Source organism: Leguminivora glycinivorella, chromosome 15 (genome assembly GCF_023078275.1).
Source record: "Leguminivora glycinivorella isolate SPB_JAAS2020 chromosome 15, LegGlyc_1.1, whole genome shotgun sequence".
NCBI lineage: Eukaryota > Metazoa > Arthropoda > Insecta > Lepidoptera > Tortricidae > Leguminivora > Leguminivora glycinivorella.
The window spans coordinates 19,596,485-19,668,573 of NC_062985.1; the positions used below are offsets into that span (position 1 = coordinate 19,596,485).

The 72,089-nt window shown below is 37.5% G+C and overlaps 1 protein-coding gene across 1 annotated transcript; it reads left to right on the forward strand.

The window, feature by feature from the left end:
• The first annotated feature begins 5,004 nt into the window (after positions 1-5,004).
• On the forward strand, positions 5,005-24,236 carry LOC125234105. Its single transcript, XM_048140289.1, has 9 exons — positions 5,005-5,372; positions 5,966-6,122; positions 6,767-6,812; positions 8,049-8,190; positions 14,296-14,427; positions 17,109-18,359; positions 19,479-19,614; positions 21,051-21,110; positions 23,580-24,236. The coding sequence occupies exons 1-8, from the start codon at positions 5,133-5,135 to the stop codon at positions 21,104-21,106; spliced, it is 2,160 nt and encodes a 719-aa protein (XP_047996246.1). The 5' UTR covers positions 5,005-5,132; the 3' UTR covers positions 21,107-21,110; positions 23,580-24,236.
• Positions 24,237-72,089: the final 47,853 nt, after the last annotated feature.

Here is a 72,089-nt window from a genome sequence, read left to right on the forward strand (position 1 = left end):
TTAGTAACGCTTAAAAGCGTCACATTAAATTACTCTTTGGACTAATAAACAACTTTTCTTAATTATTTTTAAAAGCACTACTTTAAACAAATCGACGAATTAGGTGCGCTGATTTAGCTGTTAGGGGGCGTCCATTAATCACGTCACAGTCACACGTTTTTGGCTTACCTATTTTAGAAAAGACGCCCCCTTTATGAGTTGTAGTGAAAGTGTAGTATCTACAAAGTACGACAGTATCTAGTAGTAGATAGGTACCAGACAACTAAGAAAGTATAGAGCACCCATATAACCATAATCGGTCGCCGTTCCTACGCAAATCCTCCTATTTTGTGTACACACAGGTCTTCGGGTCTCAATGCTTAGTCGCAGTACGGTCGACGTTTAGTCGCGGCGACCCAAATGGGGACGATTGGTAACAGGCACAAATGGTCACAGAAGTGACAGAAGTGTGCACTACGCGTGCACACATTGTTACCGTTTGGCGACTACTTTCCCAAAATCATTCGTTCATTTCATTCTTTTCAAATGGCGACTGTCAGAGACGTCAAAGTAAAAAAGAAATAAAATCATTTGACATTAAAATGTAATGGCGTAAGAATTTGTTAAAGATAAATATTGTATGCATTTGTAATATAATGTGGGCTAATTACCATGGCCAATTAAATTGCTCGAGTGATTTCATAAAATAAGTCTAAATTTATCAACGCGCCATCAATTTACCTCAGTTTAACCAGTAAAATATTATTGACTACTCGGTGTTTGCGTGTTATGTATATTGATTGGTGAAGTTTTAGTGCTCCGGTGCTTATACTATACTGAAATAATAAAAATAATGCCTAGAAAACCAATAAAGTTGTTAAAATATGGATTAAGACGGTAATATTCCATGTAAATAACAGTCGCCAAACGGTCGACAAACGGTCGCAAAATGGTCGCAGCGTACACGCGTGACCGAAAGCAGTGAATATTTATTATATTTTCAAAATTTAATGGCTTCTTGTATTATTTTTTTCCAGGTATCCTCAAACTTTATAAACAATTAAATATGCCGTCGTACTCAGTTGCCCTCACTAAAGAAGATTAAAAAAAAATTGTAACGTGCGTACCGAGCTGCTGGGTTGTAAAGGATCGGGGATCATATTATTATGGTCTTCTATAGAGCAACTAGTATTTTGCGGCATTTCACAATTGACACTTGTTGAAGTAGTCGTCATTAATATTACTATCAACATTAATTTCAGCGATCTGTACTTCTTTTGTCAAGATTTTTGTATAGATAAGTGTCTACAAATTTGTAATGTTAAAGAGACATAAATAAAACGTAGTAGAGTAAATAATGTGTTTTTTTTGTAACCCAAACAAAATACTTGTAGATACGAGTGCGGAAAAGAGGAAAATCGATACGAGTAGCGATAAATTAATACACGAACGAAGGGAGTGTTTTAAATCGACACGAGTTGTGAATGTCCTTTTCGCACGTGTATCGTACGACGATTTTCAGTACCTAAATCTAAGCTAAGAGTTTCGACCAGACAAGAAATGAATCATTGCTTGATTTACTCGCACTACTGCGTTAAAAAAAGCAGCATCTGTACTGAAAAAAACTATCATTGCGCAACAGAAATTCTATTAATATCACAGTAAATACTCTATTTCATTTGCACCACCACCCCATAAATAAATAGAAGTGCAAATATGGCGTCCATTTGGACGCCATATTTGCACTTCGCCAACTATGCGAAAAATACAGAAAAGCAAAAAAGAACTTGCACATGGTGTTCGTGGATCTGGAAAAGGCATACGATAGAGTTCCTCGTAAGGTTCTGTGGTGGTGTATGAGAGAGAAGGGAGTGCCAGAGAAGTATGTGCGGCTTGTTCAGGCGATGTATGATAGAGCTAGTACTCACGTCAGGTCTGAAGCTGGAGTCACCGACAAGTTCAATGTGGCGGTAGGTCTACACCAGGGGTCGGCTTTAAGTCCTTATTTGTTCCTCCTGGTTATGGATGCTCTGACATCGGACATACAGGAGGAAGCACCCTGGTGTATGCTGTTCGCCGATGACATTGTTCTTGTTGGGGAAAATGCACTTGAGGTCCAGAGCAGACTGGGAAAATGGCAAGAAAGACTGGAAAGTGTGGGACTGAAAATCAGTAGAACCAAAACTGAACATATGTTCTGCGATTTCGGTGGTCTATCCAGTTTTTCCCCTATTGCCTTAGATGGTGTATACCTACCAGTCTGCTCCGACTTCCGGTACCTTGGGTCATTATTCCAAAATGACGGAAGCATCGACCGTGACGTGAAAAATAGAATAAATGCGGGATGGATGAAATGGCGACAGGTCTCAGGGACAACATGCGATCGACGGATGCCCCTTAAACTTAAGGGGAAAATCTACAAGACGATTGTGAGGCCTGTTGTATTGTATGGATCTGAATGCTGGGCAACAAAGGTGGAGGATGAAAGGAGAGTGCACGTAGCGGAAATGAGAATGTTGAGATGGATGTGTGGAGTGACCAGAATGGATCGGATCAGGAATGAGTATATTAGGGGAAGTTTGAAAGTTGCGCCTATAACGGAAAAGATGAGGAGTGGCAGGTTGGCGTGGTTCGGTCATGTAATGAGGAGGGATGAATGTCATATAGGCAAAAGAATGTTGGAGATGAAGGTTGATGGATGGAGAGGGAGGGGTAAACCCAAACAACGCTGGATGGATTGTGTGAAAGAGGATATGAGGAAGAAAGATGTGAGTGTTGAGATGACGAAAGATAGAGGAGAATGGAAGAGGAAGACGTGTTGTACCGACCCCACATAACGTGGGATAAGGGTAGGAGGAAGAAGAAGAAATACTCTATTTCATTTGATTCCTACTTTTATTGTGTAAAGCAACACTACACTTCATTTTTATCAATAAGAATTAAAAATTATATATTTAATACATTAAGTAACTATAAAGTGCTTATCTATTTGTATTATCATTCTGCACTTTTCTTAACTTTCCCACATTTCTATAAAATGTCGAAGAGTGCTTAAATGGTCGTCGTCGTTTATTATTATTTAATTCGCTCATATTTAAATGATTCAAAGCAACCAGTCCACAACTTCACAAGACAGTTTGAGAAACCTTCGTATTTCAGATTGTCATTTGCGGATACAGTGGTTTAGGAGCAGTTCGGTAATCAGACCTACACATGTGTGTACAAATTCTGTCAATGTCACTGTCAGAAACCGTTCTGACAGTGACAATGACAGTCACAAATTCGTCCACATGTTGTTACCGTTATGTGTGCAAACGTCGACTAATAAAGTGTCGTTAAAAGTCATTCTGACAGTGAAATTGACAGCCACAAATTCGTACACATTTTGTTACCGTAACGAGTGCACACGACGACTACATTTTGTTATTGTATCAATACGGTCGCATTGTTTGCACGACGTTACCACGCGTTATGTCACATTTGACAGTTAGTTACTGATTTGAAGATTTTGCGACTGAAATGGTTGTATGGGCAGGCTCCAAGAGGATGTTCGTTTGCAAAAAATAGCGCACCTCATTCTGATTTGAATTTTTGTTTGTTTGTAGGTATGCAATTTTTAATTGGCGGGGTGGGGGGACGGGGACCACAAAACTGCTTGGCAACATCTGTTTATATGATGTCTGGGACCTATACAATATATATCAGAAGACAGAATGAGGTGCGCTATTTTTGCAAACGAACATCCTCTTGGAGCCTCGCCTAGTAAGAACTTGGCTTGCGTCTGAATCTATAACAATAGCTAGTAATATGCCTGAATTTTCCCGTGTTATGCCGTAAGAATGTTCCACGTTCGTAATAAATATCTCATTACGTTTTACTGCCGCCGAGACCATTAACTGATGCCCTGAATATGTTTCCAAGATGGCTGCTAAATGTTCGACGGAAAAATAAAGTGATAATGTTGGATCGTAAAAGTAAGGCTTACGTTGTTTGCTAACTGTTTTATCGGCTTTAAATGGTTTGATATTGCAGTTTGGACGATCAGTGTTTTTATAGCGGGTCACAAGCCTTGTACATAAAATAATAATAGTATAGGTGAGCAATTCCCGAAAAGTTTGTACATTTCGATCACGTCTCCGATTTTGATAAAAATTGGTAGGCTGATAGAGTCCATGATGCTGAGCAAGATCCACTAGGTTTCCCAAAATGTCCTAGGTTGTTTGTATGAAACCTTCCTTTTTTGTTACCAGATTTCTATACATTTTCGGTAACAAAAAAGGAAAGTTCTTGCTCAGCATCATGGACTCTATCAGCCTACCAATTTTTATCAATATCGGAGACATGATCCAAATGTACAAACTTTTCGGGAATTGCTGAGGTACTGTCTTTCCCATCACGAAACAATGGTATTCCGGACCTTTGGGAGGCGTGCGTGGGGCCGAAGCCAACGCGTAGGCAACCATTTGAAAAAACGAGCCTTTGTCCAAAAGTTGACCGTCGTTCATCTTTTGGCACGAACGTACAATATTGGAAGCATAACTTGACCAGCAAATATCACATAAAATAAGTAAAAAACCGGCCAAGAGCGTGTCGGGCCACGCTCAGTGTAGGGTTCCGTAGTTTTCAGTATTTTTCTCAAAAACTACTGAACCTATCAAGTTCAAAACAATTTTCCTAGAAAGTCTTTATAAAGTTCTACTTTTGTGATTTTTTCATATTTTTTAAACATATGGTTCAAAAGTTAGAGGGGGGGGGACGCACTTTTTTTCCTTTAGGAGCGATCAAATTATAGGTGGTCAAGCAAATCTTTTCACTGATAAAAGATAAAAGGTGGCAAATTTGAAAAATGTAGGGACGAAAGTCTATCGTACCATAGACAATTTGAATTTTCCGCCTCGACTTTCTATATTTTGTTCTAAACGATCAAATTAGCAATTTCATCGTCGCGTTTGGTATGCCCTTAATAGTGAGAGCGACATAAATACGTCTCTTAAACGTCAACGTCAAAGTCAGCGACGTCGGCGTCGTAGTGAAGCGTATTATAAGAAACCGGCAATTAATTTAGATACTTTAATCCATTTTTAATGAGTCAAATCTTTTCTATGTAAAACTATAAAGTTCAAGTTTGTTTACGAACAACTAATTTGTAAAACATGAGTAAAAACAATGGTCAAAATGCCAGTACAAAATATAACACGAAGGGTGATAAAAAGATTAAATCCGAGAAAAGGGATAGCCTTAACAGTTCACAGGGCTCCAATTTAGATTCAGAAGATCAAGAGGTGGAAACATTTAATTCGGGGAAGCGAAAGCACGAGATTCTTCCTCTGTTGGTATCAAATTTCCCAGAAAATTATGGTTTGGTGAAGATGACAGATTTCCTGGTGAAAGGGGTAAGTATTTCACTATTACCACTACAAATTTGACTGTACGGGAGTCTAGATTCAATAGTTGTTTGTGGAGTGTAAACAAATAATGATATAACCCCAAAAAGTATGGTTAGTATAATTTTGTTATTCTACTTTTAGGTGAAGCCGAGACAGCCTGTTTAATCATTTCCATTTGATATCTCAGATGTTTCTTAATATTCATCACTTCTTGTTAATCCTCTTTCTTATCTTATGTTTTATCATTTGCCCAGTATTGGTCAATTTACCGACCGGTCTGGCGAAGTCGGTAGTGGCTCTGCCTGCTACGCTGCGGTCCTGGGTTTGAATCCTGGTAAGGGCATTTGTTTGTGTGATGAGCACAGATATTTGTTCCTGAGTCATGGATGTTTTCTATGTATATAGTATTTATATATTATATATATAGTTGTCTGAGTACCCACAACACAAGCCTTCTAGAGCTTATCGTGGCCCTCAGTCAATCTGTGTAAGAATGTCCTATAATATTTATTTATTTATCATAATTCACTGAAACATCTTAAAACATGTTCTTAGATAGATTTACTAAAGGAATGTATTTTTTCCAATTTCTCAAACAGTGCGGGCCATGTGAAGTGAGTTTAGCGGAGACCGGAGACAAGAAGGTAGTCGAGGCCATTTTTGGAAGCACAGCACTCAGAGAGAAAGCTAAGAAAATCCTAGCTTCGCAGTCTATTGACAGGGTCCAGATTAGAGTGGAATCACCGACACTAGACGGTAAAAGTGAAATCTTGACATTGAACTTATTAATAAATTGTGTGCGTTCTATGAGAACCCTTAACACTTTCGCTACCAAGAACCCGACTGTCGGGCACACCGCTCGTAGAAGCGTAGCCGATTACATGGGTTTCCCCGTATGTAGCGAAAATGTCGTAGCGCCGCGTAGAGCCCGGTTTCGAAAGTGTTAAATGCTTTTGCGTTCTATGACAGCTACTTCAATGAAGCCTGTAAAACTTATTTATTTATTTAAACTTTATTGCACAGTAAAAAAAATGTACAAAAGGTGAACTTAATACCAAAAGGCATTCTCTACCAGCTAACCTTTGGGCCAAACAGAGATCAATAAGAGCTAATAGGTGCAAGAAATATGACAATAAACCTTGAGAATATACCAAAATTTTAGCTAAGTCATGAAATATTGTCAGACGCAAAAGCCTGTTTTATCGTTTTTGAAGTATTAGAATAATCATACATTGAAATAGAAAAAAATAAACATTAATATTTAATTTTCTATTTTCTTCTACATTTATATTATTTTATTTATTTTTGCTACCAATTCTCAGAGAACTTATTACACATTGAAGTTTACTAAGTATCTTATTTGTGTTGATATTATACTTACAATTTTTTATTAAATATAGATGATGAGTCAGACCTGGAAGAAAATGATGAACCACAGGTAAAAAGGCAAGTAAATTTTCTCCATTTCCCAAATAAAAGTCAGAAATTATTTTGGATTGGACAGAATAATAACCAAATTTGAGAATTTCTTTTTTTTTGCCACTTTTATGAAATGTGTTATTTTGGAAAAACTACTCAGAATCACTAGCTTTTTTAATCCTAGTAGTAAAAAAAAATTGTCCCATATGGTTTTTTCTTATTTTGTTACCATTTTCCGTACATGTAGTGTGAGGTAACAAAAGAGGAAAGTTACAAAATTGTATGGAAATTCTGTTACACTTTTTGTCTCCCAGTGAGATTGAAAGTATTCGTGATTCTGAGTACAGTGGACCTAAAATTCCCTAAAAAAATCAAAATAAAAAAAAATGGCAAAAAAAAGAAATGCTCATGTAGTCTTTGATCGCCATCAACAGCAACTGACGCTAGGGATTTAATAATTGCTCCCACAACTTAAGTACATTTTCTTTTAAGTTTTTCATTCTGACAGGCGTTCAAATTAAAAGGTGGCAAACAAGCATACGATCCGCCTTGTGGAAAGCGGTCACCGTAACCTATGGACGCCTGCAACTCAAGGAGTGTAAGTACACAGCAAAAAGGAGTGTGCAAGTTTCTATAATGAGTTCGGGTTGCCGACTCAAAGGACAATAGACGGAACAAATTAGTTCCGTACGTAGGTCCTTCCGTCACCAGCACACCTCACCCTCTTCGAGCTCTGGCAGCCTTAATCACCGGCAGGAACACAACGCTGAGTAGGGTCTAGTGCTATTTAGCTGCGGTCTTCCGTACGGCGAAACTTCCCCAGTTGGGGCTCTGCTCTAGATTCGAGAGAGATTATATATATATATATATATATATATATATCGAGAGGGCTCGTGATTCTGAGTAGGAAAAACTTAAAATTTACCTACCTTTAAATAGTACATTACGATACAAGTGCGTAAAAAAGGAAGTTCGAAACGAGTGGCGATAAATTAAAACACGACCGAAGGGAGTGTTTTAAATCGACACGAGTTGCGAATTTCCTTTTCGCACGAGTATCGTACGACGTTTTTCAGTACAGATGAGCTTCCGAAGTTTCGACCTGTTATATAATGAACCACTTCTCGCACTAGAGCGTAATAAAAACACCATCTGTACTGAAAAAGTATTTTTGGTCATTGTTCTCGCGAAAATGCACAGACGTCATTTTATTTGATTGTCAGAAAATTTGAAATAATTGTAACCAGTTACATTTTTTGACAGGAAAAAGGAGGGAGACGAGAAGCCATGGGGTCTTGACATGGATGTGTGGCGTTCTGACCCGAAAGGCTATTATGGGGTCAGACCCCAATACTTAGAGTCCTTGGGTATAGAGACACTTCAAAACTGGGTTTTGGTGAAAAATGTAAGTACATAATAAATCTGCTAGTTTTCTGGGCACTTTTTAAAAATGTTATTTTGTAGGAAATGAAATGAAATATTTATTTGGCATATTAATGCGCTTATTACATACATACATACATACATACATACAATCACGCCTGTATCCCATAAAGGGGTAGGCAGAACACATGAAACTACTAAAGCTTCAGTGCCACTCTTGGCAAATAAGGGGTTGAAAGAAAACGAAACTGTGACATTAATGCGCTTATGAACGTCAAATAAAGCTACGCCGGCTCTAACCCTACGCCTCAGCCTCGAGAATATTTCAATCCCCCCTCAGTTGGAGGGGGGTATCCACTATGGGACCGGCGAGAAACTCAGCGGGCCACTTCTTTTCAAAACATTACATCTTATAATTAACATGCATTAAAAAACGAGATACAATTTAATCAGCAAAAGTATTCATCAAAAAAAAGAAATGTTAACAGACTAGGAACCTACTCTATGGAAATTCATTTCAGTAAATTATACAGGAGAGGGCGCCACGGTGCTAATGTTTACATCGGTTCCGTAATCTTTAGTGAAATAAAAATACTCTGAGTGACAAAAACTAGCCAAATAGCGTGAAAAACGTTAAAAAGTGTCTCAAATTATACAGTTAAGATGAAGTTTTTAGAAACAAAAGTGAAAGACTTGTGATAAACACGAAAAATGCAATACGATATCATAATGGACAAGTGACTATTTGTGTAGTGACAGTGGTGAAACAATCCAAAAATAAACACTATTGAAGACATTTTACTATTTCATTTACAGTTCTAGACAGTTAATTGAGTGAAAAAGTTAAAAATAAAAGTATTCAAAGTTTCGTTTTTTACGTCAATAGTGGGTAAAAAATAAAATTTGGCATACCACAATATTCATACTCCAGCGACACTCTTAGCGCCATCTATCGACTTTCGACGGAAGCTACGATCAAGATAACAGACTACGATCTTTCGACGTTCCGACTTAATCATATGTGGTTTCCGCTACTCACCAAGAGAGGGCGTTAATATCAATATTATTTGTCTAAAATACAAATACAAACAGATACGAAAAATGGAAGATTTTAAAGAACTGAAAGAAATGTTAAAAGGAATGCAGCAGGAAATAAGACAGCAAAACAAAGATATGCATGCCATGAAAGAAGATATTAAAAATTCCATTAACAAAAATATTAATGAACAATTTTCTAATCTGGAAACCAAAAATGCTGTTTTGGAACAAAAATTAGAAACACAAACCAGAAAAATAAACAACTTGGAGAGAACTTTAAGACAGAGAAATTTAGTGTTATTCGGAGTAGCTGAACAGGAAAAGAGTTACTGGGACCTTGAAAAACAGGTTGTTGACATAATAAACAATATTTTAAAAATAAAATGTGGCAGTAGCGATATTGAAAATGCAAGACGGTTAGGGAAAAAAGGAGAAAAAGAAGACAAAGTAAGACCCATAGTTATAACGCTAACCACAATGGGATTAAAAATAAAAATACAAAAAAACAAAAAGAAGTTAGAGTCAACATCCTACTATATTAAAGAAGATTTTCCACCTGAAGTTTTGATCAAGCGCAAAGAACTTCAAGCAGAAGTAAACAAGGAAAGAGAACAGGGCAGATTAGCAATTATTAAATACGATAAAATTGTAATTTTAAAAGACCGGCATCAACAAATCGGTAAACAAAGCAGCGATAGCAAAAAAAGAGTTCTACCACAATCACCGCCGGAAACAGCGAGACCAGATTCTCAAAAGGAAAAACCCACAAAAATCAACAAGACGAACAACATGGAAAATTACGTACTACGACAACCAATTCTGCAGCTGCCTTGTGAACAAAATAATGAGCAACAGCAATAGCAATTACCTCCGGCCCCTCCGCCTCTACCTCTCCCAATACGGCTAGTCACCGCGGGAGAGAAAGACTGTAACCCTCCAAATTATCAACAACTCTATATTTGCACATATAACGTCAAATCATTACTATCTCCACAAAGAATGTTACTCTTAAAATACTCATTGTCTAATATTAAATACGACATAATGGGATTATCAGAAATCAGAAGGAAAGGAAACGACATCATAGAGGAAGAAGATCATATATTCTGTTATACTGGAACGACACAAGGACAACATGGTGTAGGTTTTCTAATAAAAAAACAGTTCAAGCATAACATACAAAATTACATAGGTATATCAGGGAGAGTTTGCCTTTTGAACATGGAATTCGACACAGTAAAAATAGCAATGATACAGGCTTATGCCCCCACCTCTGAAGCACCAGAAGAAGAGATAGATATTTTCTATAAACAAATTGAGGACGCCAAAAAACTATCAACAGGAAAAATTATTATAATGGGCGACTTTAATGCCAAAATAGGACAGAGAAAAACATTAGAAAGTCGTATTATGGGACCATATTGTTATGGAACTAGAAATCCCAGAGGAGAAACCCTAATAAATTATGCAATGGCAAATAAACTCACAATAATAAACTCCATATTTAAGAAAAATCAGAAAAACCTGTGGACATGGACGACCCCTGATAAATGCCATAAAAACCAAATAGACTATATACTAAGCGATTCATCAAAAATCTTTACAAACATGGAAATTATTAACAATAACACATTTCAAAGCGACCACCGCCTATTGAGAGGAACAATAACTCTAAAAAATGTTCGGAAATGTAGAACCAGTTTTGGAAAACATACAGTTAGATTAACAGGAGAGAAAAATCAAAAATCATATCTTAAAGCTCTACAGGAAAAAACGAATCAAATTCGGTGGGAAAATTATGACAATATCCAAACCTACTACTCTAAGATAGAGTCAGCAATTAAACAAAGTCTAGACGCTACCACTACAATAGAAAAAAACAAAAGAAAGATTCTTTCTGAAGAAACTATACAACAACTGCAGAAACGTTCGAGCCTACAAATGAAAAAAAATAAAAGTAAAGAAGAAAAAAAAGAACTCTCTTTGCTCTACAAAACTACAAATAAACTACTGAAAAAAGACTATGAAAAGTACAGAATGGAAATAATTGAAAATAATTTAATCAGCACTGGAAGTCAAAAGAGAGCTTACAAGCAACTGAACTCTACAAAAACATGGATACCTACACTAAAAACGCACACGCAATCAAGCAAAGTTCAGACAAGAAAGGATCTAATAAACATTGCCTCAGACTTTTACCAGAAGCTCTACCAAGAAACGCCTAACACCAAACTAGAGTACAAAAAATTAAGCACAAAGTTTGATACTATGGTAAAGTCTTTTGACCCTACGGAAATATTAAAGAAAATCGACAAACTAAAGAACGAAAAAAGTTCAGGGCTAGACAACATCCCTAACGAAGCGCTGAAAATTGGAAAAAACGTACTATTGGTTCATATTACAAGACTATTCAATAAAATCCTAGAGTTTCAGGAGATCCCCAAAACTTGGGCGGAATCACGAATTACCCTTCTATATAAAAAGGGGGACCCCACAGACATCAATAACTACCGCCCCATCAGTCTACTACCAACCCTGTACAAACTGTTTGCAATGTGCCTGGAGGGACGGATAGCGCCAATAATAGAACGGAACCAACCCGCAGAACAAGCCGGCTTCCGCCCAGGATACTCTACCATCGACCACATCCATACATTGGAGCAAATTGTAGAGAAACATCTAGAGTATAAACAGCCGCTCTACCTTGCATACATTGACTACGCCAAAGCATTTGATTCTATCTCGCATGACAGTATATGGCAAGCCCTGTCACACCAAGGCGTCCCGAATACATACATAAATATAATTAAGGATATATATAAAAACAGCACAAGCAGGGTGAGCCTAGACAGACTTGGGCCAAAAATATATATAAAAAAAGGCGTGAAACAAGGAGACCCGCTCTCTCCTAAAATATTTATAGCCGTGCTACAAGATATTATGGGAGAGCTAGACTGGAGCCGAAAAGGAATCCAAATAGGTTCAGAGTTCCTAAGCAACCTTAGATTCGCGGACGACATCGTTCTTTTTGCAAATACAGCACGACAGCTTGAAACTATGATAGGAGAGTTAAGCAACGCCAGCAGAAACATAGGCTTATTATTGAACCCATCAAAAACGAAAGTTGCCACGAATAGTAGAAAGAGCCCTATTATAGTAAACGATACAGTTATTGAATATGCCGACAGCTATATTTACTTGGGGAAACAAATCTCATTTGAAAAAAACAGACACGAGGACGAGGTAGAGCGCCGGGTCAACATAACATGGAAGAAGTACTGGAGCCTCAAAGAAATTTTTAAATCTAAACTTCCATTAAAACTCAAAAAGAAAGTTATAGATTCGTGCATATTACCTTGCCTATCATACGGAGCACAAACATGGGTTTTCAAAAAGGACATAAGAACGAAAATACAGTCATGCCAGCGAGCTATAGAGCGAAGTATCATGGGCATAAAAATACGAGACAAAATAAATAGTAAAAAAATTCGTGAAAAAACAAAACTGATAGACGCAGGCCAACACGCCCTGCAACTGAAATGGAGATGGGCGGGACACGTAGCTCGCATCACAGATGGAAGATGGACAAAACGCGTAACAGACTGGCCAGGCCCAGTCCGAAAAAGAGGCCAAGGGAGACCCAGGGATCGCTGGGCCAACGAAATTAAGAAAATAGCGGGTAGAGACTGGAAGCTTAAAGCGCAGGACAGAAAATTATGGAAACAAATGGAGGAGGCCTATACCCTAAGCGGGGCCATGTAGACCGGATTATTTTTAAGTACTTGTTTGTTAACCTTTATGTTTGCATGGAAATAAACGGCTTTATTATTATTATTATTATTATTAAATTATACAAAGTACAAAGCTACTATGATTAATAAGAGATGTTAGAGATGTATAGAGTCTCTAAGTGTTAAAGTACATCTAAAAAAAAAGAAAAATTATACATGATGAAGAAAAAAAAAACGAACTGGTACAAATAAAAGATAAAAAGAAAGGAAAAAAGACCATCATGTATGCAAAGTTATTTTGTATGGCAGTATGGTAGGTCGATTTGTATGGTATCTAGCTCAGAGGCTTACATAGCCATGAAGAACGCTGTCGCCCCACTTGACACTGCTTGTATAGTCTGTTATAGACTGAGGCTCAGAGGTACTGTTGAGTTTATAATTATGTGCACATTTCTTCACCCTAACCCCCTAGCCCATTGCAATGTGATAAAATGTACACATATGTATATATAAACCTGTACAATCCCACTATCTATATGATTACCATCAACAGTCACCATTAATGTTTTTGGACATGCATTTACGCTGGATCTAGCATTAAGATCATATTTATTTCCAAAAGCTGTACCATGTACGTACAGATTTAGCATATTTTTAACGGACGGAGTGTTATAAGTTTGACGTGTCTGTCTGTGTGTGTGTCTGTCTGTGGCATCGTAGCTCCCTAATGGATGAACCGATTTAGATTTCTTTTTTTTTTGTTTGAAAGCTGAGTTAGCCGGGAGTGTTCTTAGCCATGTTTCGTGAAAATCGGTTCACTATGTCGAGGGCTTTTTTTAAATTTTAAGTTTAGTTATTTTGGTTGTTGTACTAAGGCACCCTAGAGGTGCAAAGGGCCTTCACCAGCTCGCGCCACTCCTTCCTATCTTCAGCGATCTCTTTTCGACGATTTTTTTTAGTTTGAATACCTATTCAAAAAAAATAAAAACACGGCAGGTATCTCATAGGTAAGCATGCTCCACCTTAGTCCACAACATCGCTTACAATCAGGTGTGATCGTGGACATCGTGGTTTAACGTCTAGGTAGACCACGATCACACCGGATGGTAAGTGATGATGCGGTCTAAGGTAGTGCTCCTACCTATTAAATTAAATTAACTGGGGAAATTAAATTAAATTAAATCACTTTATTTTGACCAAATGGGATCTATGAGATACATAGGTATCATAGGTAGAGTATATAGATACTCTTGCTTTAAAGAGACTTGGATTGTACTCATGCGGAAACACAGGCAGGCTCAGGCAGGGCATTCCACTCATATTTTTGTAGTTAATTAATGTAAACCTTTTTGTTTTAGTTCCGGTGCTCTAAAGAAGACCTAAGGGAGGTATTGACCCTGGCGGGCGAAGTAGTATTGTGCGTGGTCACTTTCGCTAGCCCCAACTCGTACGCTCGCGTCATGTACAGGCATCCGCTCGAAGCTTTACAGGTATGTGATATTTTTTTCAGTGCAGATGGTGCCTTTTGCCCGCACTAGTTGCTTAAGACGATACAGAAGGGGTAAATTCTCCATACAAACGCTCTCGACTATTTCCTACCTGGTTTTTAAAGAAAGAGCAATGATTTTTTCAATACAGATTGTTATTATTTTTATCTGTGTCGGACCGTTTTGATTTTTTTATTTTTAAAGACGCTAGAGCCAATCAAAAATTTCCAAAAACGGCCTTTTTCATTATGGCGCAAAAAAGGTGTGATACTCAAGATTGGTAACAATTAGCCAAAAAAAGCGAAACGGGCCGACACAGATTATTTCATTGTTATTCAGATTCTCACGTTCCGATTGATTAAGTTTTGAAGGAGAACAGTCGAGAGCGGAACCTCGATTTTAAAGATTTTTTAAAAATATCTTTTTCCCCTCACTAGCTCGGAAACACGTGTTTTGTCCTTTAATACCAGCGGGTAAAAACGCATTTTATCCACTAGTGGGTAAAGTAATTTGACCTTGAATAAAGTCAAATTAACTGCTTTAAAATTGATAAAAGTAGGTGAATCTAGTAATAAAGATGATTTGCCACCTGTGGAACTATTGGAAGCAGTGATAAACGCATTTTTTGCGTTGTAGTTTCCTCGCTATAGTGAGGGGAAAAGTTTTGTGTTACACTCGGGTGCAAATGTATTTTACTTCTCGTGTGTTAAAAAACTCGCAAGTTCAGGATTCTATTCTCGAACCACTCGCTTCGCTCGTGGTTCAACTATACAATCCTTTCACTTGCTCGTTTTTTAATTCCACACTCGGCGTTAAAATACAACTTTGCCCCCCTGTATAGCAAATAACTATTAACTGTGTTGTTCTTAATGGACAATTTTTTTCGATAAATCTAGTTAATAACACTAGTATATTTAATTTCCTTTCCATTTTAGCATTTTCGCTCCTGTATCGTCTTAAAGTGATTCATTTCTTATCAGGTCGAAACTTCAGTGGGCCACCTGTACTGAAAAACGTCGTAAAATACACGTGCGAAAAGGAAGTTCGTAACTCGTGTCGATTGAATTTATCGCCACTCGTTTCGATCTTCCTCCTTTCCGCACTTGTATCGTAATGTACCTACTATTTGTACTTACTTGTTTATTTTACTTATAAATTTGCTCTTTCTACTAACTATTATTACAGATGTACCTAGTGCGAAAAGATTTGCCTTCGTATTATACCGGAAACGTACGAACGTGTCACGTGTCATACTATTTCAGTCAGTTTTAGCAGGGTTAGCACATGATTGCCGCGAGAGTAGAGTGTGGGAGTGTGTATAGACTACCCGTCCTTATGTCATTAGTACAGTTAAAAGAAGACGTGTGATTTATCTTATTTTATTTTATTTATTGCTGACATTTCTGACATTTTTATACATTGACTTATAATTATAATATATTTATTTGAATTTTAAGTAGCCTAGGACTATATGTAATTCTAATTTAATCTGTGAGTTTTTATGATTTTATCTTTTAAAATGCTATAATATAAACAGAAAAAAAAATGTCAGTATAATTTTAATTTTTGAAATTACTGGTAAATTATGTATTTTTATTTTGAACTGTGATTTATTTATTTTAATTGTACTGTTATTTTTAGGGTTCCGTAGTCAACTAGGAACCCTTATAGTTTCGCCATGTCTGTCTGTCCGTCCGTCCGTCCGTCCGTCCGTCCGTCCGTCCGCGGATAATCTCAGTAACCGTTAGCACTAGAAAGCTGAAATTTGGTACCAATATGTATATAAATCACGCCAACAAAGTGCAAAAATAAAAAATGGAAAAAAATGTTTTATTAGGGTACTCCCCCTACATGTAAAGTGGGGGCTGATTTTTTTTTTCATTCCAACCCCAACGTGTGATATATTGTTGGATAGGTATTTAAAAATGAATAAGGGTTTACTAATATCGTTTTTTGATAATATTAATACTTTCGGAAATAATCGCTCCTAAAGGAAAAAAAAGTGCGTCCCCCCCCCTCTAACTTTTGAACCATATGTTTAAAAAATATGAAAAAAAATCACAAAAGTAGAACTTTATAAAGACTTTCTAGGAAAATTGTTTTGAACTTGATAGGTTCAGTAGTTTTTGAGAAAAATACGGAAAACTACGGAACCCTACACTGAGCGTGGCCCGACACGCTCTTGGCCGGTTTTTTAATTGGACCATATGTTGTCTGCAATAAACGGATTTATTATTATTATCTCGCGGACACACTCTCTCGTGGCAGTCATGTGCCAGGCCCACAGTGCAAGATGTACTGACATTGACTGAACTAGCATGACAAAATACGATCGTTTCCAGACTCCCTTTTCGCACTACATCTGTAACTATACTCTGTCAAACAAGTCTGTCAGTAAATAAGAACTAAGAAAACTATAGGTATCCTTTTCTCTAGCACCCTAAAGAAAAGGAAGCATATAGTTTTCTTTGTTCTTATTTACTGACAGACTTGTTTGACAGAGTTTAGCAGTGGCGGCTGGTGAAAGTTTCTGCTAGGCAACACTGAGCAAAAAGAGACCAACCTTAGGTGCTTTACTATGTAATTAATTTTAGGCCAGCCCGTGGGAATCGGCTTGTATGTATCAACCGCTGCTGGTAACTAGTAACGTCTTTCAACAGAACTGATTATAATTTTCGTTTCAGGCTGTCTCCATGCTAAACGGTCAAAAATTCCAAGGCCTCCCTCTAATAGTTCGAATAATCAAAACAAGTTGCAATGGCGTCCTACCAAATGGCCTCAACAGTATCGGACCAGGCCTGGCTAAGAACGGAACACCTCTGAGAGACATCAGCAGACATTACGAAAGATTCGTCAAAGGACAAGAATCTGAATTAAATAGTAGCTTGTTCAGAACTCCAGAAGAACAATGTTACAACGAACAAGCCACTTATTCAAAGGCTGAAGCTGATAAAAAAAGAGCTAAAGAAGCTTTAGAAACGCTCGTTTCTCTAGTCACACAAGGAATGAAAGTAGACGATCTGATGACAGTCCTGAAATCAATCAAAGGAAATCAAGACGTTAACAATATAATTGAGAATCTTAAAGAAATTGAAACGAAACCGTCAACGCCTGATTCCCAAACCAGTAAAAAGGACGCTAAAGATTCTGTAGAAAATAAAATTAAGCCCAGTCCTGTAAAGTCTAATGATAATTCAAAATCAACTCCGGATGCTAAATATAAGAAGCCGGCAGAAAACGCGAAGAAATCCCAGCAGATATCTACGATAACGAATCGTTCTACAAACGCTGCGGCACCCGCTCCTAAAACTACCCCTGTGAGTCCTTGGGCTAAACCTGCACAGCAACCTTTAAACCAGGGGCCAAATTCTTTTAAAGCTGCGCAGAATAAGCCGGGGTCTCGTGGCCCTCCGGTTCGTCCAGCGCCGTTTAATGCGGGAATGCCGGGCCCTAGGGGTCCAATGTCTGGCCCCATGTCCGGCCCAATGTCTGGCCCAATGTCTGGCCCGATGCCTGGTTCTATGGCTGGTCCGATGGGTCAAATGTCAGGCCCTATGTCTGGCCCGATGGGCCCAATGTCAGGCCCAATGCCAGGGCCCATGTCTGGGCCTATGTCCGGGCCTATGTCCGGCCCTATGTCTGGGCCTATGTCCGGCCCTATGTCTGGGCCTATGCCCGGCCCTATGTCTGGGCCTATGTCCGGCCCTATGTCTGGGCCTATGTCCGGCCCAATGTCTGGACCTATGTCAAGCCCCATGGCTGGTCCAATGTCTGGTCCTATGTCTGGCCCTATGCCTGGGCCAATGGCTGGTTCGATGATGGGCCCTAATTTCCCCATGCAAGGCCCTAACCAGCCTCAATTCGGACATAATGGGCCGATGGATTCTAATTCTAATGGACCAAAGGGATCAGAAGCGAAATTGCAGTTTAGCAACGTAAGTACATTTTGATCGATTCAATATTTAAAAACTCCACACGTATTATTTAGCCTGATGCTTCAGACGTGACGTTGCATTGTCTTGTGTCTTAGGTCTTACTTCGTTTATTTACAGTGAAAGGAAAACGGGCTGTTTAATTCGATTGAAAATTGAACGAAACAAAATAAATGCAACTCTTTCAAATTACTCTGATTTGAATTTCGAACTGAATATCTTGGGCCTTAGTCCGTTTTCACATTATCCGATCCGATATCGGCTGGAAGGATTTCGATGGAAAAAATCCAAGATGGCACCTGTAAATGTATGGGATGTCGATCCGACATCCGATATCGGATCGGATAATGTGAAAACGCACTTACTGCCCGGTCACGACATTGGCGAGCTAAAGCGACAGCGGCGAGTAGAACGAAAAGTCCCATCGCTGTGTCTCGCTCCAACCTATGGCCGCCGGTCGCCGGTGCCGCCTTAGATCAATGTCGTGGCCGGGCTGTTAGGTCCTTAGGTTAGGTTATATCATATCAGGAATACACTGTTAACCTTTTGAGCGCTTTGCCTCTCGCGTCAAAATGTGGCCTACACGCCAATGCCTCTACTAGTAAATAACGAAAATAAGTCTTATCTGTCAGCGGGACGATTGCTTTGAGAGCGGCCGCCGCAAGCAACTTAAGGCTTTGCTGGCGTTGTGGGCACGACAACACACCACGTTTTTTTTTTTTAATTATAAATGGGCTTACTCTTGACCACAGACTAGCCAAAGGCAAAGACGTGGCCTACGATGGAGTGAGCTCGCCCAGAAGATGCCTGTTCACTCTTGATTTGAAGGTTGCCGGGTTATATGAGCTCGGAAATATAGCCGACTCGTCGTTTGAATGAATGAATTAATGAATGAATGATTTATTTGCATGTGAATATTGGGTTTACATTAATAGGTGTTAGGTACAATATTTTATATTCGAATCTCTAAGATTCTACCTATACAGGTGTACATGCACTGTATATTGGCTTGGCTCGCTACTAATAGTAATAGAGTTTCACCATATTACTTTCTTGGCGATCAAATTATTCCGTTCCTTTATGTTATACCGTGTATATTTAATACTGTCTGTCTTTCTCCAGTTGCCTCCGTCAACCACATTCGCGTTGCTCAGCGAGAAGTTGTCGCAAGTTGGTCAGCTGCTGTCCATACAATTCACGACGCCTGGCTGCGTAGTCGCCATGTTTGCTCACAGGGAGCAGGCGGAGAGGTGTCGACGTATCCTTTATACATATATCATCATCATCCTCCTTGCGTTATCCCGGCATTTGCCACGGCTCATGGGAGCCTGGGGTCCGCTTTGACAAATCTTGACAACTCCTTTATACATATGTACTGTATGCCTACCATCTCCAATTCTCCTTCAATTGCTCAAAGTTAACTGGAAGAGATCCCTTAAAGGGATAAGTTCGCCTTTGTACTAGTGATAAGCTATTTTTCTTGTGTGTTGTATTATTGTTAACCGACTTCAAAAAAGGAGGAGGTTCTCAATTAGACTGAATGTTTTTTTTTTTCTGGTACAATAAAGTGTTTTACTACTACTACTACTACTACATACATACAATCACGCCTCATAAAAGGGTAGGCAGAGCACATGAAACTACTCAAGTTTCAGTGCCACTCTTGGCATTAAGGGATTGAAAAAAAAGTGCTATTGCAATGACAGGTTGCCAGCCTCTCGCTAACGCCACAATTTAACTCATATCCCACAGTCGACTTCTACGGTACCCACGGGAAGAAAGGGGTGGAGGAATTCTTGAACCGTCACCACACGGGCTTTTTTATAAATACACGAACTAATATAATTTTTCATCACACCCGCAACTTTAAATGTGCTATTGCACGCAGGCGGAGTGTGAGTTATAGAAAAATCGTTCTCCCAAGGGAATAATGAAATTTCTTGTACCGTACTTAACTTTTTTACATCTATTTACATATTTTTTACATTGCGAGTGTGATGAAAAACATTGTGTGTAACTCGGGGAGTATGAATATTACTAACTCGAGTTTTTAAATCGCTCCGCGAATCGCGTCGCGATTTAACTTACTCTCGGTAGTAATATTCAACTTCCTCCCCTTTTTGCACAATGTACTATTATATAGACTCAACCAGTTTATAAGTAGCAAAGGATGCGATGTTTTTTATTCTCAGCAACTACTGATAAAATAAATTTTGGTCCAATGACTGGTCCTATGTCTGGTCTGATGGCCCAATCTCATTTTCGTTATACCACAGATTCAATATAAGAAGATCATACCATTCCGTACAAATGCGACCATTAAAATGCGACCGCCTAAGAACGCGCATACACTACACCACACATAGACGGCGCCACAAAAAAATGCCTTGTAGCCATCGATGATTTGTAGATTGGCGTTAAGTGTCACTTTCGAGCCATAATCTATGTTAAAAGTGACACTTAACGCCATCTACAAGTATAATCAAAAGCTACAACTGCTACAAGACATGTTTTTTGGTGCGCCATCTATGTGTGGTGTAGTGTATGCGCGTTCCTAGGCGGTCGCATTTTAATGTATGGGTTGGTATAATATTCTTATATTTAATCTATGGTCATTACACAACATTCAGAACCACCAGTTTTTTGGTACAGAAAAATATCCATTTTATTTAATCCCTTAACTTGTTACCACAGAGCAATTCGACCAATCGCGACTGGAAGGAAACCTCATTGACGTCAGATTCATCTAAAACTGTAAGTATATTGTTGGCTTTTCGTTTTGGTCATCATAAATCATAATTTTAAAATGATTAGGTCACTGACAATTCCCCGTACATCTGTCGGGTCGACAGTCTTACAATTTAGAGTAGGATTATCTTGAAATTAACTGTCTTATTTCTAGCTTGGAGGTTTTAGGTTAGAACTTAGGCATTTATTTATCTACTTGTGTTTATTCTAATAATTAATGAATCTACGGTTGTTCTCACGTTATTATATCGCTACTGCTGCGACATGGTTCGGGCCAATTTTGGAGGCCCTTCTTCAGGCATATAGGGTTTCTCGCGGCGGCTAAACTCCGTGCACTGACGCCCCGCTTGCCGTTCCGCCCGCTGCGCGCTGATAAAGCTTTGTTTTATTAGGGTATTTTACTGCATTTCAAATAATTTATTTCACCCAAAGTATGAAATAAAGCTTAGAAGATTAATTGAGTACATTTTTTAGACAGTAGTTATTATTAGATACAATTTGTATTTTTAAATCGAAATACAGATTATATTTCTGTACGTAACTTGTCTGTGGGTACCATGACGTCATTGTTTTATGTTTCATATAAAATTCATAGAAAAAAATCGTTTTGAAAGTTCGGAAAATAAGCGGATTTCATAAAAAGTCATCCAAATACTCGTATGGTAGTCTAGGAAGATTTGTAAGCACCTAGTGTGGCGGCTGGTGAAAATTTCTGCTAGGCAACACTGAGCAATAAGAAACCTACCTTTACCTTAGGTACTTTACTAGTAGGTAATCAATTTTAGGCAAGCCGGTGGGAATCGGCTTGTATGGATCAGCCGCTGCTGGTAGGTATCCATAATAGGCCCATAGGCATTGTTTATTCAGTTTAGGAACAGGCCGATTTGTGACCGATTTTCTCCAAAACTATGAATTCAGGACTAATAGGAAAATATTTCTCTAATATTAAAAATAAATTATTTACAACAGCAAAAGTGCATAGCGACATTAGCAACTTTATGAATGATACCCGCTCGTAATGTGTCCATGATAAGTATGAGTAAATATTAAATATTTTAATTATGACTATTGTCAGGAGGGCGCTGTTGTTCTGTATGGGTTGACAGTTCAGTATAGAATGAAGAAAATAGTTCTAATGAAATTCCGCAAGATGGCGCGTAGTCATATATTTCCGGCCAGGCTTTAAAACAAGACTGTTTTCCCCTCACTAGCTCGGAAACACGTGTTTTGTCCTTTAATACCAGCGGGTAAAAACGCATTTTATCCACTAGTGGGTAAAGTAATTTGACCTTGAATAAATTCAAATTAACTGCTTTAAAATTGATAAAAGTAGGTGAATCTAGTAATAAAGATGATTTACCACCTGTGGAACTACTGGAAGCAGTGATAAACGTTGCGTTGTAGTTTCCTTGCTATAGTGAGGGGAAAATTTTTGTGTTACACTCGGGTGCAAATGTATTTTACTTCTCGTGTGTTAAAAAACTCGCAAGTTCAGGATTCTATTCTCGAACCACTCGCTTCGCTCGTGGTTCAACTATAGACTCCTTTCACTTGCTCGTTTTTCAATTCCACACTCGGCGTTAAAATACAACTTTGCCCCCTTGTATAACAAATAACTATTTTTTTACATTTATTTTGATTAGATAAGACTTAACAACACAGATTTTTTGACCTAGAATTTTTTACCAGTATGAAATTACAATAATTTTATTACTTAATTGTATTTTTATAAGTTCATTACATTGGTTTATATGTATTTGGTAAGTATGAGTAAATATTAATAAGGATTTTAGTTGCATTAAGGCGATGGGAAAATATGGTAAAACAAAAATAACTGACAAAAATGTTATGATGTTTAGGTTTTTGAAACCTTGATTAGATTATATAGGTACCAAAGCGTATAGTTTTTATTCAGATTTTATAGGATGTTTATTTTGTACTCGATATTTTGTATTTGCTATTGTTAATAGAATCGCCTCAAGCGCACAAGGAGATGGATATTTCGTTCTATATTGAATTATTACATATAAGAGGCTAATTTCCTATACTTAAAATAAAATATTTTATGCAGTGCATGAAATAAAGCACTACATAATTAGAAGAAAACTATGGACAGTAGTTACGTTTAAACATAATTTCTATTTAATAAGTCAAAGAGAAAGATATAAATTAAATGAATTGTGACGTCACTCCTTAGTATTTCATAGTAATTCCGTATTAGCAAGTCGTTTCGACAGTTCTTAAAAAAACGCTGATTTGACTAGTAGGAAACTAGCCTATTTCACACATTGTTTTATAAGTTAGGCAAAGAACAGGCAAGTTAAGTGATTTGATAATTTCTAACTGTATATGTATTATGGTGTAATGGTTTATGTAGTTATTTTACCATCTATTCTATGGACCTGGTTATCTTAAGTTTTATTTTTAGTTTACCATTACAATCGTTACTGATTGTAAATTGACAATAATTTTCAGATGGAGAAGTTTATGATTTAACAACCAAGGGGGAAGCTGAGTTCAGATTTGAACCTTTAAGGAATAGGTTTAAAATAGAACTTACTTAGCTTTAAGTACATATATGTTATTCAGTGCGGTTTTTATTATCATTAAGTAGAGTTCTGACTGCTCGTTCACTGAAAAGATCGCTCCCAACTAGTACGATCTCCGAAGTGTACTAGTTCGTTATTTTAGGATATTTAGTACAGTAGCACACCGAGAGAGCGAGAGACAAATTGTGCATATGGCTTACAGTAACGCTCGGCCGTTTTCGCGCGCTCTCGGTCCGAGTCTGTCGGTTTTAATTCGGTTGCGGTCGGATCACTCGGATCGCTTTACTGTCATTGTCACTTCTCGGCTCTTCGCTCCTTTCGCTCTCATTCTGTTGGCGTGTGTGAGTGTTCCAAATGTACTAGAGAGCAGAATCATTTGGGAGTAGTTCGGTCTAGTACAGTGCAGGGAATCGTGTATTTTGTACTATTAGTACATGTACTACACAAGCCAATCATTGAGGTATAAAGATTAGAAGACTATTTTACTATTCACATAAAGGAGATAGAGTAGGTTTACACACAGATATAGGAAGGAAGAAGATGGCACATATCGGGTAATTTGTATTGAATAAGCCTGTCGCACGTTCTCGAACCTACACACACTTGTATAAGTTATTACTTGCCTGTGATTTTAATATGTCTCAGGCCCTTGTGTGTAATTTTTGTGTTGTTGCAATTAAATATCACGCAACGAGGCATTTTTTGTTTTTGTTGACTCCAACTTACAAAAATTGACGCCCGAAAGCAAGCTGCGAGTAAAGACGGACAACTCAGTGGATTTTACTGAGTTCATTTGACACGCTAAGTAGATACGTTTGCTTGATCTATGGTATATATCGTCACTACTTTTAAAAAATCTCGTATCTCACGCTGTTCCTCAAAGTTAAAACGCAGTAAGTCTATATGCATTTCATACATACTTACTACAATTTTCTTTTCATTGACAGACGAAGATACAAGTTTTTTTTAAAGTAGTGACGATATAACATCTGTGTTTCCATGTCTGTGTACATGCGAACGACCAGCGTGTGTGATCACGCACACACACAACGCAACAACTGTATCTGTATGCTCAATGAGCTAATAAATGTGACACGACCGCCGGCGGCTTGTCCGCTCTATAGTATTATATGCTGTGAGGTTTTACACAAGACTAATATTTTTTTCTAACTTCGTAAATTTGAGTATGCAATTATAATAAATACAATTTGAAATAAGCTTTTCAACTGTTTTTGTGCTTTTAGGTTAACCATTTTATAATGTTTTAGTTTAAATTATATTCATGTGAAATGACGGATGATTGATTATAAGTGTTTAGTTTTATCTAGGTAATGAATACATATAGTTATGTATAACTACATATTAGTTATAAGTTTAGTAGAGATATATAAGTCGTTTATTAATTAGTGTTAAAGTGATGACCTAAATATAAGTTTTAAGTATTTAAGGCCTTCTGACATTCAAATTTGGATTAGCGATTTCATGTCGATTTTTTGAGCTGCCAGTTTAGGTACTCGTAAAAATCGTTAAATAATGACCGTTTGAAAATTAAATTAATAAAGTGAATTAAAATAAATCAAAGTGGTTTCATTTAGAATCCCTCAATTCCTAGCTACGTGGCCTATCTCACAACAGTGACAATTGTTGCCTGATAGTGACACTTCGCCGTTAATTGCCTGTGGGTTATTTCACCACAGTGACATTGACACTTGTGGTTGATTGACACAACCAGGAAATATTGACGCTGAGTAACAGTTTTACTTATCAATCCAGAAATAGGCACAGACTTGTCAGTGTCAATGTCACTGTGGTTAAATAGCCCACTCAATTGATAATAGTACATTACTACAGAGGCCGGGACAAAGGGGGCAACCCCATTTCCCGCCGAGGTATGTATAGTGCTTTTCTCAAACATGGTATGAAATAAATAAAGTCTACTGAAAATAGTAACTTTGGATGGCTGTATCTCCTAAACGGTGCGTCGTAGCGGAAAAATAATCGAATTTTCGTTCCCCTTTGATGCCCCGTATACGCTTATAAAAAAACAAAAAGTTATAAAAAAATTAAAAAAAAAAACGAAAAAAATTTTTTTTTGTATGAAAACGCACCCAAAATCAAATATTGTCTAGGGCCCGTACCAGTTGCAGTCGGCACGTCTATAAAGCCCCTTATAGTTTTTTTTAATTGGCTAAATACCTGGATGTTATGTCACAATTATCTGTGTTTGGAAATTAAAAAAGAGGACTTTGCCGGCCTTGGCCTGCAAGGTTTGTATGAAATTCCATTATCTATCAATCGTCCTAGCCGCACCTGCAACGTCATACTTCCCTGCCAATTATAAGGCACATAACATCAATATTTCATACCATGTTTGAGAAAAATAAGTATCTACTATGAAGGATACGGATGAGGGAGGTGGATCTATGAATTATGATATAACACAAACTAATTGTGTGTACGTGGAAAGAAAAAGTACTGTCAGAGATAAAAGATTACCTTAAATGAAAAACGAAACTTACCAAAAATAATCATAATCTCGACACAGGATTATAGTTACTTACTTTCACCACCCTAACTGGTAAAGGCTTTCTTGCTACTTCGAAAACAGATGAGAAAATTGAATTTTATCCACAAGAGTGCAAAGTAATTTCATACAAATTTTAACATGATACACAAAGTTGGCTGTTAGAATTCACGCAATATAAATGATAATTTGAACATTTATGATTAATGTTAAATTGATTGATTTGATTTAGTTTGGTGTTTTACAGTTAATGTTTAGTGTTGCCGTGGCGCCATCTGAATGAGAATAAACGTTTATTTAGGCCATTCCCTCTAGTCTTACCGCGTAGTTTTACCAGTTGAACCACTGGGAATTTTCTTCCTAATAGACTTATTGATAGTAAGGGCTAGGCAATAGGTAGGTTAGGTTTGTTAGGTACCTATAGATGCCGGAAGGGCAAACAATCTAGAACTAGGAGCCCCGCAGCGGGGCTTCGTCCAAACAGTTGTCGCGTCTGGTTTCGTACAAAAAAACAAAGTCTTACAATCAGTAAGTCTACTGGGAAGAAAATTCCTAATGGTTCAACTGGTAAAACTACGCGGGAAGACTACAGGGAATAGGTCGTTTATTTATAGTTCCGAAGTACGTTTCTTTCTAAGACTTTTACGGAGTCTTGTTAGTTATTCGTAGTATATTTTCAATAATTGAGACCTCACACCTGGTAAATGTGTTGTCATGCACAGGATGATGTGTAGATGTACAGAGTGCTCCGAAAGCTCATCAGTCTCTGTCACATCTGTCTCGTCACTTAATTCTCTACAACTCAATGGATAAATATATTTAACACTATACTGTTCTATGTTTTGTGTTTCTTATCACTAGTTTTATACAGAAAATATGGTCATAAAGAATTTTAAGGAATATTTTTGTTACATGTACTCGTAACGTTAGGCATTATACAAAATGTCACCCGTTCTTAAAATACAATTATTTAAGAAATAAATCCAGACGTAATATTATCAACATGTTTTTCTTTAGTTCAATCACAAACTCAGATATTCATTAAAATTATCAACAATGTCACGCAGACAAAAAAATCAAGTTATTTTTTAACAATCTTCTAAAATGTGGTGGTTTCGGATACGCAGCTAAAGATGGCAAAACTAAAAATTAACTAACTAGGTAATACTGTGAAATACGGTACTGTGAAATCTTCTCGAGGCTGAGGCATAGGGTTAGAGCCGGCGTAGCTTTATTTGACGTTATAAATTTTTCATTTTCATTCAAGTTCATAAATATGTGAAGATTTTTTCATCTTAATTCATTGCAATAAGGTGAAAAAATGTAGGTACACACTATTATGAACTCGACTGTAGGTACCTCGAAATATTTCGTTATTGTTACCTATAAAATGCTAGTAATATTACACGTTACACAAGACATACTCATCTAGTTATTTGCTGTTTGCCATTTCAATCGAACTTCACTTTACCTGATTGATTTCGATTATATTTCTCCCAAGTCGTCCAACGCACACTGGCATTTTTACAAGGCAGCCATTTTTCTTTACGCGTTATCTCATGTTCCTTTCCAGCTTTGACAACCAGCTGAACCTGATCTGTGATTCAACGGTAGTTTTATAGATATCGAGGCAAAGTGTTAAAGTGGTCTGTATAAAGCGATTCGCTAGCTAAGATAATAGCAGTGAGACAGTGGCATTGAGGGCTAAAAATATCTCTCTGGCTTGATATTGATATGATGTAGGTTTTTGATAAAGGTCCCTTGAGGTGGTTACGATTTCCAAGAATGGCGAAGGGATTAGGTACCTAGATGTCATTGCAGATGTAGGTAAGGCTCGTACGACCTACTTACTATATAGTTGTTGGCTTTTAAAAAAAAACTAACGTCTTTTTGGTTCTTTTAAGTACTTTTGTCTCATGCAAAAAAAGAGTGTACTTAATAATTCGCGGCGCCACCGTCTATGTCACAGTATAAGGACGACTTAATTCTATGTGCCTAAACCGTTTTGCATGTGGCAACTAAATACTACAAATGTTGCTACGATAAAGAATTGTTCCTCTCCTATCAGAGGAAACCAAGAGCCTATTAAAAACCTCCGTCATGTTGTCGATTCTGGAAGTTTTACGACTAAATCTCTCTCGATAGTTTTTAAAATCCTTATTCCTCGCTTCCTGGGCCTCTTCACTTAAATTGCCTATTGGACCCAGGTGCTCAGATATTATTGCGTCTCCATGAATAAGGATTTTATGAACAGTAGGTGTCATACGACACCACGGGTACAGGTCTACATATTATTATATATTCTCGTCGTTGAAGTAAAATTGAATCGCTTTTCTCATCTGAAACCGTTGAAATGAATAGAAATAACCTTAGGGTAAAATATTACGCACTAAATCATTGTTTTAGTGCGAAAAAGTTACATTTTCGCTACAGTAAAAACGCCTGATCAAATAGTCAGAGCAAAAAATTTTGCTTTCGTATAAATAAAGAATAATAATAACGACCAATTTTTTAGCTATCGTGCCTAAAAAGTATCAAAAGATGTTAACCATTATCGGAATTATGACCATTTTTATTAAATTACAATATAAGTTACTATTGTCCAAATATCACAAACACAATAGTGTTTTTAGAATATAAAATACGTAAAACGTAATCAACATACCTTGTCCAAGATAAGACATTGCGGATTTTGAGTTATTATTACTGCTATAACTTGAAACAAGTCTATTTAATAATCGATGCTAATTACCACTGAACGTGACATATGAAATCTTAGACCTTTAACATAATGCAACTACGTAATGACAACTGATAATGAAGGTAGGTATTTTGCTGCAATGAGGTACAATACTTCCCTGGTCATACATATACAGGGTGTCCCAAGACCATGGGACATGAAGGGAAAGTACCTAAAATATCACAGATAGGATATATTGCTGAAAGAAGACTTTATTTTATTTTTAAAACTTGGTAAAACTGCATTCAAAAAAAAATTTTTTTTTTTTTTTAATGTATGGACAAATTTTAAGGCTAAGGAGTCTGCCATGTAAAATGTTAAAATTCATGGTCTTCCTTTTATCTCCGACACTATGTTATTTAGAGAAAGATAATCTTTATGATGAAGCCTATCGATCGGTATGACAAAATTACAGGATGTTTTTTTTTTCTCGTGTAGCGGGTTTGATTCCCGGTTTAACCATGTAATTATTTAAAAATCTATGAATGGAGTTTTACTTAGTTTTAAAAATAAAATAAAGTCTTCTTGTAGCAAAATACCCTATCTACGATATTTAAGGTACTTTCCGTTCATGTCCCATAGTCTTGGGAAACCCTGTATTTCAATTTCAGTACAAAATACCCACAATTGCTAAGTTGAGTTTTGAACACAGCAATGTATGGGCGGGTTCCAGTGTGCGCCGTCGCGTCTCATACTTCCATATAGATAAGGTTTGATTTCGTATGCGTCGCATCGCCGTCGCGCGACCATCGCGCGACCGTCGCCCACGCAAGCCACGGCGTAAGAGTGCTAAGGCTCTATACGAACTCAAATGTAACTTTAACTATAAAACTCCCGTGAGACTCAAAAATATTTAAAAATATTTTAAGCGGGTAGAACACTATAATATCGACTTAACCCGTGAGTAACCCGCTTAAAATATTCAAGTGTATAGGTATACCTAACGCACTCTTCAGCGTCATTCTCGCACTCTAAACCTCTAAGGGCCACTTGCACCAACGAAAATGGAGGGTTAACCCTCCCTTTTATATGGAATTTGACAGATGACAGCCCACTAACCCCGAGTAAAGTGATATACAGTTGTTGTGAGTTGTTTGGTGCAAGACAAACATTATAAATTCAATGTGAAGTCAATACATAACATTTTGAAAGCAGAATTCCGCTTTAGGTTAGAAAAATGGCCGACACGGCGGCTTGTTAATGTTCGCCATCAAGGAGGATTCCGTATCACGTCTGTCGGGAACACGTGCAAACACTGTTTCCAAATACTGATGGAAGTGGTCTGAGAAATAAATGGAAACAAGTGGAGATGGAACGTAAGTCAGACCATAGACTTATTTCTTCGTAAGGATATGCTGTAGGTACGTGACTATGAGTGGTGCTTTATTGGTGTTAAAAATCCTTCCATTGACGCCACGCGAGCTTACGGCTCAGCCACGACATTGGCACAGATCAAATAATACTAGTACAGATACCTAATCCCATACTAAAAATGGGCACCGTCCTAAGTATTCTAGACCTGTAGGCTAAATTTAATCCACATTCAAAGAGCTAGATGGCGCTAGTAGCCACGCGTGGCCAACAAAACTCTTATCAGTATCCTACGTCGAAATAGTCATCAAACTGCAACATCTTGCGACATCTGTTTTAGCTATCACGCACTAAACCTATAACGTCACATGGACGTTTAAAGTCGAACATTACTAGATGGCGTTGCCGTGCGGCTTGTATGTGTGCTCGCCGCGTACGTATAATATACTCGCTCTGTCCGCAACACATGCAAGCGGAATTGAATGAACGAGATCCGCGGCGCCCCACCCCGCACCCCACGCCCCGCGCCCCGCGACCACGGCGCCGCGCGCCGGCGACCTTGAGTTGAGAGGCCCCAGCCCCCGACCAAAGGATGCATTGATTTGTTAAAATTTAAAGCACTCGAAAGCAGGCGCGTAGTTACTTAGAAATATAGAAATGAATATTATTACATTTCATCCTTAAGACGATACAGGAGGAGTTAATTCTCCATACAAACGCTCTTGACTATTTATAAGTACCTAGGTAGTACTTAGTTGCTGACGGCGTCGCGTCGAGGTCTTGGCCCACTCCGCCGCAGATCGGCGACCGAGCGCGCATTCGTGTGCGTTCGGAAATCCTAGCCAGTCGGCAATCGTCGCGTCTCATACTTCCATATCGATAAGGTTTGATTTCGCATGCATCGCATCGGTCGTGCATGTGGCAAATGTCGGAAGGATTTCAAAGGCAAAAATCAAAGATGGCAGCTTCAGTGTATGATCCCATACATCCGATATCGGATCGGATAATGTGAAAACGCACTAACGGTGAATGCTTAGGCCGTTTTCACATTATCCGATCCGATATCGGGTGTCAGATCGACATCCTACATCCGATAAACGCTTCCGATAGTGTCGGATGTAGGTCCGATAAAAAGCGTTGTTCCAAATCAATGAAGTATGATTTTGTATCAAAAAGTATTTAAAAAATGTTTTATATTTAATAATTATAAAGCACTATATTCCAAATATTATATTGTAAAATTAAAATAACGGCATAAAAAAATACTCAAGAGTGTCAGGCAAAATAAATAATTTTACATTCAATTATATCTACTAAAAGATGATAAACTAGTATCCGCAATTCGGACCGATGCCAAACTTTTTTTTTCAATGGAAATTGTTCAACTAATTTGAATTTCGATCATTGGCAGCTGTTTAATAGACGACATTTTTGTCACGCACACTACTACAAACGTATACCTACATTATTAACGCACACAAACAAATATTATCGGCCGACACGACAGCTGAATATTCTACGAACACGCGAGCGGGAGCGAGGCTTCCGCGATTTTGGTGACGCAATCATAGACTAAAAAGTTAACCACGCAGATGTGCCATTTTCATTGTTCCTACTAATGTGTTTCACCTCTAATAGATTTGCGAAATATATTTATTTCAATTTGGAAAATTATTAGGTAACAACTTACTACTTTATGAATTATGTTACTATAATATAAAAAAAAGTTAATTTGTTTATTGATTGTTAATAGTTATTGAGTAAAATTGTATTTTTAGCACGCTCACTTTTTGCTGTTTTCTTTGGCCTGGTCATGAAAAAAGAGAACAATGGATACGCTTTGTCCAAAAAAACTGACCGCACTATATATATATTATTATATATATATAAGTATATATTTGTATTTTAAAGAAGAAGAAAGAAGAAGAGAAATTATTTTTTAACATCATTAAAGAAGAAGATAAATCTTCAAGAAAAGAGCGTACACCCATCTTAAAGGCCGGCAACGCACCTCCAACACCCCTGGTGTTTCGGGTGTCCATGGGCGGCAGTGATCGCTTACTTTGTATTTTTTAAGTTGTAAATAAATAAATAAATAATTTTGACAGGCGGAATATAATAATGTGTCACATCTGATGGTGGACTTACTACTCTACGCGTAAATTACCGCTTCGCGCACTCCGCGCATCTGTCAGCTTGTGCAGAGTTTCCGTCTGGCAACGTCGCCTATAGTACGTAGTACATATAACTCAATGAACGGAACGCACACAATCGCACCGTTTCGTTGGCAGTATACTGTAGATAGTGGCAGCTCCATCTAGTGACAATATGCAATAAAATTTAGGTAGCTCGATACTGTCGCGCGCAGGTTGTTCACGTTGTTGCGTCATAGTCAGTAGCAATATATTACGTGATATTATTTCTTTGAAAATTTCTAAAATAATGCATTAAATTTGTGTTGTCATCGATGTTTGTATTTAATTTATAATGTACTTAATTTATGACGCTTCAAATACCTTTAAATCTAGTTGATAAAAAAATAATAATCGTCAATCGTGACACTTAGCGCCATCTATGACTTCTATTTGGAAATAATTTTGCACTGTTCCGGATGAGACCCCATGACATTGGTCTAAGCGCGACAGCGGTGAGCGGCGGCCATACATTGGAGCGAGACACAGGGATGGGACTTTTCGTTCGCACGTGGCTGCCGCTCACCGCTGTCGCGCTTAGACCAATGTCGTGGCTGGGCCGTTAGTGTACCTAAGGCCTGAGTGGACGCTCAGAGCGTTCGGTTCGGCGGGGCGTGCAGCGGAGCGGGCAAGCGTGCGTCCACCCTATGTAGCGTTGACTCAGGACACTTGTATGAGCTTCAATTGTACGCCGCACGCCCCGCCCCGCCCAATATGAGCGTGCACTCAAGCCAATACACTTAGTCGTACATACGTATCGCAACTATTTTCGACCAAGTTTGATGATGACTTTGTCATTAACCTCAAATGAGTAAGAATTAGTCATTATCTAAATCATATCAAAACTAGATCAAGTCATTAATTCTGAACCGGCTTCTAGGTCTAATTTAGTCCAATCCCCCTTCAATTGTTTAGTCCATCTGGAACTAATTGACACTCATGTATAGATAGATATACAAACCGATATCGAAGGAGGCCGCTATTTTCGCTGGACAAATTGTTGGAACATTAATCAAGTTTTTGCGAGGTCCTTATCTGAATAGAATGATCGATAGCGGTGAGCTGTAACTGTATAGGTATGACATATAGGCCAATTCAAACGTACACACCATGTTATTTTTGAATTCCGTTAACTTTAAGGGAAGGTTCTTTAGATCAAATACTATTAATTTCCCTAAGAAACAAGCGTCTTAACTTTTACGGTTATAGAGTTATTAAAAAAATTAAAATAATTACATGTGCCGTCAATCACTTGACACTAACTTGAATGTATTTTTTAAGGGTCTCTCACACTAATAAATTCATTTGTTATGTATGAAAACGATGAAAATTTTTGTTGCGAATTTAACTAAAAGTGATATACAGGATGGTTCCGGATAATGAACCTAACAAAGTGTCGAATTTAACGGAAAACAACAAAAAACACGGTGTATGTGATATCAGAACGATGTCCAAAAGAGGCCATTCAGACATTGAGCGTCGTGTCAATGCAGAAAGCACGAGCGAAGTGCAGGATATCCGAATGTCGTTTTTTAGATGTCTTAACGACATCAATGTTATTAGTAATTTTTAACCCCCGACGCAAATTGATGGGGTGGCGGAAAAAAGCGTCCCTAATTTTTTTTTCCACCTCGTTACTATTTTTCAAACACTTTGTACAGCGGTTACAAAGTGGAAAGAATGCAAAACAATAGAAAATTTTGACACCATTTTTTTGTGACGTGTCTGTCTGTCTTTGTTTGTGTCTCTCTGTGGCATCGTAGCTTTCGAACGGATGAACCGATTTCGATTTAGTTTTTTTTTTGTTTGAAAGCTGAAATAGTCGGGAGTGTTCTTAGAATCTTAGCTATGTTTCATGAAAATGGGGGTACTATATCGGGTTTTTTTTTCAAAATTTTAATATTTTTAGGTTAGTTTGGCTTATGACCTGTAAAGTAAGGTAGAATTGGTCTCGGCCTGTAATTTAAATAAAGGTTCACGTACCTAAAGAGATGTCAATGATTTTAACGTATTTGCTGCTAGGAATCCGCCAGTCTAGCCGGAGAGACGTTGCCGTTGGCGAAATGCAGTCGAAAGCGATAGGAAGGATGCTACGATACGCTTACAAAGCGTCAGCGGTTGTGACATACCCAGGCCCCGTAGCCGAATGGCATTCCTACGACGCGAAACGAAAACGAAACGCCGCGAAAGGTATTTTAATAATAAAACTATCGTGAGACACTGACATATTAAACATGTGAAATCGGGTAACTCACGTAAAATTGTCGAAGGTCGCTCGACATGTTTCGCTCCGTAACGAGGAGCATTTTCATTGAGCACGCGCGATACCGATGGTATCCCGACGCAGACTGCGGGCCGCAGCTCGCTGCGACCGTTGGCTCGGCGCGGGGGTTGTTACGGAGCGAAACATGTCGAGCGACCTTCGACAATTTTACGTGAGTTACCTGATTTTACATGTTTAATATGCCGCGAAAGGTAGTCTAGCTCTGTCGCGCCAATACGCAAGAGCGATAGAGATAGATCTACGAGCGTTTCGTTTCGTGAGCGTTTGTGCCATTCGGCTACGCACCCAGTTCGTAGACTTCGTAGTAGGTTTCCGTTTCACCGTATGTACATAGATGTAGACGACGTAGATAGCCATCAGCTACGCTTGTAGCGCGTAGCTCCAGGCCTACATCACTCGCTCGCGGTCGCGCGTTAAGTACTTAACCGACCGAATTTAAGAAAACTAACTACTATGCCATTCTGTTTCATATTATGGACCTAACTATATGCCAAATATCTATTCTATATGTAGAAGTGTAACAAGCGCTGATAGCCTAGCGGTAAGTACATGCGACTTTCGTTCCGGAGGTCGCGGGTTCGAACCCCGGCTCGCACCAATGAGTTTTTCGGAATTTGTGTGCGAAATGTCATTTGATATTTGCCAGTCGCTTTTCGGTGAAAGAAAACATCGTGAGGAAACCGGACTAATTCCAATAAGGTCTAGTTTACCCTTCGGGCTGGAAAGTCAGATGGCAGTCGCTTTCGTAAAACTAGTACCTTCGCCAAATCTTGGGGTTAGTTGTCAAAGCAGACCCCAGGCTCCCATGAGCTGTGGCAAATTCCGGGATAACGCACGGAGGATGATGATGTAGAAGTGTATCATCTTGGGGCGAATGAATGGTACCTAAACGCGCTTGGGGTGGGGCTCGTAAGAGATGGTCTGACTGTGTGAAGAAGTCGACTGGCGGCAGCCTATATCGTGCAGTCCACATGGCTTATGACCGCGTTCAATGGAGACACGCTACTTATGGTCGCGATCCTCAGCATTGAGGGAACGAGGAAGAAGGAAGGAACTATATGCCGAAGTTAACGGAATTAAATAAAACCACGGTGTATAGTTTTAGACCAAAAGCCATTGTGGCATACATTATTAACAATTTGTATGTGATCAGTTTATCGCGCCAATTTTGTCATCCGATTCGCAAAAGATTGTCACCGTGTACACCTGCCTTAAATCTTCTTGGAACTTAACAACTTTTCATTCAATGGCAACCCTTTACTGACCCGAAACCGACAAGGTTGTAACTACCAATAGGTCATAATTAATATAAACCTTTTGCAAATTATGAACTCGGCGTACTCAATTCGATCCTTTGACTGATCAGAGAGTTGTAAGTATACCTAAGTCAATTATTTAAGCTTAAGCTTTGTACAGAAATTAATCGTTTTAAGTGAAGTTGCGGCGGGAAATTCAATTATTCAGGGAACTTTAACTGTTTTATCCAAAGTAGGTTAGGCCGCGTTACTTGATACGTTTTAACTTGATAATTGAAATTTTGAATTGGGTATGAATTTTGCATGCAATTTGGGACAAGAATCGTGTAAGTTTGTGCAAAGTTAATCTGAGTTTAATTGTGTTTATTGGGTAGGGGCTTTATGGGACTTGGCAATTAGTCAAATTGGTATGTCAAATTTAAATTGTATTGACCGAAAATCAATAAGAGCACGTTGTATAATAATACAACGTGTTTTTATTGACATTCGTTAACTTCAAAGGAATGCTCTTTAGATAAAGTATGATTAGATTAATCTCTCTAAGGCCCACTTTCACCAATCACTTAACTTAGGGTTTTGGGCTGTCATCTGTCACATTCCATATAAAATGGTGGGTTAACCCGAGGGTTTCATTGGTGCAAGTCGACCTAAGAAAATAAACTAGTGTCTTAACTTTTAGGGCCCCCACATCTAGCGTCTCGCGAGCGTAGCGTCGGGCCAATTGTATGGCAAAGCCTGCGGCGTCAGTTAGCTTACACTCAACATAAAACGTCATACCACCATAAGGCCGATAGTCCACTATAGGCCGATAGTCCTATCATATGTTTATCATAGAATTCTTCTTCTTCCTCGTTCCCTCAATGCTGAGGATCGCGACCACAAGTAGCGTGTCTCCATTGAACGCGGTCATAAGCCATGTGGACTGCACGATATAGGCTGCCGCCAGTCGACTTCTTCACACAGTCAGACCATCTCTTACGAGCCCCATCCCAAGCGCGTTTACCATTCATACGCCCCAAGATGATAGCTACACTTCTCCATATTATGCATTGGTGATTTATTTATTTATTTATTTAATCTTTATTGCACAAAGAAAATACAATTGTACACAAGGCGGACTTAATGCTATAAGGCATTCTCTACCAGTCAACCTTCGGGCAAAACAGAGAAATTGTAGGCGGTGCAACATGGGTGTGATCTCATGATGTGACCGAAAAATCTAAGGGTTCGCTCCTGGCATATTCATAAAAATATGCCAGAAATATCATAGAAATATGGTCATAGGCAACATGCCATGTTCTTTTTCTACACGGAGAAAAAGAGAGGCATACAGACCTACGATCATATTTCTATGATAAACACATATGTTTAATTATAGTGGACTATCATAATAGTGGACTATCGGCCTAACACTAGTCCAAAAGACGACCCTTCCCATTCCTTCAAAAGTCTTCGCGTGAATATCTCAGTTACCGAAGTAACCAAGACGACATAATAATTAAACCTCACAGATAACCTTCACCCGTATTCGGAACACGTACAAAATGATCCCGGATCCGGCCATCAATCTTTCTTTGTCGGCCGCAGGTGACAGACATTCAACGTGTGAATAGCGTTATCGAATAAGGTAATGTCCTTAAATTCGGATTTGGGTTTCTTGTACTTGTCCTGTGAGGCGTTATAATTTTGTGAACAAAAGAAAATTGAGATTTTATTCGCTGAGAAGGAAAAAATAGAGGTTTGAATGATTCACGGTCAGTTTCATCTAATACCTTTAGGGCCACTTGCACCAACGATAAAGAAGAGTTAACCCGAGGTTTAACCCACCATTTTATATGGAATTTGACATATGACAGCCCACTAACCCTGAGTTAAGTGGTTGGTGCAAGTAGGCCTTAAACAAGCAATGAGGAGGCACACTAACATTTTATCTCGCCAGGCAGCGCCTGTGCAAGTGCCTAGGCATGTTGCATGTCACTGTCATTCATATGTGAGAGAGAGAAAAAAACATCATCTTCTCGCTTTCACGTATGAAATCTGTCATCTGTCATAACCTTTGAGTGTTCCTCCTCCTTGCGGCGATTTAATGGTGCTCACATTGGATGTTATACACGTTATACAGCGTGTGGATTCCATACGGGCGAATAATGTATCCAGTTATAGTATCTAATCATACAAATCATATAGGATAATCATTTTATTAAAAAGTGTTATTAATTAAGAGTAATTATTTTTTTAAATCTGACCAAGCAGCAATGTACGCCGTCCATATTAACTTGACATGACATAAACGTCATGTCGTAATGACGTTTAGGTAGGTACGCTAATTGATGTGGACGTAATACATTGCGTGCTGAATTATTATGTATGAAAAAAAATATCTCATCTATTCAATAAAAAAACCATGTAGTTAGGCTCCTTAGGTACAATACTAATCGTTATTCAAATATTCGCCCGTATGGAATACACACGCTGTATAACATGTTCGACAGGGGCAGCGCGATGGTATTGACATTACGCTGTTCTTGTCACACAGTGTTATAAAACATTTATAACTGTCACTGGGAGCACCATTACATACATACATATAATCACGCCTGTATACCATAAAGGGGTAGGCAGAGCACATGAACTACTAAGTTTCAGTGCCAGTCTTGGCAAAAAGGGGTTGAAACAAATCCGAATTGTGACATTGCGGTGACAGGTCCATTACATTTATTTTTACCCGACTACGGCAACGCAAAAGGAGGGTTATGATTTTGACCGGTATGTATGTATATGTTCATCTGTTCCCTCATAACTTCTAAAGTACTCATTAGAATTTGACAAACGATATGTCATTCGAATCGCCTTAATTGTCCGCTGGTTATAGGCTATATGACGTCACCGCAAACGAAACATGGCGCCCTGTAGAGGTCATAAAGTAACAAAGCAAAAAAATTAAATGAAGTAAGGATGACATGTTGTATATCATTTGAAAGGGCTTAATTAGCACATTTCAACTATGTACATATTAGCTTTTGTTCCCAGCTTTACTTGATTACACCGGATAATTCATTAATTTCTCGGAAAAATTGACCAAGTATTTGCAAATTCGCAATCGCCCTGCCATAGTTCCACGCATTATCCGACTGCAGTTACACAAGAAGGCTTTGCTTTTATATTTAGGCCGCCGGTCGTCAAGAAGTTGTTAAATTATGATTTTCGACAATGATTCAACGTCCAGAATGCCTTTGTCAGTGGATCCCAACATTTAATTATGAAATTCCTGGGCGACTTGACAACCATTGTCTCGTTACGGATCGACAGAGCCACATACAGGTCTTTTTGATATTACCGCAAACTTTACCTCCTAAAATGGGGAACCAACCCGGGACAAAGTGATGCACTATGTGGATATGGTGATATACAAACAACGCAACATATGATGCAATGTTCCCTGTGTCCAGCTAAGTCACAGTATAAGGACGACACTAGTTAATCTCCGGCAGAAGCGACGCGAAAGGTAGGTACCTACTGCGTTCGAAAGCACGTGGTTGAACAAAATTACTATAATTACTATAAATGTTACTCGACATCGTCCAAAGTAAAATAATATTGTTATTTAATACTATTAACTACACGTATTAGTATATAATACACACATTACATCAATCAGAAAACACGAAAAATATCATTATGCATATTATTCTTATTCACGTTTATCCAAATCCGCTTGCATGTGTTGCGTATATTCTATCAACCAATGAAAATTTGTGATCCACAAAGTAAGTACGTCTATAGATGATAATGACATGCTCGTAATGTCTACAAGACGGATCGCCTCGCTGCTGGTAGAAGATGGATGGTTTGCGAAACTCGGCATTTTTAGTGAAATATTAAACTGGCAAGTATACAAAAGATTAAATAATTATAATATTTAAATATGAAATGAGCAGTGTTTAGGATTACCTATTTTTAAGCCCCGACGCAAAAACGACGGAGTGTTATAAGTTTAACGTGTCTGTCTGTTTGTGGCATTGTAGCTCCCGAACGGATGAACCGATTTAGATTTAGTTTTTTTTTGTTTGAAAGCTGAGTTAGTCGGGAGTGTTCTTAGCCATGTTTCATGAAAATTGGTTCACTATGTTGAGGGTTTTTTCAAGAATTTAATTTTATGGTTAAGTTTTTTAAAGCGATTCTTTAGAAAACGTCGATAGCACTTGGCACAGATTGCCAGAGTCAGTTATTTGACACTGTCTTATTTATTTAAACTTTATTGCACAAAATAACAACTTTGTACATTTCATTTCTCTATTTCATTGTATTTGTTGTAGTCATGTACAATAAAATTAGGATGTTACATAATAAGGTACAAGTAAGGCCATGACACCCTGGAAGGGCATGCAACAGAAACTTAAAACTAGACTAAAAGCTAAACTTTAGGTATTATTATATAATAACAATTAATTTAATGATTTAATTTGATTACATTCAATAAATACAATTCATTTAATATTCTAATATTATTTGAAAGATTATGGTATGCTATCCAAACTATTGTCATTAAGGAAATCCTTAACCGAGTAATAGCATTTATCAATTAGTAATTTTTTAAATTTGCTTTTAAATAATTCATTTCTAGGTTCTAATTTGATTGTGTTAGGAATTTTATTAAATATCAAAATGCATTTATATTGGGGACTATTTTTACACATTTCTAAATTAGTTTTTGGTAAAAGGAGTTTATTCCTGTATTGCGGTCTAGTATTTTCCTTATCTCGTTTTAATACGAATAAATCTGAATTTTCCCGGACAAAAAGCGCAGCCTGTAATATATAAATGCAGGGTAGGGTTAACAGCCTGTATTGGATAAAGTATGGGCGGCAACTGTTCGGGATCCGGATATTAGCTAGGATACGAACACATTTCTTTTGCATCACGAACAGCTGATCGGCCTCGGCGCTGTCCCCCACAGCTCCACGGCGTAGCGGAGCCACGCGAACGCATATGAGTAGTAGGCTGATAACGCACATTTAAAATTTGTATTTCTTTTTAATACACTAAGTGCATATAGAAAACTAGACATTTTTGTTTTAATTTTTGGATATGTCCTTTCCAATTAATTCCGGAGTCTATTGTTATGCCTAAAAGGTTGAATTCTGTGACTTCCTCTATATTACACGAATTGCTTTCTAAATTTAACTCAATAGGTTTTTTTTGTGCAGGTTTAAATTGTATAATTTTGGTTTTATTCAAATTAATTTCTAAATTGTGGTCACTGAGCCAGTTTTTTACCGTGAAAAAAATATTTTTAAGCTGATTATTACATTCTAAACTATTATTGCATTTAAACAAAAGAGAAACATCATCGGCAAACATAACGCAGCTCGTGTTCGTGTCTATGTTTTTTGGCAGGTCGTTTATATACGCCAAGAAAAGGAGACATCCACAAACGCTTCCCTGGGGGATAGAACAGGTTATATTTCGCATGTTTGACGTAACTGTTTTAATAGCTTCGGATTTTTCGTCGTAAAATTCTATTTGTACACATTGCATACGGTTTTGAAGGTATGATTTAAACCAGTTATGAGCGAGACCGCGTATTCCCATGCCATACAGTTTATAAAGTAATATTTCGTGGGATACTTTATCGTACGCTTTCGTCATATCCAACAGAAGCCCTACACTATATGATTTATTGTTTATATGCTCAAAAATGTTTTGCATATATTTATAAACCGCTAGTGACGTTGAATGATATTTTCTGAATCCAAATTGGTTTTTATCTAATATGTTAAATTTCTCTAAAAAGTTATAAACACGATTTATCATACATTTTTCGAAAATCTTTGAAATGGTCGGTAAGAGGGCTATCGGACGATATTGGGTAGGGTTTTTTGCATCACCGCCTGGTTTTAAAATAGGTTTTATTTTTGCGATTTTTAGTACATCTGGGAATTTTCCTTCGTTAAATGATTGATTGATTAACCATGTAAGAGGGGTCGCTAACTCTGTTGTACATATTTTTAATAGGACTGGTGGTATTTCGTCCATACCGGAACTATACTTATTTTTGAGCTGCTTTATTAATTTAATTATTTCGCTTTCTGTGGCGGGTCGTATGAATATCGAATTATTAACGGGGGTATGCACACAATGCGCGCGCGACGGATCGGCGCCGGCTCCAAGGTCCGTCTCGCCGACCGACGCGAAGTACTCATTAAACACGTTAGTTATCAGCTCCGGCGATGTTACTAGCGCGTCAGCTGTTTTGAGAGACATGTTTTTGTACGCGCTATTCTTCTGTTTCTTTTTTATATTATTTATTATGGACCACATAGTTTTCATTTTATTTTTTGATGTATTCATAGCTCTGGCGTAATTAATTTTTTTGGACATTTTTATACTACGTTTTAGAATCTTTTCATAATTTTTATAATGGTTACGAACTACTTCATTTTTATTTTTATTTGCCAAGACTTTGAGTTGCCTTTTATGTCTACAAGATATACGCAAACCTTTTGTTAGCCATGGTTTGGTGCGGTTTGTAGTTGAACATTTAATGCGCTTTTGGGGTACATGTTCATTTAATAATGTTTGTAGCGTACAATGAAATAAATCATAGTTAACATTTATATTATTGTTTAGAGAAAACATGTTATTCCAATTGATCTCACGTAATGCTAGTCTAAATGATGACATATTTTTTTCGTTAAATATTCTTTTTGTGGCGTAAAAATTATTTTGGGTTTTTTTTACTTGCATGTTTTGAATTTTATACAACATAACACTTTTATGGTCTGATATGCTGTGGTCCGTAACTTCAATTGAATAAGATCTAGTGTTGGTGAATACGAGATCTATACAGGAACTAGAATTATTACTTTGTCGAGTTGGCACATTTACGACTTGTACTAAATTATTACTTAACATTTCATCCGAAAGTTTTGTCGTGGTGGTATTATTTAAAAGCATATTTATATTAAAATCTCCAACTATAAGTATGTTTCGTTTTTGTTCTTTCTGTTTAATTTTTTGAAGTATGCTATTTAGACAATCGAAGAATACATTAATGTCCCTATCTGGTCGATACATATTTATTAAAATTATATTTTGTTCTGGAATTTCAACAGCACAACACTCAACTATACACTCCCGCGACATTTCTGCGATTTCTGGTATTTCACGAAATTTAATGTCTTTTTTTGTGAGTATTGCAACGCCGCCGCCTTGGTGATGTTGACGGTAGTAAGATGCCGCGAAGTCGTACCCGTCGATGGAAATCGAATCCTTCTGCATTAATGAGATCCAGGTCTCTGATAGACAGGCTATGTCGACGTTTTCATCTCGTAGGAATGTCTCTATGATATCACATTTGTTTTTAAGGCTTTGCGTATTCTGAATCAATATTTTGAATTCATGTGCGAAAGGAATTACGCGTGCCGCTGTTATTCGTTTCTGAGTAGGGTGGAGGAGTCAATGTAGGTATTGTTTCACTATTTATTGCTTTTTGAGTGTCGTCTGATTTGTTCCTTGTTATCTCGAGTTTGGAAGTATCCCTTTCAATATAGCTGTTATGTTCTGGGACGAATTCTTTTCCATTTATGTAAAGTTTATTTTGCCTTATAATAGCGTAATGTCCTTCCCGGCGAGCTTTCACGAGTTCGGTTTTAAGGTGTCGTCTGTGATCCAGCTCCGTACTGTCCATAAACATAGAAACAGCAAATCCCGTATTCCTAAACAAATGGGAATTTTCAAGTATGTAATTTGTCATTCGCTTGCTTAGCAGTTCTATTTGTAGGGGGCGACGATATCCTTTTTTTCCTATCCGTGAAACTCCTTCAATGAAACCGTTTATATTTATGTTTAGCAAGTTGTAGAATACATCATCAAGTCGGTGGCATAACTCCGTCTCCGTTTCATATTTATGCTCATCCATTCCGAAAAAGACGATTTTTCTACTGTTTTTTTCATTGCTTATTTTTGGACATTGAATTTTCTCATTTAATTCAAGAAGTTCACGTTTTAATTCTAGATTTTCCTTCTGTATTTTCTCAATTATGGTAGTTGCATTATTTATCTCTGTTTTTAAGAACTCTTGCTGTGTATTTATGGTGTTTATTTTTGCTTCAACATCCTGTTTTAATGTATTTACGGTACTATTTATTGCCAATTGGAAGGTTTTTTCATTTCTGCAAATATGGTCCTATTATTATTTTCCAGTTTGCTATCGAGTAATTTACTAATTTCTTCTAGAGTAATTTGCTGGCTGCTGCTAGGGGTCTGGACGGAGGGAATTCTATTTTCGGTTACATCAAGTTCAGAGTATTCTTCTTGATTCAGGAGCTCGTCTACTGACATTGTGGTATCATTTAGCTGCACTGTTGCTGGGGCTCGTATCGGGGCCCGTATAGGTGTACTGTCGTCTGTTTTCCTGCGCGTAATTCCTTGGTTGCATGTAGGACATTGCCAAGAGCCAATAAGCTCATGAGCGTGTTCTCTATAGTAGGCAGATGTCATATGGACGCACCTGTAGTGGTATGGTTCTTTGCAAGCTATGCATATAAGTACTTCTAATTGGCTTATTTGGTTGTGACAGCTGAGGCAATTCATTTTGACGAATAAATCTTCCGATTTCACGCTTTTGAACTTGGTTGATTGGTTTATTAGGCTTACGTCCCTTGCTCCTGTGTCAGTGTCCGCCTCGATCGTATGTCAGCGGCCGCAGCGAAGCGAACGGTAGCAGCGGCGTGTACCGGTTTCGTGTGACTCATCGACTTATCGCCGCGAATATTGCAGAAGACGTTACTTTTATTTAAAATGTTTTTTCACATAACTTCAAATCTGTTAACTCTTTTTAAAAACTGTTTTTTGCATTGTGTTCACTGGTTCACTGGCTTTAAAATAAGATATAATTTAGGTACGGCACTTGATTTTTTGTACTTAAATTAATTTAAAAGCAAAGGAGAGACGTATAACACGACTTTCTTGCGCTAGCGGCGGTGGACGACCAATCCGGTGGACGACCAATCATTTGAAGTCACAGTGTGCATATTAATGCAGTGACGTAGGTATTACTTGTAGGTACTTACGTATTTAAGATGTATTCTGGCTTTGTTCTTAGACACCTTAGTGCGTTTTCACATTATCCGATCCGATATCGGATGTGGGACCGATATATCCCATACATTACAGGCGCCATCTTGGATTTTTTCTATGAAAATCCTTCCGACATCCGATATCGGATCGGATAATGTGAAAACGGCGTTAGGCCCATTTGCACCAATCACTTATCTCAGGGCATCCCACTATGCAACTATGGACTATAATGATTGGGACTATTTCGCCAGTGTCAAGGTGATATGAGCTAATATTAATTAGTGATTTTGGTACGGTAAGTACGACAGTGTACGGTGAGTTAGTACTTGTAAATTGATAGCTAGATTTTACAAGACCACGTGGACTACCGGCCGTTGACGACAAAAAAGAGGCTAAACGCGTTACGAGATTAATTTTTCATCAGCTTCTCACTACAAAATAAGTTTATTGCATAATAAGCTATCGATATTACACTTTAAACAACATTAATGAGCAAAAGAAAAATAAATTATTCACGACACGAGGCCGCTAAGATATGGCGCTTGAACCGGAAGTCCGGGGAGACCGTTTGTGTATGTGCATTGTTTGACATGATGGCAGGTTTTGATGTAAGTAAGCAAGAATTCGCGCAGTTCCTAAATGGTAGCAAATAATAAGTACCAATGCACTTTCCAGTAGTGTGTATTATTCCACGTCGCAACCCTTTCGTTTGTTATCCTTTTTAGGGTTGATGTTTTTTGGCAACAGAACACCTAATATATTGTGTAAAATAAAGTTCTTATCTGTCTTATGTATTCTTGTACATTCTGAGTGTTACTAAAGATTTCGTAAAAAGAGATGTCGCAACAAAATGAGATATTTTCCTAGATGCCATCATCTAGGAAAATATCTCATTTTGTTGCGACATAGACAATATTAGACACTCTCAGTAAAGATGGTAAATATTACTGTTTAGTATGTACTCAAAGACAAAAAAAGTATGAGACGGACAATTTATTTTATTTATTTATAGATAAACTTTACAGCATTGCAGCTTATAATTACATAATAGCCAATGCGCTGTTAAATGTCAGTAAGTAGGTATTATTATACTTTTTAACCGCCGCACCCAAATCTCAAGGAAGGTGGTTCTCAATTCGTCTGTATTTTTTTTTGGTATTACTTACAGTAAAATATGTAACGATGTGAAATATGGCACTAAATTAAAATCAAATCATATTTCACAGATAAATGCAGTACAGCCATGAGATAAATCGCTTTCATTTACTAATATTTTTATTAAACTTATGTAAATAGATTAGGTATTAAGATGCATACTTACAGGTAGATGTCGCTATACGCTTCTCCTAAATGGCTGGCAGAGCAAGCCTCGCTACCAAGGGCGTTTAAAGGTCATGCAGAAATTGGTTCCAACCGCTTGCTACATGGCTTAAAACCACAGTTTTTTTGCCAAGGTCATCTTGCAGAAACGGTGGTTATCTGCCGTCTGCACAGGCATAAGGCGTTTAGGAATTGAGGGAAGGCAAAAATTCGCACGCATCCAGCAGGCCTCGACTAAGTTGGTCACACCGGCAATGAAATAGGTCACAGGTTCGAGTCCTGCCGGAGGTGTGAATTTTTCCTATAGGTAATTTAAAAATATTTTGTAAATAAAATTATCCTCGTTACATAGAAATATCGCATTTGAGTGGCGGCCTCAAGCGAGCCCGCAAACGCCCCATACACACCTGGAGGCGGAGCGTTGAGAACGAGCTGAGGGAATATGGACTGTGCTGGAACGAGGCCAAGGCGATGGCTCAAGATAGAAAGGTGTGGAAGGATATTGTGGAGGCCCTATGCACCTATGGGGTGCCCTAGATTAACAACAACAACATAGAAATATAAACTTTTAATCCATCTCTGAGTTAGAAGAGAGAATTCTACAGCTACACATGTTTGTGCAAACTACACCGTTGATTCGAGCGTGACAATTATGCAAACTTCACGCGAACATCGCTCTGCTGGAGGGAGTTTGTCACAGGCGACGAGCGTTTTAAAACGATTATATCGTAAGTATGCTTTGTTACAATACTAAGGATCAGTTGCACTAAACACCAAACCGTCTGTCACCATTAAAGCATTCTCAAAATGTTTAACCCCCGACGCCAAAACGACGGAGTCTTATAAGTTTGACGTATCTGTCTGTGTGTGTGTCTGTCTGTTTGTCTGTCTGTCTGTGTGTGTGTCTGTTTGTGGCATCGTAGCTCCCGAACGGATGAACCGATTTAGATTTAGTTTTTTTTTGTCTGAAAGCCGAGTTAATAGGGAGCCATGTTTCATGAAAATCGGTCTACTATGTCGCGGTCGGGGTTTTTTTTTTTCAAAATTTTAATTTTTATCGTATAGGGAGTTCCATAGACGTCTGCTGCTTGACGATGATGCAACTGGCCCTAAGTGTCTATACTGTGTGTTACCAACATGTGGGCTTTTCTTAAAGGAACGTCAATCTTACATGTTACATACATAACCATACCCTTAATTTCATTAATAATTAAAAATGTTGACTTAATAAACTTTCTAACAAAAAAATAACGGACAAGCAAACAGACACACACATTTTCCCATTTATAATTAGTATGGATGTAAAAGACAAGTATTGCTATTACACCAAAGAATTCCGCTAATCGCTTCTAACTTGTGTTCGCAAACATTATCCCACAAAATAAAGCATAACAGTAACATGACCGAGAACAAATCTTGGCGCGAAACTTACTGGAGCGTGGCGCTAGTTTAGCTTCGAGCTGCTTGTAAATACTAATGGCTTATACAATACACAGACAGACATTGGATTCACTGGAATAATTAAATTTTTATAAATTATGAGTTTTTACATACATACATACAACATACACTCACGCCTGTATCCCATGAAGGGGTAGGCAGAGCACATGAAACTACTCAAGTTTCAGTGCCACTCTTGGCAAATAAGGGGTTGACAGAAAACGAATGTGACATTGCAGTGACAGGTCGCCTTCTACGACACCCACGGGAAGAAAGGGGGTGGTGAAATTCTTAACCCGTCACCACACGGCTATATATTATGAGTTTTTGACTTTTTATAATAAGTTTAGTAGTTAGAGGAGGAGAGAGTCACCCCTTGACGACGAACGCTGTTAAGAGTTACGTCTATAACACGTCATTATAATAGTAAATTATGTACATAACCAGTAAAGTAATGTCTCAGATCATATGATACATAGAATATTCCCATAAGAGGTAGGCAGAGAACATGCAACTGCTCATGTTTCAGTGCAACTTTTAGCTGCCTATCAAAATTACCACTGAGAATGAATCGTCGTCATACCAGGCAAGTGTTTTATCATTTATCGCGCGACCATGCTTGCCTGCCAGGTTCCTTTTGTCGATGTAAAATTTTAATAATTCTAATAAGTGTTATTGAAAGTCGAGAAGATACGGAAGAACAAGGCGACCGCAATTTCGTCAGATCAAACGGAAAAAATACAATGATCTCGTCTGGAGGACACTCCTATTGATTTAAGTTAAAATTCCAAAACGCTTTCGACATTAAGAAGAAACGGGACGAGAAATTCTCCATAAAAATGACTCGTTTTCCTCCCAACAAATTTTTTTTTTACATACTGGCTCTCTTGTTACTTGCAACAACGAATGTAAAGTTACGTTTTACCCACAAGACTGAAAAGTATAATTGCAATTTTAACTTGATGCCCAAAGTGACAGTTATATAACCTACGTGCATTTCCTACACTAGGCAAAGCCTGTCTCGTAGGTAACCGCCGTTTCAGACATGATATTCCATTGACATGATTTGTGCGAAGGCCAATAAGACACTAATGAATGAAATGTAAATAGAAATTAAAGAAAACAAAAAGAAGACTACAAAGAAGTTACACATAATAAAGCTCGTTACGCTCTCGCGGCTCCATATTGGAATCTTTCGCTTGCTTGGGTATTAAGACGATACGGTAGGGGTCAATTCTCCATACAAACGCTCTCGACTATTTCCTCCCTGGTTTTTGAAGAAAGAGCAATGATTTTTTCAACACAAATTGTTATTATTTTTATCTGTGTCGGACCGTTTTGATTTTTTTGATATTATGCTTTTTAAAGACTCTAGAGCCAATCAAAAATTTTCCAAAAACGGCCTTTTTCATTGTGGCGCAAAAAAAGGTGTGATACTCAAGATTGGTAACAATTAACCAAAAAAGCTAAATGGTCCGACATAGATTATTTCATTGTTATTCAGATTCTCAAATTTCGTTCCGATTGATTAAGTTTTGAAGGAGGAAAGAGTCGAGAGCGGAACCTCGATTTTAAAGATTTTTTTGAAATATCTTTTAACTGACTTGTTCTTAATGGACAATTTTTTTTCGATAAATCTAGTTAATAACACTTGTATATTTAACTAAAATTCCCAAGTTGAAAGGGGGGCTCCTTTCCATTTTAACATTTCGCTACCGAATCCTCTTCTTAAATTGCCCCCTTTAAAAACAAATTACTATTTTCAGTACATATTTATGAGCCTTTCGAAGACCGGTTTGGCTTAGCGCGTAGTGATCCTGCCTGCTACGCCACGGTCGGTCCCGGGTTCCAATCATGGTAAGGGCATTTATTTGTGTGAAGAGCACAGATATTTGTTCCCGAGTCATGGATGTTTTCTATGTATATAGGTATTTGTATATTATACATATCGTTGTCTGAGTACCTGCAACACAAGCCTTCTTGAGCTTACCGTGGGACTCGGTCAATCTGTGTAAGAATGTCCTAATTTTTTTTTCTCTCACTAGTTCGCAAAGAACATTTCTTGACATGTTGGAACTTCAAAGAGCCCTATTGTACTGTAAAATTTCGTAGGTATGTGTATACGTGCAATAAAGGAAATTCGTAACTCGTGTCGATTTGAAATAGGTACTTGTTTGTGTTTTAATTTATCGCCACTCTTTTCGAACTTCCTGTTTTCCGCTCTTGTATCGTAATGTACCCACTATTATTATATCCTCTTGCCGCCCAATGTTCAATTAGATGTACATTTGAATTCAATGGTATTTTAACTTTCATGTAAACAAATAAAGTATAATTTCTTTTGTTTCTCAAATTTTTCGAACAAATGAAACTCAACTCAATTTCAACTACAACTAGAATCAAAATTCCTTAGCAAAATTTTGTATGGTGGGCGTTACGAGGATATGAGATAACTGGGAATATTTTTATTTTCTTGTCTGTTTTATTTTTTCTTCCGGGAATTTTTATACTTTCTCTACTCAAAATCATGAGCTCTTTCGATTCCGCAGGAGAAAAATACCTCTCACATGTTTTTACCACTGAGTTACAATTTCTCATACAACTTGTTTGATCGTAACTTAGAGGAAGACAAAAAAAAAATATGGAAATTTTGGGACAGTTTTTGTCTCCTAGTAGAATCGAAAGAGCTCATGAGTCTGAATAGAAAAAGTGCAAACATTTCCAGAAATAAAAAGTGAAATCGATAAAAAAAGAATTAAAATTTGTCCAACTGTTATTATGAGAAACCGGTCGTACCCAACCCTCTTAAAAGGTTTCAGAAAAAATACCAATTGCCGTCAGCTATTTAAAAAGGGAATGTCTAAAACAGTTTTTAATGAGAGAAATTTTTGCCTTTGATTGTCTTCGTCTCTGTGAAGTACAAAGAGGAATGTAGTCTGTTTATTTAGGTAATTATCTCGGGTCTGGTTCAAATGGATCGAACTGGCTGGAGGGGACGGTGGAATCCATTTTGAAATAGATTTTTGTGGAACATGGACGAAGAAAAACTATAGACGAAGGTAAAGTAATTTTCACAATGTGATAAAAATAATAAATCATACATACGTACAATCACGCCTGTATCCCATAAAGGGGTAGGCAGAGCACATGAACTACTCAAGTTTCCTTGCCACTATTGGCAAAAAGAGGTTGAAAGATAACGAAATTGTGACATTGCAGTGACAGGTTGCCAGCCTCTCGCCTACGCCACAATCATTCATAAACAGCACGTCATTCATTACAAGCGATACCTATACCTAATCCGTTTCCGTACCTAGTTAATGACTTTTCACGAGTATTTTATTTGTTCAAACTATTAGATGGAAAATTTTAAGCAGGATTTGAATAACATTGTGTCATTATGTACACTTGTAGACTTGTATGGAGAAATTATGATTTCATTGATAAATTCGCCATGCACTTCTGCAGTTCACTGTACATGCAGTCTCATGAAGCACTAAATTGTAAAAGACAAAATATACCCACTCTACACGACCTTCAATCAGTACCGTGGTACCGCTTTTTCCCTCCAACTTTATGAAAATTATATGAATTTTTGGTGACCAATTGGCTATCAGTAATGGGAAAGTGGTATCACGATGACCTCACATAGTCGTCATCTAGGGGTTTGCAATCTATATCGAGTCCGCCATGCTTGTGAGTTCTCTTTGTAGGGAGATTAGTGTTTGAGTAGAGTGAATAGCAAGCAATTACGCGAGCACGTTTTAGAAGACTTTTTCACATTTTTTGTGGAACATGAAAATAAAGTTTGGCTTTGAAATTTTCACATCTATAGGTATAACTTTGTTTTGAATTTAGAGCCTGGATGTTTTTGGTTGTGTTCAATTTAGATCTGTTTACAGTACTTAAATTAAATCGGTGCCAATGATTTCTGTTACGATATATTAACTGAAACGTAAATATCGGTCTCAAGGTTGTAGCAAGGTCATAAAAGGAATGCAGTTGATCTCCTCCGCATGTCGCTAAGTCGTTTTGAGGTAGGTACATTAAACAATGATAAATTGTTAAATATTTATGTAATCAGTAATTTTAAATTTGCCTAAATACCTACACTGTATCTTCGTCTTGTCAGATTAGTCGTGGTCATAGGGGTGGGTCGTTGTAATAGTTTTCTGCCATGTGCCTCTATTTGTATTGTATTATCCCGCATGCAAAGATTAAAGGATGATTTCATACTCGTAATCTTGATATTTTATAATTATGCATATAAATATAATTGTATAAAATCATGTTTGAAGACGGCCTGATGTCAGGCAAGTTTTCCCAGCCCGGCAAAGGGAAATGTATGGGAAACCCACTGACATTACTTAATACAAAATAAAGCTAAACCTGGCGGATCTTCCGCTACGGAAAGAAGCAAGCAAAAAAAAAACTTAATTTATGAATTAAATTTTTATTGTAAATTCCAAATATATAAATATTGTGAAAATCGTGTATATTTTCATACTGGCAACAGCCTTTGTTGACAGCTGATTCTGATTGGATAACAGAACTGTCATCCAGTATCGATCCAGTTGCTAGATCACTTAAAAGACCTTGCTATACGCAAAAACTAGTTACGTTCGAGACAAGCTTAAAACTGTCGTTGTTAAATTGTTAAACTAAAATATGCAATGTCACACTGACCAATTTTTAAATAAAAACAAATAAATACTTAGGTACTTTAGGTAGCTTTACACTGTACTCCAGATACCTATTACTTGGTATTATAAAATAAAGCACCTACAGTAAACCACAATTTTACATATGCCGTCGGCGAGCGTTATAAAATTTAAGATTACCGTTCAAAATGTTATGAAAAGACGGTGAACTAAGAGTTTTGCAGCTGCAAAAAGTTGTAGGTGGCGCTATATTAATTAATTCTGCTGACATAGGTTTGTTCCTTAGGTAGTAATCTCAGAATAATTTCGTAGCGAATCCGGAGATACTGTGCAGAACAATGTAATATTTTTATTAAAACACATTTTGTGCATTTCCTTTTTTCAAGTATTGTTAAAAGTCCGTAGAAACTCTTAAGAGGCCTTATTCCTAAAGACGAGCGTTTTTTGCAAAATAGAACCTTTTTCATTCAAAATTATAAAGAAACTATAAATGATTATTAAAAAAATGATAATGTTCCTAAAAGTACATATCTTAAGCTAGAAAGTCAATTGGTACTACTTTAAAATATGTCTTTTTATACTTCCGAAAAATCAGTTTTTTCGGAAGACGTTTTCAAATTTCGTAGTGGAATAGCTCGTTTAGAATCGTGATTGTGCTGTTAAAAATGTTATTTGGGGTAATAAATGATCACAATCCTATTTGTTATATCCTGTACGAGTTAGCTAATACTTTGACATTTTAAGATTTACTTGAAATGGTGGATAAATAACCTTCCGTATCCTCCCCATTTTTTCGATAAAAAGAGGTTTACATTATGTATTTTTCCTGCGATTCCTGCATTTTTTGTAACTCTTAAATAATATTATCCTAAACTAGAACTTCTTATTGACCTATAAGAAAAAATCATACATATAAGACATACCTTTCTGTCGATAGATATGTTTTTAAAACACCTAAAATTCGAATAAAAGACACTGTGCTAACGCGAGCCCGCTCAGTCTGCGCCGAGCGCTCGAAGACAACGGACCTGCGTTTGATCGTCCGGCGCACCTAGCTTTCGTAAGCAGCGCGATAGTTCCGAGAAGTGCCGTAAACTGCGACTAAACAAATCTTGATCCTTTTTACACCTTATGCAATTTTAGCATTCGACATGCTTTTCATATGATTTTGGATTTTAAGTTATACGTGAAGTTTGTTGAGAGTTTGAATTATTATTATATTTTGGGACCAGGATGAGGTTCTGGTTCTCATGATGATGGAGTCAGGCAGAAGATGTTCAACAGAACTGCTATTCTACTTATCATAACTCCACCATGTTTGGGCTCATTAGATTTGGGCTGATGAGCACCATCGATCTAGATGAGGTCCAAGGTCTCATGATGGAGTCAGGAGGTGGTCAACAGAACTGCTATTCTCCTCATCATAACCCCATCATGTTTGGGCTCATTAGATTTGGGCTGACGAGCACCATCGAACTAGATGAGGTCCAAGGTCTCATGACGGGGTCAGGAGGTGGCCAACAGAACTGCTATTCTCCTCATCATAACCCCATCATGTTCGTGCTCATTAGATTTGGGCTGACGAGCACCATCGAACTAGATGAGGTCCAAGGTCTCATGATGGAGTCAGGAGGTGGTCAACAGAACTGCTATTCTCCTCATCATAACCCCATCATGTTTGGGCTCATTAGATTTGGGCTGACGAGCACTATCGAACTAGATGAGGTCCAGGGTCTCATGATGGAGTCAGGAGGTGGTCAACAGAACTGCTATTCTCCTCATCATAACCCCATCATGTTCGGGCTCATTAGATTTGGGCTGACGAGCACCATCGAACTAGACGAGGTCCAAGTTCTCATGATGGAGTCAGGAGGTGGTCAACAGAACTGCTATTCTCCTCATCATAACCCCATCATGTTTGGGCTCATTATAAATATGTGGAAGGTCGTTAATAATAATAAATGTTTTATTAGGGTACCCCTACATGTAAAGAGGGGTCAGATATTTTTTTTTATCTACTACTTTTTTTTTAATCTGTATTCATATACATTCAATAATTTTTTTTTAATCGGTCCAGTAACAACGGAGATATCGAGGAACAAACATAAAAAAATGAAAAAAATAAATAAACATACAGACGAATTGAGAACCTCGCCTCAAATCTCTCAGATTTGAGGCGACGGTTAAAAAGTGACACATCATGAGCAGTTCCAATGCACCAAATGTCACTGTTCTGGACGTAAGTGCATGCTGTTCTTATAAAAATATGAAAGTCACTATAACTGTGATAATTTCCGAAAATATTAATATTATCAAAAAACGATCTTAGTAAACCCTTATTCATTTTTAAATACCTATCCAAAAATATATCACACGTTGGGGTTGGAATGAAAAAAAAATCAGCTCCACTTTACATGTAGGGGGGGGGGGGGTACCCTAATAAAACATTTTTTTCCATTTTTTTATTTTTGCACTTTGTTGACGTGATTGATATACATATTGTTACTAAATTTCAGCTTTCTAGTGCTTACGGTTACTGAGATTATCCGCGGACGGACGGACGGACGGACGGATGGACAGACAGACATGGCGAAACTATAAGAGTTCCTAGTTAACTACGGAACCCTAAAAAACAGAAATCACTATTAAACTATTCTCTAATTTCAAGTTCCTAACTAAAATTTTCCTAATAAAAAAAAGAACAAATTGATCCCGCTACAAACTTTCACCCCCTTTTTCCCTCTACTAGGGGTGTAAATTTTCATAATCGATTCTTATCTCTTCGAAATTTTGTTAATGCAATCTATATAAATTTCGACTTTCTAGCTTTAGTAGTTTCGGCTCAGCGGTGTTGGTTGTTGAATCAATCAATTAGGAAACCTGAATTTATATATGTACATGTAGACTAATACTATACTTTTACTACATTCATATACCTTATTTACTACTACCATACCATGAATATGAAATTAAATAAAGAGTCCCCATATAAAATTGAAAATTATGTTATTAGCAATTTAATTCAAAACTATCAAGATTATTCGTGTCTGCGTTGAAACGCGCGTTGAGTTGCCGGTGCTCGCGTACCGAGCGCCAACGCCATCTATCGATGGCCGTTTCGTGAAATTGATGACCGCTCTAAGGAATAAGGGGTCTTAAGGGCACACACCCCAAGAAAACGCAGAAAAGTTACTCAAATGTAGGTAATTTGAAGTGTTTTGTGAGAAAAATTGAGGAAATTCGAAACGAGTGGGGAATTGGTGATAAATTAAAATACGACCGAAGGGAGTGCTCTTAATCGACACGAACTATGAATTTACTCTTCGCACGTGTATTATAAACGTTATGAAGTACATAATGAATAATGTTTTCACATAAGTAGTAGTAGTAGTAAACACTTTATTGCACAGAACAAATTATAAGTACAGTGAATAATTATAAGTTACTACTTTGGTAACTAGTGCGGGCAAGAAACACAATAAGTTACTGTAAAATAAGTACATTTACTCTAACACGACATGACATATCATCATACATCGGGGTTTTGGGAGCGGGAATGATTTACACTAGCCACAGAATATATAATAGTACAAGTACAGAAGGCTCACTCCTTTGATGTTCACAAAATGCCGCCATTCTAAATTCTTACCTACATTAACAAACGGACCGCACGCGAGCAGCCGACATTGAATTTTATTGCGCCGTGCGAAGGTCGTCACCACTGAATGGGCCGCGAACTCGCGGCCGCCGACATGTACTTATAGCGCGGCGATGTAATCGCAGAGTGAGCCGCCCCTGCACTAGCCCAAAAATGGTGAAAACGATAAAAGATAAACATTACTTTAACATTTCTAGGTACATTTGGAGCCAGTTACATAGTTAAATATATATTTCAGTAATTCAAATGACTATAAACAGAGTAACAAATACACGAATTCATTCCCGCTCCCAAAACCCCGATGTATGCATATCATATGTTTATCTCCCGGCCGCCAGTAAGTTGATACACTCTGTTAAAAGGGCCTCATAAATTGTCTCCAAATGTTCAATTCTCGCCTGTCACAAAAATTAATGCCGCCATTCTCCGCTGTTTCGTTTCGCCAGCCGGCCTAGCCGAAATGACAACCGTTCACGCCATACGCCGATATAACCTACCAACAAAGACATATATAACTCCGTATAGACAGATAAAGTCTAAGAAAAAAACGTACCTCAGTACCATCACACCTCGGACACTGGCGATCAAATATATGAAAGAGGCGCGTTCCTAGCACACAGTCCAAGCTCGTGTAGGTGAACGCGTACCATGCTTGTATGAGTGAAATATGACAGGTCGACTGCTAGCGGGTTTGACAGGCGGTAACTGTCAGGTAACCGAGAGGGGGTGGGCGGCACTTTCAGCGGGGAGCGGGAGTGGCCATACTGTACGATAGTACTCTTTATTATACTGTGGTACCATACAGAAAAAGGTACGGTGCCTAGATGGCATTACACCTTTGGGGTACGCTCAGCTAGATGGCGCTAATATTAATATTTGATATTTTAACACATACCGATTGACGACCGGTCTGGCTCAGTCGGTGGTGTCCCTGCCTGCTGAGCCGCGGTCCCAGGTTCGAATCCCGGTAAGGGCATTTATTTGTGTGATGAGCACAGAGTATATATTTTTCTATTTAAGTATGTATATCGTCGCTTAGCACCCATAGTACAAGCTTTGCTTAGTTTGGGGCTAAGTTGATCTGTGTAAGGTGTCCCCCAATATTTATTTATTTATTTTTATTTATTTATACCAAGCTAAGAATATGGGCCAAATTGTCAAAACTGAGGTTCAAAAGTTTTAAGCCTGTGTCAAGAGATGGCAGTCTATGCACTGTGATTACACATTTTACTTCGACAGTAACTAACTCTCTATAATACTCGATCCTCTTTGCCTACCAATAAGCATTAAAGAAGAAAAAATTGACAGTACATTCAACAAGAAACTTACGAAATACTTAATTGAGAATAGTTACTATAACATGAAGGAATTCTTTGAAAACTAAAATTATATTACAACATTAAAATGATCTCATAGCAATAAGCAAACATGTAGATATTATAGGTTTTAAGAATTATATTTGAAGTGCCCTTACAGGGTTCATAGCTGTGCTATACTGAAATGTACCAACTTATGTGCCTATGATAGCAATAAAGAATTACTGATTACTGAAACGCCGTCTGGCTCTGTCGCGCCAATACCGAAGTGCGATAGACAAGGCTTAGCTATGATACTGACGATTTTTTAATGTTTAAATTCTGTTGTTTAATGTTTAAATTGTGTTTGCCGTGTGGTGACGGGTTAAGAATTTCACCACCCCCTTTCTTCCCGTGGGTGTCGTAGAAGGCGACTGTGGGATATGGGGTAAATTGTGGCGTCTGTCACTGCAATGTCACAGTTTCGTTTTCTTTGAACCCCTTATTTGCCAAGTGTGGCACTGTAACTTTAGCAGTTTCATGTGCTCTGCCTACCCCTTTATGGGAAACAGGCGTGATTGTATGTATGTTGTATGTTAAATTCTGTGATTTTATTGTAATATATATTCTTTTACTATGGATCATTTACCTGAAATAATTTTTTTGAATTGAATTGAATTGATAACGATATTATCGTAAGCGTTTGTGCACTTGGCTACATGCTCTGTTTAGTCTCGCTGTCGGGATCACGTAAATTGGAATAAACAGAGGATTTCGCACTTTAAATATGACGAATATATTGGAGATCATGGTTTTATGTAGCGTTAAAGACATTATTTTTACGATTTTATTGTTGTAAGTAATAATAATATTATACAGAGTGCCCGGTAATTAAAGGACAACCTTTTAACCACCAAAAGGGCACCTTATACTGGTCCAGAAAATCGACTTTAAGGTTTAGTAAAAGTCGCCTTGTTTTCGAGATTTTCACACTTTTTAAAATTTTAATACTACCTAAAATTTTAAAAAGTGGGAAAATCTCGAAAACCAGGCGACTTTTACTAAACCTTAATGTCGATTTTCGGGACCAGTATAAGGTGCCCTCTTGGTGGTTAAAAGGTTGTCCATTAATTACCGGGCACCCGGTATATTCATAAAACGACGACGAATGCCATAATGTCAATTTTTATAAAAGTATCAACTGATAGCCCGGAGATGTGACCAATGATAATTATAGAAACGATAACGGTGACTGCTTACCATCAGGCGGATCGTAGGTATGCTTGTTTGCCTCTTTGTCGCATGTCAATCCGTAGCTGAATGGCATTTCTGCGAAAACGAAACGCCGCGAAAGGTAGTCTGGCTCTGTCGCGCCTATACGCAAGAGCGATAGAGATAGATATCTACGAGCGTTTCGTTTCGTGAGCGTTTGTGCCATTCGGCTATGTACCCAGATCTAGAGTAATACAATACTTTCCCATCATATTGTCATAATATTATTTCATTCACAAGTAGGTACCCATTCTCGCCCAATTGACCTTATAAATTTTTCATTTCGTCCAAAAATTCATCTGTCCCGTAATTTCATTCCAGAACTCCATTTCCTTTTAATTACAAAGTTAAAAACTCTTGATTAAAAACAAACAGTACGCCTTGACATTTCTCGTTTTAGGGGCTGCTTTCAAAAAAAACGTCAAAAGAATGTAAAATTGATAGTTTTAGTCGGTGAAATACTACACTTTCCGTTATCCAATAGATTTATTTAATTCAAGTTCCAGTTAGAGCATCTTATTATCTTGATTTTTATACGACTGGATTTTTGAAAACTAACTCACTAAATTAATTATGAATTTTTCTCTAATGCACGTTTAGAAAAACGCACGTATAGAGCTGAATCAGTCGATCTTATTTGTAAAATTTGGACAATTATGAATATTAAAACGGGTAAATTTATAATTCGTATATCCTGTACCACAATCATTTCAGACTAGATTTTTATTTTAAGTTTTTGAAAAAGAGTAAACTAGCCTAAGGCGATTTCAATTTTTTTCAGAAATTACCTAAAATTAAGTGACAATTTATTTGAAAATCTACATCACATCGAAGTAAGTTTTGTACTAAATTAATCTGCAACGTTTACTTAAATTGCTGTTATGCCTTAGTGATTATAAATTGCTATTATTGATTTTTGCCAATTTTTTGAAAACGAGCCTTCACCGGTACAATTATTACCAGTTTTGGACATTTTCTCATATTTTGTTAGACCAAGTAGAAAAAGTCCTATAATGTGATATATATTTATAAACTACTCGCAAAGCCCTTTAATTTGATACCACACACGGTATGATCGAGCGCTCGGTTGCGATTTCACTATTTTTAACACGAAAGCAGCAACAATGCACGTTGATAAACGCAAATGTAATAATGTTGAAGCTTTCTTTGTTCTCATGCAACGAAAGACGGCTCAGAGGGCCCACCACGAATCACTGGCGTATTGCCTGTCGCTATTGTAAATTCGTACGCGAGGGAGGGAACATGTTGATCGTGGTTTGAGGTAGGCCCGAAATAAATAACTTTGGTAAAGGTTTTGGAGTCATGACTTTGGGTCTTTAAAAGGCTAACTTTAGGAAGAACTCCTTTATTATAAGAGCCGCTAGGTTCAATAAAATTTGCAAGAATCGAGACCTCATCGATCTGTTCTGTTACAGTTTTGCATCAGTACGCAAACTACTGACCCAAGACTTCTCCTACTGTTAACTCTCAAATAACACTGCAAATAGGTTACTGTTTTTTTTTTCCTTTCTCTTATTCTCTTATTGTTTGTTTTCAATCATTGCTCAAACTCATTACTGCTGTAGGTACTTCAAATACTGATATATAGTACTAAATCTTCAAATATATTTTCAACATTTTCTGCAATTTTGCACGCATGTACTTTGCCCAGTCGGAAACTTGTTATTGGCTCATTGTTTCTTTGTTATAAGCCTTACGGCTCAGCCACAACATTGGTCTAAGCGCGACAGCGGTGAGCGGCGGCCATACATTAGAGCGAGACACAGCGATGGGACTTTTCATTCGCACGTATGCCTGCCGCTCGTTATTGTAACTTTAGCTGTAAGTTTTCCTAACTAATAAAATAAAATAAAATGTGGGAAGACCGCGCCAGCATTCATAACTAGTCGAGGCCCAGAGGAGAGACTCATTATTGGGGCGACAGTATCTTGCCGTGACATGAGAAAAGTCTCTGCGGACATATTATTATAGTTATTTTTTTTTATATACTACGTCGGTGGCAAACAAGCATACGGTCCGCCTGAAGGAAAGCGGTCACTGTAACCTGCAACCCAAAGAGTGTCACATGCGCGTGGTCACCCCATTAGAAACTTGTACACTCCCTTTTGCTGTGTTAAGTATAAGTACACAGCAAAAGGGTTCGAGTTGCCGACGACTCAAAGGACAATAGACGGAAGAAATTAGTTCCGTAAGTCCTCCCGTCGTCAGCACACCACACCAGCGTTGAGATATTAATGTAAAACATAGAAAATATTTCGATTACTTGAAAGTACCCATCAGTCGAAATTGTTCCCCTGTACCTTACTATGACTGATACTGATTGTACCTTAGTTAATGATATATATCTCAAACGCAGGTATTGAAAATCTTATCCGAAGTATCCGAACGAATTTATCTTCAAAATCTCTCCTATTTCCATGAAACCTGAGTGAAGCCGGATGGAGCGGACTTAACGAACTTAATTATTCTGAGCGTGTGATTATGGTTTCCGATCGTTTAACTTGATAATTGAATCGTAGCTAACCTTGACGGTATAATGAGGTGCCAGAAGTAGGTGACATACATTCATTTTCATCACACTCCCACAATAAATGTGCAATTGCACGTGGACGGAGCGGGAGTTATAGAAAAATCGTTCTTCCTAGGGAGTTATGAATGTCTAGTTCCGTATTTAACTTTTTGAAAATATGTTTAGCTACAATATTATAGGCTACTAGACTCATATCGAATTTGACACAAGAAATGATTGTTTTCTGTAGTATTTGATATTAGAAACCAATATTTATAGATTTTGAGTATTAAAAGTGAATGATGACTACGTATTTTCGATTAAAAATTTGTGTAATATTTTTTTAACTTTGGCCACCGAAAACGCTGTCAGTGATGGTAGTGACGTCACAGAACCTAACTCAAATTCACGTTGAGTCAGTCACTGACAAATTAACTTTATGCCTCATAATTAAATGTCAGAAAGTTTTGTGTTTAATTCGATTGGCGTCTTTCACAGAGAATCTATAGATAAACATGGCTAATGTTGTTTTTGCCTGATAAAGTGAAAGTATACTTTAAAAATGTTTTTTTGCGGTTTTCAAGTCGTAATGAAATATGGTAATATTTTCTTTCGGTTAATTGGACAGTAATTAATAATATAAGAAATACTTTAAAAAAGAGTCAAGTAGCCTATTACACAGTGCCAATCACGGGGTTGAGAGAAAACGAAAAATTGCTCTGAAACTTGAGTAGTTTCATGTGTTCTGCCTAATCCGTTAATGTTATGCGTGATTGTATATATGTGTGTACAATGTACATATGTATGTATTATATTTAAATCACAATTTTATTTTAGTCGCCTACACTTTGACAGGTATTATATGTTTTTGTATTATATTACATAATATTTATTTTGTGATGAACATTGTGTGTAACTCTGGCGTAAGAATACTGCGCACTCGAGTCTAAAATCAGAAATGTATAACTCACTCTCGTTTGCAATTTGTAACTTTCTCCCCCAGATTGTACAATATCCTATTATTGTTTAAATGCCGCTATTATATGTGTCAATCAATCAATCAAAATATTCTTTATTCAAATAGGCTTACAATAAGCACTTTTAAATGGTCAACAATGTACACATCTTATTCTAAATATCAGTGCAATTTATTGGTGCAATAAACAATATTGTTTTAAAACTACATTGAATTAATAAAAACATATTTGTCTTTTTCCAGTCTTTGTTATAAAATATTAAAATCGCAGATGCGACCTTTTCTCAAAATAGCCAGCTCATCAATCTCGCACTCATGCGCTACGTACACTCATTAGCAAGATTAAAATTAACGATTTCGCAAATCGCCCAACCCTTCTAATTGTTGCCCACAAATTGCTCCATATCTGGGATTTATAAAGTGAGGATAGGGCAATAGGGGATGTTGATGGAAAATTCTGCTCAGAGGGCTGCTATACGCACTCAGATCAAGTTGAGACCGCTCTACTGATCTGCGCTGGAACCCAAACTCCATAAGAGTATTCTAGTCTAGCGAAATAATATAGTAGAGATGGGCCGTACGGACTTTGCCGAATACGAATATTCGGCCGAACATTCGGTTCAGCTCTTACCGAACCGAACATTCGGCCGAATATTCGGTTACGCCATATTTAGAAAGCGGATGTTAAGAAAAAACTATTAAATGATTGATAATCGTTACATATGTTACTAGAACTACATATGTTATTACGATTTAGTGAATTTAACTAAAACTTAGTTAAAACAACTCTAAACTCTTCTCAACTCTTAAACTACGGTTTTTCCAACTTTGTATTTGTATTTTGACGCATAGGCAATTATCTCTTTCTAGTAGTTCCTTAGAAAGCTACTAAAATAGGAGCTTATTATCCAAAGGAATACGTAAGATCTTCATTATTTTTTTACTTTGTTTATTCGGTTAATATTCGGCAAAGCAACCGAATTATTCGGCCGAATACGAACATGAAAAACTTGCCGAATATGCCGAATACCGAATATTTACCGAATATTCGGCCCATCTCTATAATATAGCGAATCTCCTCAGCTTCCTGTCTCTCCCGTCCTACCACTCTAATTACCACGGTATTTATTTCCTTTCTCTAGGCTACAAGGTTTTTTACAATATGTATATAAAAATAAAATATGAACACGCTTACAGTACAAAACATATAAACATATTATAAAAAAACGTAACCTAGGGTGCCGTCAGCAGCGGGGCAGGGCCCAAGCTGCTGGTGGTTAATAGGGCTGCAGAGAGAGGAACCGTCGGAATATCCGCGCCGTGTCCAAGATCATCGCCTTTTGCATCTGGCCCTTGATCCAGCCACCTAGCGAGAGTCTCTTGATGTTGTCTAAGTCAGATTCCAAAAAAAAGTAGCGGTGTCCAGACACTATTATTGGTGACCGTTTATTTATTTATTTAAACTTTATTGCACAAAAGAACAACTTAATGTACAAAAGGCGAATTTAATGCCATGAGGCATTCTCTACCAGTCAACCTTTGGGCAAAGCAGAGAAGATTGTAGGCGTTGCCACGTCCTTAGAAAATGATATATGCTCCAAATATAATTGGTACACAGTACCTCATTACACGGTAATGTGTACCAATTTGAATCAGTTTAGAGTGGGACCGCGCCATTAATTTGCTCTTCAAACACTTAGAACGTGGAACGTGGGAATAAGGTTAGAGGAGCAATGTCTACATTTAACGTCGTTGTGGTAGACAATGTAGTATTCAACTGAATTATACTTTTCAACGTCTTTTACAACTCTAAAGTTATTTTAGTTATCTTAATTTCTTGAAATTAATTTCCATAGTGTTATTTTTTTTTATGAATATTTTTGCTTATTAAATTGTATCTTGTCTTTTAATGCATGTTAATTAAAATATGTAATGTTTTGCAAAGAAGTGGCCCGCCGAGTTTCTTGCCGGTCCCATAGTGGATACCCCCCTCCAACTGAGGGGGGACTGAAATCTTCTCGAGGCTGAGGCGTAGGGTCAGCGTAGTTTTATTTGACGTTCATAAGCGCATTGTAATATGCCTACTTATTTCATTTCATTTCATTTCATCAGACTAACCGGGAAAGGGTCCCTTGATACTTAAAACTTTCACTAAATAAACTATATAAACCACAAAACTAAAATTAAAAAAAAACCCCGACCGCGACATAGCGTACCGATTTTCATGAAACATGATGGCTAAGAACACTCCCTACTAACTCAGCTTTAAAAAAAAAACTAAATCTATCGCTTCAAGCTAGGAACATACTACGCGGACGTCCGTCGTAAAACGACCGCGGACGGGAATCTGGACAATGGAAATACACATAACCGTGCAAACTATCGGTCGACGGACGCGGACGTGGCCTTGAGCGCACGGACGTCCGATCGAAATCTGGCTCTCTGGATGTTTTGTTCCGTGCACACTGATAGGTCGCGGTCGCGGTCGTTTTACGACGGACGTCCGCGTAGTATGTTCCTAGCTTCATCCGTTCGGGAGTTACGAGATATTAACGTAAGTGTTTTTAACCCCCGACGCAAAAACGACGGGGTGTTACAAGTTTGACGTGTCTGTCTGCCTGTGTGTGTGTGTCTGTGTGTGGCGTCGTAGCTCCCGAACGGATGAACCGATTTAGATTCGGTTTTTTTTAGTTTGAAAGCTGAGTTAGTCGGGAGTGTTCGTAGCCATGTTTTATGAAAATTAGTCCAATATGTCGGAGGTTTTTTCATTTTTTTTTGTATTTGGCTACGTAGAGTGTTATTCCTTAGGTTTACATTAATTTTCATTGGCCATTAAACTGTGAGTTGTAGATCCTTAATATATCTGTGTGTTGAAGGATCAATACTAGTTTTGGTTGAAAGTAATAACTACATTTGAAAGTCGATAGTTTTAATAAACCTTATGTTTTGGTTTGATACTCTTACATCTTTTATTAACTTAAAATAAATTAATAGTTTAAAAAACACTATAAAACACGCTTTTATAAATGCACGTAAAAGCCAAAAATAAATTATGGATCGTTCAAGTTGTCTCTATTTGTGAGCTGAAGTTTAAAAACTATGTGCTTTTAATTATAATATTTGATTGTAAAAGCGTGGGGCGCTGGAACAGGAAAGACTTTCTTGTAAACAAATACTAATCCGAACTTCCTGGCGAATGAAGTTGCATAAGAACATAACGTTTACATATGCCGCCTAAGGGTTACCAAAGGGAACCAAAGATATCTCGTCCACGAACAAGAACTCTGCATCCTGTCACTGTAGACACTTTCCCCTTTTGTACTTTGATTACCGGAAAAAAGCGGCGTTCTAAGTGTCGGTGACTGTCGACTCTCCTCGCTACTAGCGCATATTTTGTCTGAGTTCGACAAACTGGTACCTACTTTGAACACTGACTTTTAATTGATTTGACTGTTTAATGTAGAACCTACTAGTTATGCTGCAACTCCAGTTAGATAGCGCGTCAATCTGTGTAACCTCCTTCCCGTAACATAGCATATTAATTTGATTTGTCAGCAAGTTATACAAAAAGGTCTTTCCTGTTCCAGCGCCCCACGCTTTTACAATCAAATATTATAATTAAAAGCACATAGTTTTTAAACTTCAGCTCACAAATAGAGACAACTTGAACGATCCATAATTTATTTTTGGCTTTTACGTGCATTTATAAAAGCGAGCCGTGAGCAACGTCAAACAAACAACATTGGCACCGTGCAGTTTCCCTTTGCTTGACGAACTAGTGGAAGCACAAGACGAGACAAGACACATTCGCCACAGACACTGCCGACTACTGACACACTGCACACTATTCATTCCTACAGCTCTCATCTCTGTCGTCATCTTGGCAAATCTTTCAATCTCTGTTGAGATAAGTACTCATCCTTTTTTATTACATCTTTCAGAAAGCCAGACGAGTGACAATGGACACCAATATTGCGACCGAAACTCGCAAGGCAACGGCACGACAACTAGAGATGCAGCTAAAAACAACAGCACAGGACCTACAAGAGTCGAGGGCCTTGTCGAAGCAGTTGTTGGAGGAAAGGGAGGAAAGCGAAGTGGAGCTCCAGAAAGTAATCAACAAAAACTCAGAATTGAAAAGGGAGCTGGCGGACAATGATGTGCAGCTGACTGATGCCCGCGGAGAAGTGGACCGTTTGCAAGGCACAATAGACACCTTCAACCAGTGCGCTTCGACACATGAAGTGGCCTTGGCCCGCATCACACAGTTAGAAGAAGAACTGGGTGCGGCTAATGAGGAACTTAATTTGTTTAGGAAAGAGCGGGAGCACTATGATGCTTCGCAGTTACAGAATGTGTACCAAGAGTTGGTAAGCGGTGAAACACAATTGAGTAGGGACTCCAAACACATAGTATTCTTTAATAGTAGTAATAAGTTAAAAAAGTACATTAAGATTAATAGGTATATTAGGAGAACCCAAAAGCTGATCAAAGGCCAGGCATGTATTAAAAAATATAGTAAATTAAAACATACATTAACAGTTATGAAAAATAGGGTTCAAGACTGTCATTCAGAGCTGGAAGTCAAGGAATCAAATTTTCTGAAATTAAATGCCGACATTAACAGGCTGAAAGATGAGCTTTTGGCAGTATCCACCATGTATGAGACTACTAAAAAACAAGTTGAGGAGCACATACAGGCTTTTAATAAATTGCTGCTAGAAAATAGAAATTTGGAGGAGCGGTGTAAGGCATTATTAAATGGAAAACATTGTAATTGTGGCCAAATGCCACCAGCAAAGATTATTCAAGCCGATGTGGCCCACGACACAACTAGGCATGCGGCAGTAGTTAAACAGCCCCCTAGAGCAGTCAGTAAGACTGTTGTTTTTTCAGATCAGATTGGGTCAGGAATGGGCCCATTATTAAGCTACCAGTTAGAGCAACAAGTGACAAATTACTGTTATCAAAACATTACTTTGTCTCATTTATGTGACCTTATTTCAAAGGGATGTTATGATAGCAGTACTACATTAGTAATTTTATTAGGAAATAGTCTTAATGTAGATAAGCTTAGCATAGATAAATTGATGTCCACACTAAATGTTATTGAAAAATCTGGTGTGGGGAAAATTATATTATGTGCACTACCTTATGCAGAAAATGTATCATATGACTATAATTGTAAGATAGCTTACTATAATTCTTTAATGTACCATGCCATAGCTGTTAATAAAAAGTACCATTTCTTTGACTTAAATAAATTCATTGAGCGCTTCATGCTAGCTCCACGGAAGGTATTTTTGCCAAAGAAATTATTTGTATATTTAGTGGAGTTATTGGCCTTCAATATTGAGCCAAATAGATGTAATAGTGTTATATATAAGTCTCAGTCAGCTGACAAAGCCAAGGACCCCATGCCTCATTTAAACTAGATTGTAAGACAGCGGAAAAACACCTGAATATGAACGTTGTTCACCAGAATATTCAGGGTTTTTCCAGCAAAGAATTAGAAGTAGGATTATTTTTAGATAGTAATAATGTTGAAGTTATGTGTATTACTGAACATTGGTTGAAACAAGAACAGTTGATATTTGATTATGTTAATTTTAAATTAGCTAGTTTTTTTGCCAGAAAATCTGCTGCTCATGGTGGCTCCCTTATTATTGTTAAAAATTGTATGAAGTGTAAAGAGCGCAAAGATGTTGTAAAATATTCCATAGAAAGAACTATAGAAATTTCATGTGTTGAATTAGACAGATATATTATTGTATGTGTTTATAGACCACCATCAGCTGACTTCAGCATATTTGAATCTACAATGGAAAATGTTCTGAATTTAGTATGCAAGGGCCAAAAACATGTTATTGTATGTGGAGATTTTAATGTTAACTTGCTCGAGTCATCTAGTAATACTGTTAAAATGTTCTGTTTGTTTAAATCATTTAATTTATTTAATTTATTTCTTGAACCTACCCGGGTAGGTGTGACTAGTGCAACATGCCTAGATAATATTTTTTGTAACTGTGAATGTATAGATAAGAAATTATTTAACTGTTTTCATTCCGATCACAGCGGCCAAAGGGCAGCTTTCTTAAACGTTATTCATGATACTCCACAAACAATAACATATAGACCCATTACTGGATCTCGCTTGGAATCATTCAAAAATGAAATTCTACATAGTTTGTCTATAATACCATTTTCGCATTATGACTGTAATCATTTGTATCAAGATGTTTTCAATGTAATTCTTAATCAATTTAATAACAATTTCAAAGTGAAATCTATTAGTGGGTCAAAAGTTAAAACAAAGTTTAGTGAATGGGCTACTGTAGGTATTCACAAAAGTAGAAAAAGACTTTATGAACTTTATGGTGAGAGAGAGCTGAACAAGAATTCAGAATTCCTGGACTATGTAAGAAACTACTCAAGAATCTTCAAGAAAGTGTGTTTAACTGCCAAGAAAAACTTTATTAGTTCTAAATTGAAAGTGTCGGACAACAAAGTGAAAACAACTTGGAGTATTATAAATAAAGAAGCTGGTAAATGTAAATCACGCGATTGTCAAGTCAACATTGTATCAGATAATCAACAAATAGTGTCGAACAGCGATGTTGCCTCGGCATTCGAAGATTATTTCTCAAATATAGCCGTTAACACCACAAAATGTTTACATTCTTCTGCGGCTCAAGCCCATTCATTACTTTGTGCTAATGTTAAGAAATGTAATAATTCATTTGAATTTAGTCAAGTAGACTCTGTAAATATTGTTAAAACATTCAAGTCACTCAATTTAAAGAAAACGGAAGACTTATGGGGAACATCAGTTAAAGTAATTAGTCATGTCATAGATATAATAGCACCTTACTTGGCCGTAATATATAATATTTCAATTTCACAAGGCACCTTTCCAGATCTTATGAAATGTAGCAAAGTCATACCGCTTTTTAAATCGGGTGATTCGAGTGATATAACCAATTTCCGTCCCATATCAATACTTCCTGTACTAAGTAAAGTCTTTGAGAAGCTAATGTTAAATGATCTACTGGGACACTTCAACAGACATAGATTACTTACAAGCAAACAGTTCGGTTTCACAAGGGGCCGTTCCACGACCGATGCTGCTTCGGTACTCATTAAACATATATATAATTTTTGGGAAAATTCTTGTGATGCAATTGGCATATTTTGTGATCTTTCAAAAGCCTTTGATTGTGTGGATCATGGAACGCTCATTTTGAAATTAGAACATTATGGTTTGTCTATAAATGCCCTAAACTTTATGTCTTCTTACCTTAGCAATAGAACACAAACAGTAGTTGTTAACAAAACTCGCTCTAGCGGGACTGTAGTCCAATTAGGAGTGCCACAAGGCTCAATTTTAGGTCCATTCCTGTTTTTGGTTTATATAAATGATTTGCCATGTATAGTAAAAAACTTTTGTGAAATAGTACTTTTTGCTGATGATACATCACTGCTTTTTAATGTTGACCGAAAATCTACGGATTACAATGTAATTAATAGCACGTTAGCTGATGTACTGCAGTGGTTTACTGTCAACAATTTACTTCTTAATTCTAAGAAAACCAAATGTATTCGATTTTCTCTGCCGAATGTTAAACCAATCGATACAAAAATACTTTTGAATGATGAATGCTTAGAGATGGTAGATACAACACTGTTTCTTGGTTTAACATTGGACAAAAATCTACAATGGAGTCCTCATATAAAGAAACTAGCAAGCAAATTAAGTTCAGCCGCATACGCCGTTAGGAGAATCAGGCAACTGACTAATGTTGAGACAGCTCGCCTAGTGTATCATAGTTATTTTCACAGTGTATTGTCATACGGTATTCTGGTTTGGGGCAAAGCAGCTGACATACAGACTATCTTTGTATTACAAAAGAGAGCCATTCGTTCTATTTACAACTTAGGAACACGTGAATCAGTAAGAGAACTCTTCAAAGAAATTAATATCTTAACTGTAGCTTCCCAATACATTTATGATAGTATAATTTATGTTGTTAAGAATTTAGACTGTTTCACTAAGAATTCTGATATCCATAATTATAACACTAGAAACAAAAATAAGCTTGCCATAAAGAAGTTTCGTGTCCGTAAAGTACAGAAGTCATTTGTTGGGCAATGCATTCATTTTTATAATAAGTTACCTGACACTGCTTTGAGATTACCCCTCCCAGCTCTTAAGAACTACTTAAAAAAATCATTGATGTTAAAGGCTTATTACAGAGTCGAGGACTATTTGACAGACAAACATGCATGGCCCGAACCAGAAACTACAAAAAACGAATAGCAATTAAAATAATTGTATTATGTATAGAGGACACAGTTCAGATAAGAAAGCACATCAAATATTTTATATTTTATGTTGTGTAGGTAAATTACATATTTAATGATATTGAGATTCATATTATCTTTTTCTTCTATGACAATTTGATTTTGATATGTTTTCTCTGAAGAAGAACGACGTATTATTAAGCAATAATATAATTTATTGAAATTGATTTCCATAGAGTACCTAGTCTGTTCATATTCTTTGATGAATACTTTTGCATGTTAAATTGTATGTTGTTATTTAATGCATGTTAATTATAAGATGTAATGTTTTGAAAAGAAGTTGCCCGCCGAGTTTCTTGCCGGTCCCATAGTGGATACCCCCCTCCCAACTGAGGGGGGACTGAAATCTTCTCGAGGCTGAGGCGTAGGGTTAGAGCCGGCGTAGCTTTATTTGACGTTCATATGCGCATTGTAATATGCCTACTTGAAAAATAAATATTTCATTTCATATTTCATTTCATTTCATTTCATTTCGTGTTTTATAGTGTTTTTTAAACTATTAATTTATTTTATACTTTTTAGTCATTAATAATGAAATACTTTTAACATTTATACATAGATTTATTTCAAGTAGGCGGATTTTACATGCCATTTGTGGCTTAACGTGTACTTATTGCTAATTGCTACTTAATAATAACTAGCGGCTACCTTCTTATTACGGTATTATCATAAAAATGTTTATACCTAGTAAGTTATCCGTAAAAGATAGACAATATAGACATGTGCCATCGCGGACTTTTTGAAGACATTAGAGAGACATACTTTCGCCATACATTGTTTTGAAGCTCTCAGCTAGTGGGATTTTGTTTGACTCGATTAGAAAATATTGTCACATTTCAACTAATTCAAACAAAATTTAAGTATTTCTTTTTTGCCGAGCCCCCCTTTATTTGCTCTTAAGGGTCACAGGAAAACCATTACCCAACTTATTTTAAATACAACGTTGATCTTTCTTTTATGCGGGGGCTTCGCCCCCCGAGCCCCCCTTTGTTTGCTCTTAAAGGTCACAAGAAAACGCTAACCCAACTTATTTTAAATACTACGTTAATCTTTCTTTTATGCGGGGGGCTTCGCCGCCTGAGCCCCCCTTTTCGTTACTCTTAAGGGTAACAAGAAAACCCTAACCCAACTTATTTTAAATACAACGTTTATCTTTCTTTTATGCGGGGGGCTTCGCCCCCCGAGCGCCCCTATGTTTGCTCTTAAAGGTCACAAGAAAACGCTAACCCAACTTATCTTAAATACTACGTTGATCTTTCTTTTATGCGGGGGGCTTCGCCCCCCGAGCCCCCCTTTGTTTGCTCTTAAAGGTCACAAGAAAACGCTAACCCAACTTATTCTAAATACTACGTTGATCTTTCTTTCATGCGGGGGGCTTCGCCCCCCGAGCCCCTTTTGTTTGCTCTTAAAGGTCACAAGAAAACGCTAACCCAACTTATTCTAAATACTACGTTGATCTTTCTTTCATGCAGGGGGCTTCGCCCCTCGAGCCTCCCTTTTCTTTACTCTTAAGGATCACAAAAAAACCTTAACCC

Bases quoted from the DNA above. Each gene is read 5' to 3' on its own strand.
- LOC125234105 (XM_048140289.1), top strand. From the start codon at position 5,133: ATGAGTAAAAACAATGGTCAAAATGCCAGTACAAAATATAACACGAAG. The intron at 6,123-6,766 runs GTAAAAGTGAAA...TATTAAATATAG, and splicing joins GGAATCACCGACACTAGACG to ATGATGAGTCAGACCTGGAA. The intron at 8,191-14,295 runs GTAAGTACATAA...TTTTTGTTTTAG, and splicing joins ACTGGGTTTTGGTGAAAAAT to TTCCGGTGCTCTAAAGAAGA.